At 47.7% G+C, this 60948-nt stretch overlaps 1 long non-coding RNA gene across 2 annotated transcripts; it reads left to right on the top strand.

Moving 5' to 3' along the window:
• The first annotated feature begins 750 nt into the window (after nucleotides 1-750).
• On the top strand, nucleotides 751-28317 carry LOC118632333. Of its 2 annotated transcripts, XR_004960001.1 has the most exons (6): nucleotides 751-1296; nucleotides 2271-2373; nucleotides 4066-4178; nucleotides 11027-11195; nucleotides 13046-13154; nucleotides 27845-28317. It is a non-coding gene; the product is annotated as an uncharacterized LOC118632333 (long non-coding RNA). The 2 variants fall into 2 exon arrangements; XR_004960002.1 differs by lacking the exon at nucleotides 2271-2373.
• Nucleotides 28318-60948: the final 32631 nt, after the last annotated feature.

Here is a 60948-nt window from a genome sequence, read left to right as displayed (position 1 = left end):
ACTCATTAGCAAACCATGCTCTCTGTGATCTGGGCTTTGCTTACATTTCAGCCTCCTCTCTCACCTGCACTCTGACAACAAATCCTGTTGGCTCTACCTTCAGAATATACTTGGAATTTCACTACTTTTTACCCCATTCACCATCCTGCTTCAAGCACCATCTTGGGCCTGGATTATTGGAGTAGTCTCTCTTTTATTTTATTTTTTTACTTCTCACCCGAGGACATCCTTCCATTTTTTGTTCAGATAGGGGGGGGGGAGGGTAACGTGAAAGGGACACATCAAGTGGTTGCCAACCAGGGCCGGGGACAAACTGCAGCTGAGGTACGTGCCCTTAGCAGGGAACCGAACCCGGGTCTCTGGACCGCAAGCCGAGCTCCAACCGCTGAGCCAAACCAGCCAGGGCTGGAGTAGTCTCTTAACTGACCTGGCTTCTGTCCCTGCCACCCCAGTGTCTGTGCAAACACAGAAGCCAAAGTGACCATGTTAAAGCACAAGTTTGATCATGTCATTCATCTGCTCAGAGACACCAGTGGCTCCTATGATGGGCAAAAGAATGCCCCCCTCATCCCCCAAAGATGTTCACATCTTAATCCCTGTGAGTATGTTATGTTACATGACAAAGGGGAATTAATGTTGCAGATAGTTGCTAATTAAGGGTTGCTAATCAGCTGACCTTAAAATAGGGCGATTATTCTGGATTATCCAGGTGTGGCCAATGTAATCACAAGAGTCTTTAAAAGAGGAAAAGAGAAGCAGAAGGGAAGGTCAGAACGATAAGTTGTGAGAAAGACTCAAGCTAGGATTGCTGACTTTGAAGATGGAAGGGGGCTAGGAGCAAGAAATGTGGGCAGCCTCTAGAAGCTGGAGTCAGCAAAGAACTAGTTCCCCTAGAGCCCCCAGAAAGGAACGCAGCCCTGCCAACACACCTTGATTTCAGTCCAATGAGTGCTGCTGGAGATTGGGCTTTGGACTTCCAGAACTAGAAGAAATTAAATCTGTGTTGTTTAAGCCCCTACGTTTGTGGTGATTGGTTATAGCAGACACAAGAAATGAATATAGTTCCCACGCTCAAGCAAGGTAAAATCCAAATGACCAGCCCCTGTTACCTCTGGGGCCTCACCTGCCACTTTCCACCTCATTCACTCTTCAGCCACACATGCCTCTTGCTCCAGCTACACAGCTTTGTAGAATGAATACATGATTTTGAAACTTCATTTTCTGGAAGAAAGAAAGAAATGACTTGCTCATGATCCCCAGCAAGGACTTGAACCTACAACTCTTGTCCAGCTACCGGTAGGTTATTATTTCTATTGTGCTTCTCTTTCACTTCAGCGTCCTCCCCAGAGAGTCTTGTGATTAAATCTCCTCTGGCCACGTAGCAAAGTGTTTAAAATCCCTTTCCAAAGAGTGAATCTTTATGTTGACTGTAATATTCTTTGCCAGAAGAGTAGTTCATTTCTTTCTGTGTGAAATTAAATGACATGAACAGTTCTTTAAAAGATAGAGGAAGAAATTTCCAGAGCATCGGGTTGTACTGACCAAGACAGGCAAATTCCTTAGGAGAAAAGACAAGCCTGGCTTTCCTTCAGCCAAGGGGGGTTACTGTGTGGATTTCTATTTATACCCTGGGATTTAGAGTGAGCTACACGGAAACCTGGACACATTTCTAAGTATTGCTGGCAACATCAATCTGAGTGCAAACAGCCCTCCTTTTTTGCTGACCTGGCATTTCTATTTCCAAAACAGAAGGTCTGATTGGTAAGCTTGCAGCCACTCAGTAGAGGGCTCCTGCTGGACTTTTGTGCCTAGTCACTTCAGCGATAGCTGATCAGCCTCCCGGTGTCCAGCCTTATGTGTTGCAGGCTGTTCCAGGACTGGTCATGAGAGCAGAGGTGGCTTTCCCTACAAAGCTTGTGGGTTCCAGCCTGGCAGATACAGCAGGCCTATTCTATTGTTTTGATTTACTTATTTATTTTTGATCTGCCTAGCATTCCTTCCTTTTGGGAACTTCCCCTTCTAGATTGTGCTCTCAGGGTTCTCATTTCCAGGCCCTGTGCCCTGGCCTCCAGGATAGTCATGTGATCCATGTCTGGCCAATTTATATTAAATCTCTTTTGACACTGATTGTTCCAGAGAGGGTGGACATGGGACTCAAGCAGGGCCCATTAGAATCCAAACTCGAGAAGAATATGCAGACGATTGGAAGTAAACTCTCTCCTGCTCTCTCTTCCTTCTGCTTCTACTTCTTCCAATAATCACATTGGGAGAATGTGATTCTGGAGTTGCTCGATGGAAAATGCTTATTTGTGCAGGAAGCTAGGCAGAGTCAAGCAAAGATGAAAAGCAAATGGAGAGATGGTTCTGCAGATGGTGAGTCCCTGGTTCAAGTGCTGCAGGCTCTGTTTTCTGTTGCTCTTCTCAGAACTTCCCCACTGCCCTTCCCAGCTATGTGAACCAATATATTCCCTTCTTGCTGTATAGAAGGCTTGGATTCTGTCTATCACTTGCTCCCAAAGGAGTCTGGCTAATACAAGGGGCTTAGGTAGGAAGAAACTGATAGGGACTCTGCCACAGGCAAGAGAGGACTTAGAACCCATTTCTGCAGAGATTAATGCCAATTTCCTTAAAGGAGGTCTTTGGAGGGCGTGGCCCTGGAAATCCCGTAATGTGAGTATATATTTGGCTCCTGAATGTTTTCATGAAAATCAGGTCCTTTTTATTTCCTGTCCCCTTTAAAACACTTCGATGGCTTCCCATGGCTGTGAGGATAAAGGACACAATCCTTAACAGGCCTACAAGACCTGGTCTGGATCAGGGGTCTGCAGATTTTTTTCTGTAAAGGACAGAGTAAAAATTTTAGGTTTTGTGGGCCATAAGATCTATATCTTAACTACTCAACCCTGCCGTTGTAGCCTAAAGCAGCAGCCAAAGGCAATAAGTAAACAAATGAGTGTGGCTATGCTCCAATAAAACTTTATTTATGAAAATAGGCAGTGGGCCATAATTTGACCACTTCCTCATCTGGAAGGTCTGGAACCTTGCCCTCCATTCATATATCCAGCCTCACTGGCCTCCAATCAGAACCTTCATGCTCCAACCTACAGGCGCCCTCCCCTCACAGGGCTCTCAGCCTGGCATATTCTCCTGAACCTGTGTATACTTAACCCCTACTACCACCCAGATTACTGCTCAGATGTTGTTTTCTCAGGGAAGTATTCCCTGATACTCTGAGACTGGGCCAGATTCCCCTAATATGCTTTCGTAGTACACTCTACCTCTTCTTCATGTTATTTGTGTCATAGTTGTGATTTTCAGTATTTCATGTTGATTTGCTGTCTGTCTCCCCACTAGATAATAATTTCCATATGCACAAGGCCCTGTCTGTTTTGTTCAGTGCCTAGCATAGTGCTTAGTGTATTGTAGTAGTGCTTACTAAAAGAAAGGAGGTGGGCGTGGAAGAAAGGTGGAAGGAGGAAAGAAGTAGTCCTCTGGATCTGTCTGTTAAATGAGCATTCAAGAGTAAAAAATGGTCAAAATGTATAAAAATTATGGATCAAGCCATTAAATTGAATTTGTCTTTTCCTTTTACATTGACAAATATGGCTTTATAATGACAAATTTATTTTTAAAAATTGGAAAATTAGTTTTAAATGACTGACAGTTGCCAAAATATCAAAGACAACTGAATTTAATTATTATTGTACATGTGCTATTAATGGCCCAGAAATATTTGGATTAGTAATAACATAAAGGCATATTTTATGATTTATATATTCTGTGCAACTTATTATTATTTTTTTTTTTTATCCTCACCCGAGGACATTTTTCCATCTTTTGTTCAGATTGCACTCTATATGCAACAATAGACCCACAATTAGGGAACAAAATACTTAGCAAGCAAATGTTTTAATTCTTTCTTTCCTGATTGATAGCAGAATTTCAAGGAAGTACTTTGACAAGTAACGTAATAATAAACACAGCAAAATAAAACAGAACTAATGAAAGAAGGATAAGATAGTAATGTGTAGAAAATGCCAACACTATTTTTTTTTTTTAAATCAGGAAAAAATTACCAAGACATATTGCTCATAAGTGCCTACTAAAAGACTTCTTAAAATAAAGGTACTATTAATTGGACACCCTACTACGGGACAAACCTTCAAACAAAAACAAAGGTATGTATAGAATTCCCATTTTACAAGGAGGAAATGGAGGCACAGAGAGGCTATGCAGCTTGTATAAAGTCACACAGCTACTAAGTGGCAGGGACAGTATTCCAAGCTAGGTTCTTCTGTGTCCAGATTCTGACCTGGTGACCACCATGACACACCAGTTCTTTGTTTCTTCTATCCCATAACCAGAGGAGCCAAATAATGAACATTAGCAAAAATTCGGTAGGACCCCTGAGCATCTTTCTTCTGCTTACTCTTCAGGTTTCTCCCAGAGACAAGGAAGTCTTATTAACAACACTGTGCAAATAGTTAATAGTATGTGTTAAAATTTTAGGTTAGGTTATAAGATGTTGTAAAGCAATACTTTCTGACTACCATTTCCTATTGGGTAAAAATCTGACCACTGAATTTTGAAGTACTTCTTTCCTCTAATTACAAAATGTTGACTTGCTTTAGTTTACTTTCAAATTTCAACAAATATACAAGGTTATTACTACAAGTTGAAAAAGTGCCAAGAGGTCCTTGAGTATCGTTGACCCTTGAACAATATGGGTTTGAACTGCGGGGGTCCACTTATATGCGGATTTTTTCCAATAAATACGTACATTACTGTAAATGTATTTTCTCTTTTTTTATGATTTTCTTCACATTTTCTTTTCTCTAGCTTACTTTATTGTAAGCATATAGTGTAAAATATATGTAACATACAAAATATGTTAACTGTTTATGTTATTGGTAAGGCGTCTGGTCAATAGCAGGCTATTAGTAGTTAAGTTTTTGAGGAATCAAAAGTTATCCATGAATTTTTGCCTGCATAGCGGTCGACACCATTAACCTCCTCATTGTTCAAGGATTAACTGTAGCTTATGAGGAACATGTTGAATGCTATAAAGACACTGACACTATATGTTTTGTCAATATCTTTATGATTAATGAGATTTTTAATAGCTTTATTGAGATATTTTTCACATACCTTAAAATTCACCCATTTAAAGTATACAGTTGATTAGTATATTCAGAGTTGTGTTGCCATCTGCACAATCTAATTTTAGAACATTTTCAACACCTATTAGCAGTCTCTCCCCATTTCCTCACACCCTAGCCCCAGGCAATCACGAATCACTCTGACTCTGTATTTGCTTAATCTAGATATTTCAAATAAAAGGAATCATATACTATGTGATTTTGTGTGTGTGATTGGCTTCTTGAACTTAGCATAATGCTTTCAAGAGTTATTCATGTTACAGCACATATCAGAATTTCATTCTTTTTTTATGGCCAAATAATATTCCATTGTATGGATATACAATTTTTTTTTTATGCATTTATTAGTTGTTAGACATTTAGGTTTTTCCACTTTTTTGCTGTGATGAATAATGCTGCTATGAACATTTGTGTAAAAGTTTTTGTGTGGACATATGTTTTTATTTCTCTTGGATATATATATCTATGAGTACCATTGCTAGGTCATATGGTAGCTCTGTGTCTATCCTTTTGAGGAACTGCTAGACTATTTTTCAAAGCAGTTTCACCATTTTACATTCCCAGCAGCAGTTATGAGGGTTCCTATTTCTCCATTTGTTCACCATGACTTGTGTCTTGATTTTAGCCATCCTTATGGGCACATGGTAGTGTTTCATTGTGTTTTTTAAAATATATGTTTATTTTTATTTTTATTTTAGAGGCAGAGGAAGGGAGAAGGGTAGAAAGATAGAGAGAGAGAAAGAAACATTGATCAGTTGCCTGCCGACCGGGATCAAACCTGCAACCTGGGTAATGTGCCCTGACGGGGAAACAAACCGGCGACCTTTTGGTGAATAGGACATGCTCACCCGACTGAGCCACACCAGTCAGGGCTCATTGTGGTTTTGATATGATTTTCCCTAATGTATAATGATCTTTTTGAAATATCTGTTCAAATCCTTTGCCCATTTTAAAATTGGGCTATTTGTCTTTTATTATTAATTTGTTCTTTATATTTCTGAATTCAAGTCCATTCTCACATGTATGATTTGCAAATATTTTCTCCCATTCTGTGAGTTGTCTTTTCACTATCTTGACAGTGTTCTTTGAAGTGCAAAGTTTAAATTTTTCCTTTCAAAGTTTTAAAATTTTGATGAAGTCAAAGTTATCTAGTTTTTCTTTGTGTGCTTGTTCTTTTGGTGTCATACCTTAGAAACCATTGCCTAATCCAAGATCACACCTGTATTTTCTTCTAGGAACTTTATAATTTTAGTTCTTACACTTAGGTCGAATCCATCTTAAATTAATTTTGTGTATGGTGTGAGGTAGGGATCTATCTTCATTCATTTTCATGTAGCTATCCAGTTGTCCCAGACCGTTTGTTGAAAAGATTATTCTTTCCCTCACTGAATTGTCTTGTACCCTTTCAAAAACCAGTTGAGCATAAATGTAAGAGTTTATTTCTGGACTCTAAACTCAGGACTTTTCATAAGCAGTTCTTTTATAATGAAGTTCCCTTGCCTTCCTGTCAGACTGCCCCTTTATTCTTACAGACTCTTTATCCTCTCTTCCAGGCACCCCTTCCTTGGACCCCATTGTTCTTGCCACGTACTTTTGTCCTTGACTGTCACTCCACAGGGTACTTAAATTTGCTAATATGCCTATCATTCCAACTAGACTGTGCTTCTTGAAGGCAGGGACTACATCTTATCTGTCCTTATCACTTCAGACCCAGAAATTCAGTGTGTCAAATGATTTGGATACAGTATATGTAAACTATGGGTAGAAGAGTAACTAAAATTTTACAACTATTAACCCTGGAAAGCACATTTGTGGGCATGTTCTTTTATACTAACTGAAGAGGAGCTTTGACAATTATTGGATTCATTGAAAGGTTTTGATTTATTAAGAGCCTTGTCAAGTTTTATACATACATATTTAAAAGAAATCCATTTGAGGACCTGAATGCATGGGTCAAATAAGCCAATGGTTGTCAAAACTTCTCTCTCCCTGAAATTCTATAGAAATTGACCTAGCCCTGGCTGGTTTGGCTCAGCAGTAGAGCGTTGGCCCATGGACCTAGGTTCAGTTCTAGCCAAGGGCACGTACCAAGGTTGCGGTTCGTCCCCAGCCCTGGTCAGGGTCATGCAGGAGGCAACCAGTCGACGTGTCCCTCTCACACTGATGTTTCTCTCTCTCTCTCTTTTTCTCCCTCTTTCTCTGCCCGAAGATAAAAACGAAAAAATATACTCAGGCAAGGAAAAAAAAAGAAAAAAGAAATTAACCTAGATGCTCATCCAACCCCTAGCAAATTCTGTTCTCAGTTGTGTGAAAGCTACTTTCCTCAAACCACACTTGGGCTCGTTACATCCTCTGATACCTTTGAATCAATAGGTGGAAGATGCTCAAGAGTTTCAGATGTTTTGCCCTTACCACCTTACTTCCTGGCTCAGATAAAAATGTCTTTGGACTGAAGACAATTCAAGAGCTGGCTAAGAACATTGATCCTGCCCAATTTAGACCACATGCCTTTTTATAGTCATTCCCATCAGAGTAAGAGTAATTAAGACTCTAGATTGATGAGTATATGGTCCTTTCCACAGAATTGCTTAGCTAAGCGGATTTTTCTTCTTCCATGTTCTTCAGTTATCCCAAAGGTATCTGGGGGTGGGGTTTGGGTGGATCCCTTTCTTAAAGAAGAGGAGCCAAATTGTCTTTGGCCAAGAACAGTTTCCTACCACAACATTTACTACTCCATTCATGTATTCTAATAAACAAAACTGACACATACTTCCAATGTAATATGAAAGTTAGGAATCTTCTACTTTGAAACTCTCCCACATGTCTCAACTATGCCAAGGATCCTTCAAATGACTTCATACTACTTTTAACCACAAAGCCACTACAAATGATTTTGCCTTTGTTTAGAGTTCAGAGGTCATACATAAAGTTTGAATAAATTGCACTTAGTTTGTGAAATCAATACTTCTCTTATTACCCTCTACTTTAGTCCTACACTTTTTTATTACAGCATTCCTAACTGCTCATTCTATCAAAACAACAAAATTTCAGAAGAGACTTTAGAGCTACAATTTATTAGATTCAACAAAAAAGAACAAAGGTCCTCTTAGGAACACCCAAGTTGAAGAGAGAGGGAGAAAGGACTTGAGCTAAACTCCCTCCCCTCCTCCCATGGGGGAAGAGAGGGGCCAGCGGCCTTACTCTCATGGAGTTGCCCTCACATGGAAATACAAAGAGACTCACCACTCCCAGCGATTTTTTTTTTTTTAAGTCAAATAATTTGAGGAAACAATGGGCTAGCCTCTGATAAGTAAAGTCAGTCCTTACTGCAGACCATGGAACCTCTAATATCCTCATTTGCATTATGATTCTCAAGGGAGAACATGGTGTGTTGTTTTCTCTACAGGGATTTGACCATGGAACACTTTCTTCCCAGATCATCTATTTTCAAGGTTAATCTTCCATGGAACACGCTTTGGGAAATGCTGACAACTTTTATAAGAGTCTAATCCCTGGGTTTGCACATAAATTCACACTCCTTTATCCGTACCTGAAAAACCTCCTCTCCGAGAACAACCACTCTCAAGAAGGAGGAATGTTTGCACTGCTTAGGGCATCTGTGGTTTACAGGGAAGTGTTTTCAGGCTATTTGGCCAGAGCTAAGCCACGTCCTCCAATATTACTTCTTAGTCATAAAGGTGATATTTTCATTTCTGTCGATCAGGATCCTGTCTCTCTCAATTTGTTCAAAACTCAGCAGGATTTTTTACTGGGCCCATTAAAACCTCACCAAGACTTATTAAGCTGAGGTTCCTCCAGATACATTTTGAAAACCACCGCTGTAGGTTAATGGGGGGTAGGCAGGTGTCACAGAGGTGAAAGCAAAGGAACAACGTGATCAAATCAAGAGCTAATGGAGGCAGGGAGACCTGATTGAGTTCAGGAAAAAGATACTGGGACCTGATCCAAGGCAATGAAGGTTAGGGTTGAGAGGAAGTCATGGAGGGGGTGGATTGGTAGCCAGGATTGGATGACTGATGGTTCTGGGACAGAGGGTAGCTAAGAATGATGTCCTGGTACGTGACATGGGTGACTGTGAGTGGAGCTACATGAAGAAGAATAAAGTGGAACAGTCAATTGTGATCTTTATCTGAGCTGTGTGTCCTTGCCTCTCAAGGATAGAGGAAGGGAAAGAGAGCATTGGTAAAAGGGAGGAAGAAGAAAGTATAAGACTAGAGTGAGGATTTCCTAGGGTTGGGGTAGAAAGTCATTAAGAATAGACACAAGCTGAGAGAAGTCTTCACTTTAAGGCTTTCCTTGGAGGCTGCCTCTCTTCAGTTCCCATTCAGGCCCATAATTTGGGAGGTGACATTGCAGCTTCTCTAGTAAGAAGAGTATCCTAATTCAGGAAGTACTTTCTCATTTTCAGTTTACAACTGTCATTCTGCCAGACACATGTGTCTGCTTGCATAATGTTTCTTTGAGTTACTCCGAGTAGATCTGTAGGGGCTGGCCCCCATTGGCTCTGATGAACAGGAACAGCTGGGACTTTGTCCCACTGACTTTACCAGGTTATGTTCATAGGCAGCCCAGGCTAGCGTGATCACTTTCTACTAATTTCTGTACCATCTCTCTCATGGAGGAGGTTAAATGAGATAACAAATGTGAAGCACCAAGTGCAATGCTTGACACATAGTGGGTACTACTCATGTTAGGTCCTCTTTTTCCTTTTTATATTCATAGCCCTCAAATGTACCAGATCATCAAAAAGGTCTTCCTGGTGGTGAAAAACACCAACTTGGTACCCGAACAACTTGAGTTTGACTCCTGGGGATAATAATTCTGGCCTCAAAAGATTGTTGTGAAGATTCGATGTGATATGCCTTGTAAAGAGCCAAGTAGAATTCTTGATAACGTAGCAAGTGGTCAAAACACCAAAGTAGCCATATAACTCTATTATCATGAATACAAATTCAAAGGAGACTAGAGAAGACAGCGACTTCAGACATGATAGACCAGGCTTGACTCCATCCCAGAATATCAAAAACAAAATGCCATGAAACACTTTTCCCACAAATGCAAATGGCTTTATTTATTTATCTACTTTTTAGAATCTATAAATAGTTTGTGCTGTGGACTGTGCATCAGCTGGTCACCCATAGTTTGCAAGGCTAATCAGGAATATTTGGTGAATTTGTTTTAAGAGCTTAGTATACTTGCAAGGTATAATGACTTGAATGGTGGCCCCTAAAAGTTCTAAACCCCAGTACCTATAAAAGTGACCTCATTAGGAAAAAGGGTCTTTGCAGATGTAATTAAGTTAAAGATATTGAGATGACATCCTGAATTAACCAGATGGGTCCTAAATCCAATGACAAGTGTCCTTGGAAGAGATGGAAGAGAAGAAGACACAGGAAGAGAGAAGGTCATGTGAAGGGGGCAGAGATTGGAATAAAGCAGCCACTAACCAAGGAATGCATGGAAGAAGCAAAGAAAGATTCTTTCCGAGACACTTGGTGGAAGGATGGTCCTACTGATACCTTGCTTTCAGACTTCTGGTTTCCAGAACTGTGAGAGAATAAAGTTCTGCTGTTCTAAGCCACTGAGTTTGTGGTCATTTGCAACAGGAGCCAGAGAAAACTAATACATCAGAAACAAAAATGTACTTAAACTAATGTTGGCAACAAGAGAGGTGGAAGGGGCATTTTCTTGAACAACATGAGGGGATATCATGGATTCCAAGGACAGGAGATTTAGGCTGGCCTCAAGGGACAAGGACGAGGCCTAGAAAGTTGGGAGTATGGTGGTGCTCTCATTTGTGGACACTTGACCTTTCCCTTCTTGTCATCTTCTGTCTCTGTCTGCAGCATGGCTCTCTATGGTCTTCATGCATGTGGCCAATCTGACCTGTCTTCACATCGCATTTCGAGTGCATAAGAGACCAACAAATGGCTCTGGGGCTTGATTGCAAATTCCAGGGACAGAGAATCCCTCAACTCTTGCCCGGAGGTGGGGGTGAGGAGGCTTAGTTTGGGGGTGAGTAGGCTACTGGCAGTTATCCTTGAAGGTTTCTACTTGAATGCCAAAGATAGTTTGAATTCAGACAACGTCCATCTATTCACCAATTTGACAGGTCGGGGAGAATCTGACCTTTCCAAACGTCCTTCCAGCATTAGACAACGTCCTTAGCCTTCTACCCGTCTGTCTCGTCAAACTCCTCTCAGGCGTAACCGCATCATATTATTGAGGGCGAAAAGCAGGTGAAAAGCCGTCCATTAGATTCTCTTCCTGTTCTAAACATGAAGCTCATCCACTGGAACAAAAACATTATTGATTTTTGTCTATTACAGTCTTCTGGAACAACAAATTTGTGCTACTCTTGGAAAAAATAGTTGGCTCTTTTTTTTGGACTTAGATCTTAATTTGTAAAAATACCTGCTATTTATTTATTTGTTTGTTTACTTAGTTTCATGCTGCCTTTGAAGGGCTTCTTTAGGCCATGTGGCACAGGAAATGTTTGGAGGTTGAAGGAGGACCTTTGGCTGTGATGCCTTTGAACAAAGCAAAGCCTCAAACCAAACAGAAATCCAAGCCAGGCAGGGCTGTAGTAAAACAAGAGAGGAGTTCCATTCCTTGAACTTTATTCTATAATCTAGGAGAATTTGTTGAGTGCATACTAAACGCTGGGCCTTGGGCTAGAGCTAGGATTACTGAGGGCAATAAGCTGGACTCTGTGGATCCTGCAGGGAGCGTATGGCTGTGGGACAGGCAGGCAGAAATAAAATAATGCAAAATGGATGCATAATTGCAAGCTATAACAAAGGTCATGGAGGAAAGGTGCCTGGCATAGTAAGAGTGAGTAAGTCAACAATTAGCCCGACGGGTCAGGGAAGGCTTCCCTGGGAAAGGCAGAGTTCCCGGAGATCTGAAGGGTGAGGAGGTGTCTAATTAGATGAAGCCGGCAGCAGTGGGAGGCAAAGGGAATATTGCATACATACATCTAGATATTCATTATGCCGTCCAGGTAGAAACCCATAAAATGTATTTTTGTTTATTTGTTTTGTTTTTAATCCTCACCCGAGGATATTTTTCCATTTTTTGTACAGATAGAGTGGGAGGGAGAGAGGGGAAGGGAGAGAGAGAGAGAAACATCGACGTGAAGGGACACATCGAGTGGCTGCCACCCGCATGACCAACCAGGGCCGGGGACAAACTGCAACCGAAGTACATGCCCTTAGCGGGAACCGAACCCGGGTCTCCCCGGACCGCAGGCCGACGCTCTAACCGCTGAGCCAAACTGGCCAGGGCAGAAACCCATAAAATGTAAATTAGAGACACACACATGCAGGCCCATAGACTCGGTGAAGGATGAGATGCCAGGCAGTTATGCTCTGCTTTTTTGCTATCTGTAGATACAGGAAGCTGCGTGCGGTTTCCCACCAGATCTCTGAGCCGTTGCTCTCCCTAGAGCAGCAGTTCTCAACCTGTGGATAGCGACCCCTTTGGGGGTCAAACGACCCTTTCACAGGGGTTGCCTAAGACCATTGGAAAACACATATTTCCAATGGCGATTCATAACAGTAGCAAAATTACAGTTATGAAGTAGCAATGAAAATAATTTTATGGTCACCACAGCATGAGGAGCTGTATGAAAGGGTCGCGGCATCAGGAAGGTTAGGAACCACTGCCCTAGAGCATTCGAAGGGGCTCCTGGAGTCCGGGGCCTTGTTGAGTGTTCCCCGGGCTCTTCTGGTGTCCTCTAGAGGGTTTCAAGGAGCTCTCGGTCGGATGGGGGCTGGGCAGACAGAAAATGATAGATTTTGTCAGAAAGAAAATTAATTATGAAAAGAGTAGATATTTGGTTTTCTTTTCTCTTGTCTCTAAAGGGAGAAGATGGGATTCTTAGGGCATGGGGAGATGTCCCTCTGAGATTTTCTAACTTGAGAGGTGCCCACCTAAGGTCTGCCAGTCCTCCTGAGAAGGCCACCTGGAAGCGTAAGTTTCTTACTCCATGAGTGGGAATCAACGTGGGGGAAAGTAGAGGCCATGAGTAGGGGGCACTTAGCTTCTCCCCAGCACACTTTCTTGGCCATTCCTGCTGGTCCTCTCCTTCCTGTGTGTCCCTGGAGCCAGATGCCCCTCTTTCTTGTGGCCTGCTTTATAATGCTTTGCCAACCTGTCTGTCTCCCTAGCTGGTTGCTGGGCTATTGAAGGGACTGTATCTTTTTCAGCTTTTGTTGTGTGCCTAGCACCTGGCATTTACATGATAAGCATTCAATACAGATTTATTAAAGGAATGAATACATGGATCTTATTAATTTATACTCTGCTTTAGTCCAATATGTTTTGAGGCTGAATCATGCTTAGAAGTAGGTGAATGAGATTAAGTGTAGGGTATTGTTCACATTGCCTTGTACATTAGTAGGTGCTCAATTGTGACTTATCGAATGGATGCTTATAAATATCTCCATGTTAATGCTCTGATATTTATATGTAGCACAATTTATTTCTTAAGGCATAGATCTTGTGACAATGCAGCACTTTGGGGCAGCATTCACACATCCCTAAGCTAGTCATTCCAATGCGGCAGAGATCTTCCCATCACCATTCTCTTTGTACTCTTTCCATGTGATTCTATATAGGACGTAGGTGTTTTTATTGTTTGTTTGTTTGTCCTGTGCCTGACCCTTGTAGGTCAGGACATCTGGTTCCCCTAGTGTGTGTGTGTGTTCAGGAAACAAAGGCTGAACATCATTCAGCAAAGGCAGTTGAGGTTCCTGTATCTCCTTCTTGCATAATGAGTCCTGCCAGTTAAGGCTACAGGAGGGTGGGAGGGGATGGCAGCTTGCCAGCATGGTCTGTGGCCTTTGGATAAACAAACATCAATATTTATCAGAGCTGCTCGTGTGCTTCCTCAGCTGCTGGAACAGGGAGGCCTCCCTGGGCTTGTATATAGCTTTCTCTGTATGAGATAAACATTTGGGGCCATTAAGGGAAAAAATATTTGTACTCTGCTCCCCAGTTACCTAGACTAATTTACCACACCAGGAGGCCTCGTAATTCATTAATAATATACAAATACAAACCAAGGGAAGAAATTGCCTTGTTAATTGACTTTTGCGATACTAATCTAAGACTCATTGGCTTTAAACATTATCCAGCAACTGTGCGGTACCACATACTTTAGAGAAAGCAGAAAGCCACCCAGTGCAAATGCTTGAAATCGTTGCCTCTGGGCTTTGTAAACAGACATGCACCTCCACTGACTTTTCTCCAGGAATCTGGAGGTAGAGGAGACAAGGAAAAGAGACAAAGATAGAGATAAATTCAACCATTTTAGAATACAGTCAAATGTACTACAAGTGAAGGCTAGGCTATGCTGGGCCATGCTGGATTGTGCTGGGCTATAGAGGGTGTTGCCAGGCTCCCTACCCCAGCCCAGATGGCTGCAAAGCTTGATTAGAAACAGTACCACTAGGCTTAGCTGACTAGCCAAGTAGGAGCAAAATTCATTGGTCTAACTAAATCTTCCCCACTGACATCCCTAGACTGAGCTTCTGTCTCTTGTGTGCTGTGATCACTGCCTATGGAGAAGACATAGCATTTTTGTCAGTTCATTAATAATAAACTAAAAGGTAGTACAGTTGAGTGATGAGGTTTCACAGCCCAGCCTTGATGGTGAAATGGATCGGGATTTGAGTCCTACTCATTCAATCCATCCCCCACCCCCACCCCCACTATGACTGCCAATCACCCACTTCTACCGTCTGGAGCTGGAATTTCAAGTTCATGAATGTGACCTAGGCATTAGCAACTATATCATTTCCTTTGAGTCTGTAGTGGGGTCACCTGCGTGACAAACCTGGCTTCTCCTTAAAGAAGCCACACACCCAGGGCATGGACTGCCATGTAGATTTCACTGCAGATTTCACAGGAGAGGCAAGGGGTGACCACTTGCATGCCCCACAGCATGTAGCCTTAATCCTCCTGCTTGATGTGTCTGTTCTCCCCAAGGTCCTCCTTGATTGCTTTGCCTCTGGAACTTTTCCTCTCTGACCTTGCCCTTTGGAGTCTTCTAATTCCTCTCAATCTTGCCTTTCTTGATTAAAAGAATAAAAGAAAGAATATTGGATCTCTTGTACGAAGCTTGAGATTCATTTTCTAGTCTGTAAAATGGAAATGATAATGATTTCTACCTCATAAGGTAGAGGGAAAATTGAGTAAATGTGAACTTAAAGCAATGTTTCTCCAACATGACCTATAAAGTCAGTTTAATGGGTTCCCATCAGCATTAAATAAAAAAAGAAGAAGTAGAATAAAATAGAATAGAAAATAGAGGGCAACTGCTTGTGGTAGGAGTAAGTTTTATTTTGTGAATCTTTTCTTACAGTTTTATATATGTATGTGTACCACTGTAAAATGACTATTTTACTGTCAGGTATGGTAAAAAAAAATGTTTAAAGTCGTTGTCATTAAATTCACCCTCAGCCTTGAGTTGGAGCTCTCTAGGACTTAGGGCATCACAAAACCCAAATGTTGAAAGATCAGAGACCTCCAGTCTAGCCCCCAGCCAGGAGGCTATGGCATCACACAAAAGGTGCATTCTGGCAGCCCAGGGACTTAATTCTGTTCATAAATATTTTTGTTAGGCTCCCATAGCATTTATAAAAATTTTTGAATGAATTACTGTCTCTTGGAAATCAGGAGATAGGCCACAAGAATCTAGATTTCCACTTTAGACAATTTGAAAGATTTGGCCATCTTTCCTGCAGTTACTGTCTCACCTGTGTCCTTGTCTGTCTCCTGCTTGGGCTCAGAAAGCACTTAAGGCTACTCCTTGACCTGGAGTTCCTCCCAACTAAGGCTCAATATTTGTTTTAAAGAATCAGAAAGCTGGAGGGTTCCTTTGGTCCAAACCTTCACTCGTGGGTGGAGGATAGAGGCCCAGGGAGGAGGTGACTCATCAAGGTCACAAGGATCCTTAGTGATGCAGATGGGAAAAGCACCCAGGTCTCCATCATCCTGGGTCAGTGCTCCTGTTCAGCCCTTGAGAACAAGAGGCCATCATCCCCATTAAAACCGAGACTTTCTTAAGAGCTGTGTTTGCTTCACCTCAGAGATCATCAGCCCTCACTTTTTCCCTTTGCCTAGGCCAAGGCAAATGTTTACTTTGCAAAAGTGAAATTAGATCTCGAGTGGTTCCTGCTTGTCCTACACAGCATTTACATATCTGTCTTTGCCCTCCATGACTTTTCCTTGTGGCCTTCTGTGGCTACAGCTGCTTTGAGTGTAGCTTCTGCCGGTGGAAGACATCCAGGCAGAGATTCACCTGAATGAACATTTGGAAAGGGCACTTATCCCCAATGTTGTCTGGCTATTTGTTTCACCCTGCTGTAGTTGAAGGACAGAGAAAACCAGCTTGGTGTGCATTTCTGGTCAAGCATGGTCACAGGTAATGCCAGCATCAGCAGGCTGACACATGTATGTAATTCCCTGATCCCCCGAGAGAGAAGGTGCAGGGCGCCCCAGATGAGACCATTCTCAGAGCAGGAAGCCACCCTGTGGTGGCCACACGACCAGGAACTTGATGGATATTTTTGTAGTCTTAACTTTAAAAAATTTTTTTTGCGTTATAAAAATAGTTGAACATACACAAAACTAGAAAGAATAGTATATGAACCTCCATACACCTATCACTCAGAGCCAGTGTTTATCAAGATTTTGCTACGTATGCTTCCTCACCCCCGCCCCTTTTAATGTTTACTTTGGCATATAATTTACATACAGTACAGTGCACGGATCTTAAGTGTAAAGTTTGATGAGTTTTTAAACCTTTGTGATTTTGAAATAATTTCATACTTACAGATGTTGCAAAAATAGTACAAAAAATTCCCATATACGCTTCAGTGAGATTCACCAAATATTAACAAATTACCACGTTTGCTTTATCATGCATCCCACACGTATACACACATTATTATTATTTTTCTGAACCATCCTTAGGCCAATGAGCTTTGCCAAATATTTACACCCGTGTAACTAATCATCACTCCAGTCAAGTTATAGAACATTTAGTACCCCAGAACATTCTCTGGTGCTCTGTCTCACCTTTCATTTCTGATTTCTTTTCATTAATTTCATTTTCATTCTCAGTTTTATCACCAGAGATTAGTTTACCTGTTCTCGAATCTGATGCAAATGAAATCATCTCCACTTTATTTCTGCTTCATTATTTTAAAGCAAACCCCAGATCACAGGGTATTACATCTTTATGTACTTCGTAAGTACTATATCTCTAAAAGTTATGGGCATTATTTTTCTTACATAATCACAGTGCCAATGGGATTATGTAAAATGTCTTCACAACAGGCTCCGAGGTTGATCTCCGTGTTCTGGGTGAGCACAGCCGCAAGGAGGCGCAAACTTGCCCAAGGCCACCCAGCAAGCAGTGGACAGAGAAGGCAGCCTTCTTCCAGAGCCTGTGCTTTTACTTCCTAGTCTCTGCTCTTGGGCCCAGGGGCCCAGCAGAACTGTTTGTTGTCTGTTGGCAACAGGAAAGGCTGGCTGGCACCTGTATAGACCCTTTCTTTCCGTTCCTCTGAGCTGGGCCGCCACAGCACGTGACAGTCCCAAAGTGCACTCACAGTGACCTGTAGAGCACACCTGCCCACATACACACCCGTTCACACCAGCATGTTTTAGGAAGGCTGCCTGCTGCCTCTGGCTGCCTCTCTGTAAAAACAGAAGAAAGGAAACACTCAGCGCCCAGTGGCTGCACAGACCAGATGGCAGATGTGTTTGAAGGCTGCCGAGACCTTCCCAGTCACCAGGATCTAGATCTCAGAAAGGCCCGGAGACAAGTTAAATAATCAAAATGCAGAAAAGACACATGCCTTTAAAATGTTAGATCACATTTGCAAACTAGTTCTAAAAATACACAACCCACATTTATTAAAAAGAACAACAACCAAAAAAACAAACAACCCCCCCCCCCCCACACACACACACAAAAACTAGACCCACAGCAATCTGTTCTTCCAGAAGACAATTTGGTAGAAATGAATCTAAAAAAGTATCCTCCCCTCCCCCACCCCTGCTGGAAGCTGAGCACAGAACTTAATAGGAACAAATAACTTCTTATTAGCCTGAATCAACTGCTAGTACTCACGGCTTTATGCAATCTTGTAAATTGTAGGGTCCACGTAGCAACTAGATAAATCAAACACTTAAATGTATTCACAAATCAAACGTATACTCTTACCAGAGGACATATTTGTTTGGTAAAAGTATCCTTATTGCTAGTTTCTAAAACAGAGCTGGATAGAGCTACTTAAATGGAAATGGATTTTCAGCAAAAATATATTTCCCAATAACTTAGAAATAGAATCCTCCCCACTTCCCCACCATCAGCTTCTCTGTTCCCCACATGGGCCAGTTGAATATTACAAGGGCTTCAAGCTGTGTTTCCTTTTTAGGCAGAGAGATCAAAAGAAGGACCCCATGGACTGGGTTGGGGAACTGGGGGGCTGGGAGGGGGCTGTGGCTAAGGCTCTGCATACCTCTTTCCCTCCCTTCTAATAAGCCGTCTGGTTCCTTTGCAACCTGTTTTATGCATTAAACTTCTGTATAAGATTGCCGTAGAAGACCACTGTCTTCATTGAGTTTTTTTCTTTTTCTCTCTGAGAAAGGCCACACGAGGGTGTGTAATTCCCTGGATTGTCAGTACTCTGCAGTCCTGGGAATTCTAGTCTGATGCCCATGGACTTGTCACCATGGCGCTGTTTCCTTCCCTTCCCCAATCCCCTCCCCAATGACTTGTTGGTATTCTGAGAGGGAAAGTATGATTTATTATAGGAACCAACCAGCAATTCATGGAGGCTTGAAAGGCCTTTAAAAGTTCTTTATCTCCTCTCTTTCCTCCTCCTTCTTGTCATTATTATTATAAAGATACATGCTCATTAAAAAACTAGTAAAACAGAAAAGTAGGATGAGGACAAAAAAGCCTTCATCATCTATTGCTGGTAGACAAGAAGGTGTATTTTTATCTTAAACATTTTAAAATGCATTTCAACATAGCTTATATCATACAGTATCCACAACTTTGTACCCTGCATTTTTCACAGGCTTTTTTCCATGCAAGCATTTTTGCTGACTGTATAATATTCCATTGCAGGGATGTCCCAAGATTTTCATACAAGTAGGGGTTTGCAGAAGGATTTTCCTTTCTATGAAAATAACTTAATGCTCTTCTGAGCCTTTCACTATGGCATGAATCAAGGGCTATGTCATTTTGCACATAGCCCATGCCCACAGTGACAGAACACTCAGCCACAAAGAAGCCCAGCGAAGAATGGCCTCCTGATAAAAACAGTTCCTGTGGGGCATGGTGAGTGCAGGGCTGAGGTCTGTTACCCAGGCAAATGCTCTTGTGTCTTTCACAGTTAGTGGAGCTGGAGTACCTTTGCTTCTCAGCAATAAATCACCTCCTTGGAGCAGTTTCAGGAGAGCTTACTGCCTCTCATCTCATTAATCATACGTGTGCTTCAGGCTCTCGAAGCCTTTCCTAAACCTTTATTTTCCCTCCAGAGGACCCGGGAAAAAGCCCCCTCATCTCCCTGCATCACCAGAAGCCATGCTCTAATATACAGCGCTATAGGATGTAATGTCTAAAAGGAATGACCAAAATATTTTTTGTATGCCGTCTCTACACTGGGCCTGGTGCCAAGGAATTAAAAGTATGAGATTTCATTTAATCCTTATGGTCACCATATGAGGCAGGGATTGTTCTCTCTACTTTGCAAATAAAGAAAGTGAGACTCAGAGAGAGGTTACGTTACTTGCTCAAAGTCATCAGGTAGGAAGGACAGAACTGGGCTGGAACCTACCTCCCTGCCTTGAACTCTGTGTCCTGCACCCCAGCCTCTTAGCCATGATCTCAGCTGCATGACTCCTTCACTTTGTCTATCAGGGATCTCTTCCTCTACCCTCACCACGACCTTGTCTTCATTAAAGGCAGGGAGGACTTTTATCTGCCTGCCCCTGGCTGGAGGAGCCAGCAATGCCTCCTCCCAGGCCTTCTCCCTTCTCCCTTCTCAGCACCAAAGGCAGAGAAGCACCCTTGCCCCAAGCTCCGTGAAAAGACCTCATGATCTCCCGAGAACCTGACAGTGTTCTGGGAAATGGGGCAGGAAGAACTCTCTGGAGACAGGACCTTTTTTATTTTATTTCATTTCACAAACACAATGAGAAAAATATCGTGCTAATAGGATTGCCAACTCAGCAGGCCTCAGCAAGCACCAGGTAAATATAGAGCACTGGCACACCTTGAGATTGATGACAAGTCAGGAACAATGACAGGCAACCAGAAATTAATCAGGAGAGTTGCCTTTTACTAAAGGGAGGGGTGTGGAGAGAGAACAAGTGTGGGGCTGCAGCCACTATGACCAACTGCTCTTGATTTTGTGCCTGTTGTTCTTGGGGTCCCCACTGCTCTCAGGAGCAGAGGGAGCAGACAAGTGGTCCTCTGGGCTGCCTGAGTGCTTGTTGCTCTAACCCTACCAGCTTCTCCTCCTCATCCGGAAGTCCACTGCCTACAAATGAGAGGCTTGTTCTGGTCCAGGGGTGATAAACCCTCTGTGGTCCTGAGCCCTGCCCTCCAGGCCTCACGGGGAAGGCACTGTGCCTTCTGGGCCACAGCTCTAACTTGGGGCTGAGGGACCACGGCCAGCCTCTGAACTGCTCTCTGCCATCTCCTAAGTTGGGCTGATCTGTGCATCTTTTTGCACACTGCCCTTCCCGGGTCTTCTGTCTCCCCTCATTCAGGCAGCCGGCTGCAGTAAGGGAGCTGGTGAGAAGCGGCCGGAGTCTTCTGGGGGTGGCGGAGAACTACAGCTGGGCTTCGCGCAGTGCCGCATCTGTAGGCCAGAAGTTTCCTCCCGTGGGTCACAAGACCACAGAGCCACATCCTCTCCAGCCAAGTTCATTCTCCAGCTCATTAGGCTGCCTGCTGCCTGGTGTTCTGGTTGCATGAGGAGAAAGCAGGGGGATGCTCAGGTTTGAGGGCAGTGTTGGGACTGTAGAGAAATTGCCATGCCAAAGCCACAGATGGACAGGCGTGGGCAGGGACCTGAGGTCTGTCAGCCCATTTCTGTCTTACTGCTTAATAATGCTGGAAGTGGGAGGATTTGGTTTTGTGTCCCTTTTTGAAGAGGACGAACCTCTTAGCACTATGAAAGCAATTGAAGAGGCAACGTGGAAATCAGAACGATCAGGTCCCAAACTGGAATAGAGAGGGATTGGGTGCATTCACTGAACAGTGGTTTGAGTAGGGCAGAAGTGCACTCCCGGGCTGGCGTTCCTTCACTTCCTTCCTTTGGCATGTCTTTGCTATAGATAATAATCTTGAAACTCTTCCAGATCAAGGCTGATTTGCCATCAGTTTTTCTCTTGGACAGTTGGGCCCCACTCAGTCCAGGGCCTGACATGTGGAGTTTCCAACTGCTGACATCTTTGGAAAGGACTCTCATAATTAGGCTTTACAATTCTCCTATAATGCATGCTAGGCACATTACACCATTTAATCCTAATAGGACTGGATGTGGACTGGTTGTGTGACTCACCCCAGGTCACAATACTGGTTGCATACCAATCATGCCTGCCTTTAAGTCCTGGGTTAGTTGCCCCACCACTTGACCTCTTAGCTTTAGCAGCGACTCTCTGTCCACAAATGACAGCAAACATTGTGTAGCAAGCCGTTTTATGGGAGCTCTCCTATACCCATTGTCACTGATCTGCACACCAGCCACGAGATGCTGTGGACATTTTTATTGTGACTTGTCAGCTTTACTCTCTTTCTCAGCTTTGCTTCCCTTTTTCAAGGAACCACACCTTCCTTATTCCACTGAATTGGGTCTAGGGCCATAGCAGTAGATCCTGTCTCCCACCAAAAATTCAAACAAAAAACAGGGCCAGTTGTGGCACCTCAGTCCTCTGGCTGCCGTGACTTGTTCCAGGATGTATGTGTGACCCCCACTGGGATAATCAGAGTTGATCTGAGGGATTTTGTCCTTTGAGCTGGAGGAATGACCCTTTTCCTCTTGGGTAGGCACTGTGCATATGTAAGACCAGAGCTGAGGACAGCCAATGCTCCAACCTCGTGGAGGGAGCAGGTTTGGGGAATGAAGCCAGAGGCTGAGAGAGAGAATCCTGAACTATTGGAGGCCCTCCTTCTGATTCCTCTTGTTCTTCCTGCCAATATGATTCTCCTTTGCATCTAAGCCAGTCTGAGCTAACTTTCCAGGACATACATTCAGAGAGCTCTCAGTGAGAGGCCAGCAGGAGCAAGTTCTGGGGCAGTGGCTAGCGCAGTGGTACGGGTGTGTTTAGGCTGTTTTTAGAGGCTATTAATGGAAATGGCCCTGTGGATAATATGCAAAAACTCCAACTTAAACTGGTTTATACAATAAAGTAGAGTTAATGGCTAATGTAATTTAGAAGTTTAGAGAAAATGTACCTCAGGTAATGTTTGATCCAGGCTCTAACGATGTCTTTGAAGTCATTTTTTAAACTCTCTCTACTCTGCCTTTTTCATGGTTCACAGAATGACCCCAGAATCTTCAAGCTCAGCCTTCCCTTTATGGTAGCAATGTGCCTCAATTTCAGACCTTCAGAGAAAGAGAGGATATTTTCACCTGAGATTTTGCACAAGTGCTGGGTTGACTCTTCCTTGAAGCATCAGAATCCCATGCTTTAATCTACTCCTGTCCCGGGAAGGTGGTTACGTTGCAGGGAGGAGGGAGGCGATTCTATCTGGATTCTGTGGCAGATAATGGAGAGAGAATTCTCTAAAGGAAAATAGAATCCTGTTGGTGAGAGAAGCAGGGACAGGATGTGATGGACATAGCAGCACATGTCCACTGCCACCCTTGTTTCCGAGGCCACCGTGTTATATGATTTAGGTTGGGACTGGCTGAGATGGTACAGACAAGCTGAAATGAAGCTTTTAAAAATAACTGAAGAAATATACTTTGGAGTGATCTGCAGGCACTTTGCCAAGAGATGTCATATCATATGTCCTAGGTGGCCATCTGGGGACCTAGCAGATGATATGTGACCCAACCTTCTTCCTGACCCCCAGATTCCCATGTGGCAGCACAGAATTCTTAACCTTAGCTCTCTGACACTCCCAACTCTATTGCTCATTAGGGTCAAAGCCATGCCCTCTCTCCAGTTCTCACCTTCTGCACTTCACCTCACTGGGTTGTGCACAGGCCTGTCTTTGGCAGAGGGCAAGCCCTTTGGGGATAGGAATGGGGGACCATGTTTATGAACCCCCATGCTGACAACTAAGGCTCAAGTTATGTTTGCTGAATCAACATCTTAGAGTTAAGGCTAATTTTTTTATTTTTATTTTTTTTTATTTTTTATTTTATTTTTTATCCTCACCCGAGGACATTTTTCCATTTTCTTGTACAGACAGAGTGGGAGGGAGAGAGAGGAAGAGAGAGAGAGGGAAACATCAATGTGAAAGGGACACATCGAGTGGCTGCCACCCGCATGACCAACCAGGGCCGGGGACAAACTGCAACCAAGGTACATGCCCTTAGCGGGAACCGAACCCGGGTCTCTCCGGACCGCAGGCGGACGCTCTAACCGCTGAGCCAAACCGGTCAGGGCTAATTGTTTTAGTTTTAAATTTCAGCCAGCTAAACTCAGTCAAGTGCCCTGTGTAGTGATTAGGAAGATACAGCTTCAAAATATGGTACAGGTTTTTTCACTTCTGGAAACCTGACCTTTCCAAATGCTGGAAAAGCTGTTCCTTCAGCATAATAAGGAATTATTAGAGGCAGCCTTAATGTCCATTGGTAGGGTACCTCTCTTATGAGACACTCATCAGCTTTTTTAAAAACATGAATTAGAATCACATCTTTTCTAATAAAAAGATGTCCAGAATGTATGTTCAAGTGACAAAACAAATTACAGAGTAGTATCCCCCCTGATCCCCAGAAATGTTAAAAAATCACTGATAGGACTGCAACCAGTGATTCCCTTTAGAGAATGGGATGGGGCAGGGCACTTTCACTTTTTACTTTATTTCTGTTTTGTTTGTTATCTTTGACAATGAGTATGTATTACTTTTGTAATTAAAAAAAGATAAAAATGAAATTAATACAACTCTAGAATGAAATTAAAATGTACTATTGTAGTGGGCATTGTGGATTGGTGTTAACCATTCATCACACTCCTTCTGATCTCCCTTCCATACTACAGTAGCCAAAAACTGAAAAATTACGTTTCTCAGACTCTCTTGCAGCTAGGATTCTCAGTGTGCTTTACATTTAGCCAGTCAGACACCCTTAGGTGAGATTTGGAAGGGAAATGTGAAGCAGACAGTGCTCTGCTCCTGCTTGTGCTGACAAGCATAGCTAAGGAGGGATTCAGCTCTCTTGGTGCAGTGTTAAAAGAAGTTTCAATATCCAGTTAGTCAGTTTGTAGGGTCAGGGGCAGAGCACCAATTGCTGGTCTGGATTGGAGCTTTCCAGTTCAGCAGGTAGCTTCCTGCTGGTCGGAGTCAGCTGCTCCCTTGCGGCATAGTTCTGCTGTGTGACTGGAAATTGTACTTTTTTCCTAGTCCTTCATGTAATTCTGTAAACCATAATAAACCTCTCTATGGTTAAACTAGCTAGAGCAGATTTTGTTTTTCTTGAAAGATATGTGGAAAGCTGGAAAAAGCAGTGTAATATTTCTTTGGGTTCAATGCCCTCTGATACCTTTAGGAAGCATAAGAGAATTTGTTATTTCTTTTAAATTAAGTTCAACAAGGGAGGCTAGACTAAACTTCTTAAAGTTTCATTCTAGTAATTTATGAAACCTGGTGGCACAAATGGAAAGAGTCAGAAATGTGGTCTTTGAGCCTCCAAATTCACCTCTCTACCTTTTCTCTCCTATGCACATATCATTTCGTTATTTCTGGTTATCTCATAATTTTATTTACAACCACTTTGCAAGACTAGTCTTCCTGAGCAAAACCCTGGGTCAAATGCAAATGGAACACAAGATAAACATTGTAAGGAAATAAATAAGGGTGTAGTCTACTGGTCCAACTAATAGTAACAATAGATCCCTTTGATATAAGAATGAATGGTGCCTTATATTTTTCCTTTGGGTTATGTTTCTATTTTTTAAACCCTTTTGATATATAATTTTTGAAGTTAGATGGCCCTTGTAGTTACTCCCTAATGTTTATCTTAGAAACTTCCATCTAGAGGAAAATGCATAAATTCCCTTTCCTGATGAGGTTACCCTGGCAGTCCAAGGCTGGGTCTCCAAAACATGAGTGGAATTGAAAATTGGAAATGTTCTTTGTCATCTGGCCAAGTCCCCAGGGTCATAGTGCTTTCTAGTACCTCTCACCAGCCCCTCTTTGCCCTGCCCTGTCCATCACCACCTCATCCTAGCAGCCCCAGCTGTACAGAACTTGGCAGCTTACAGAACACCTTGCATTCCTTCCCATTTGACATTTGCCACAGCCCTGTGAGGCTGGCTCAGCCTCCGCCAAAGATGAGGAAACCAGAGCACAGAGAACTTCAGGGACTTGCTCAAGGTGACCCAAAAGCAGCAGGTGTTGAATCAGAGTTTCTAACTTAAAGTGTTTTCTAGAAAGCCTTGTGGCCACTTTGTGTTTTATTCTTTTTAGTCTTAACACATTGTCGATGATGGCCCCCCTTTTCCCCTTTGACCCTGGGGTCAGCATTCATATCACCCACGGGTATCTTGCAAACTGGCCTAGGTTACTTGGCATCTGGCTGCAAGTCACACAGTTCTCCAAAGTTAATAGCACCCATTGGTAGCTCTCATCTTCCGTCACTCTTCCTTTCTCTGGGTGAGCACCCATGGGATTCTGGGGAGAGAGAAGTGGAGGGTTTCAGGCAGTGAATTCTCTGTGACCACTGGATGTCAGTACTGATCTACGCCTGATGACTGAACCTCTTCCCGGGCTGGGTAGAGTCATCAGCACTAGGATTTAAAATGGAACAGGTGCGTCACATTGATCAAAAGCAAAGTGTACAGTGACTACATGTTTTAATTAACAGTTGGGTTTCTATGGCCACCATCTTATCCACCCAGATTTATCAGCCTGAAGCCCCGTTTCATCTCGTTACTTCCAAAGCTTCCTGAATAAACGTCCTCTCGGCTTGGACAGGCTTCTAGCCACCACCTATGTTGTTTTTTACTTCCTATCACACCTCTACACACACACATGTGCATACACACACACACACGTACACACACCCACACACACACACTCACCTAGGTCTCTGCACTTCTGCCGTTGTGTTTACCCGTCTGCAATCCTCTTATCCTTCTGTTAAACCATCCACATTTTCCTGTATTCTTTTTAAAAACATCTTTATTGAGATATAATTCACACACAATACAATTCATCTGTTTAAATTGTAAGTTCAATGGTATTTAGTACATTCACAGATGCATGTAATCTTTCAGTTAATTTTCAAACATTTTCATCACCTTAAAAAGAAACCAACCCTATACGCGTTAGCTATCCCCTCCCAATCCCCCAGCCCCACCACCCCCATCAGACTTAGGCAACTAGGAATTCACTTTTTTTCTTTGTAGATATCTCTATTCTGGACATTTCATAGGCATGGAATTCTACATATTGTCTTTTGTGACTGGTTTCTTTCACTTAGCATGTTTCCAAGGTTTACCCATGATCTAGCATGTGTCAGTTCTTAATTCTTTTATATGGCCAAATAATATTATCATTCTCCCTGTCTTTCAGGGTTTAGCCTAATTTCAGCTTAATCCTCACCTCCTCCAAGAAGCCTCTGTAACTCCTTGGGTCCCCCTGACCTCTCCCTGGGATATTTACAGTGTGGTGTGGCATCATTGTTGATTCCTGAGCGAAAGCCTTTCATCCCCATTGGGCTGTGTCACAGGTCAGCTCCCTGGGAAGCAGTTTGTGTGTATGTTTTAAGAAACAAAGAGCCCGGGCATTTGGGGGATGGTTTAGCAATAGGAATTTAGGCAGGAACAAAGATATCCAATGGGTTTCAATTCCTATGTCAACTTTGATCAATTAGTAGTAGATGACTGGAGTGTTGTATTGAAAAGAATTCTGAGACCATGTCCAGCATCAGTGGGCAAGAGCTGTGATTGACTAGTGGTGTCTGGCATGAATCTGCATGTGGGAGGGGTCAGCCAGGAGGGAACCCTGCAAACATTCACTTATAAACCAGAAGAAGCTTAAATGTTTTCTCCTAACAGAAACCCTTTACCTCTTTGCAGCATTTGATAGTTTCAAAAGCACTTTCCATGTGCTTTATTTTTATTTAACCATTACATCAACTGTGTGAACTCAGTAGGGCTAATCTGTCTTCACATTAATTAATTTGTCCATTAATGTGTATTGAGCAATTACTGTCCTACACTGTGGTAGATGATCTCTGAGGAGGACCATCACCAGTTTCTCCCCTTCCTGTCCATGCATGCTGCCCCCTCACCAAGGAGTGGAAACTAATTCCCTTCTCCTCGAATCTGAGTTGTTCTTAGTGATTTCCTCGACTCACAGGATGCAGCTGAAGTAATATTCTGGGACTGCTAATGGCAGGTCGTAAGAAGCCTTTCAGTTTTAGCCTATGTCTTCTTGAACCATTTGCTTTTAGAGTCCTGATCGGCTGCATAAGAAACGTGACTGTCCTGTGGAGAGGCTCTGAGGCTAGAGAGAGGCCCAGCTGCGCCCCGACTTCAGCTGTCCCACTAAGACACCAGCTATGCGAGAAGTCATCTTGGACCTCCAGACCAGTCCAGTTGCCAGCTAAATACCGCCGAGTCACCCCAGGTGAGGCTGTGTGCAACCGAAGAATTGCCAAGCTGAGTCCCACCTAAATTCCTGACTCAGAAAGTCACGGGGGTGAAACGGATGTTGTTTGAAGTGCGTAAGTGTTGGGGTGGTTTGTTAGGTAGTAATAAGTAACTGGAACGTTCACACTAGGCTTCCAGAAATGAGCAAGGCCCAGTTTCCCTCCATTGAGAGCTCCAGGTCTCCGGAGAGAGGTGGACACATGAACAAACAAATCATAATTCGGTGAATCAAACATGCATATGATAGAATGGGAGCCCAGAGGACAGACAGGTAACTCTAACCTAAAGGGGTCGGAAAGCCTTCCTGAAGGGCTGATAGGTCTGTCTGGGCCGTGGTCCCACTGCTCTTGGGATGCATGGCCCACAGAGGTCATTTTTGGGGGGTAATGCCTCCAATTTGGAGAGACGGGTCTCAATGGCCTCATCTGTATTAGGTGACTGTTTCCCCGCCCGTAGCTGATAGACCCTGCAGTGAACAAGTACTCCAGGGGGCCAGTCAGTTTCCTCTCCCAGTAGACTGAAATGTGGAATGGAGAGTCTCTGAGGCCGACCCACTGGAGCCAAATCCTGGGGATAGCAGCCCTCTAGAGCAGGGTTTCTCAGCCTTGGCTCCTCTGGAATTTGGGGCCGATTAACTCTTTGCTGGAGTTGGCGTAGGATGTTCAGCAGCATTCCTGGCCTCCACCCAGGGAGGCCTCTAGCACCTCACCTCTAGTCGTGATAGCCGGGAATGTCTCCAGACATTGCCAGATTGTGTGGCAAAGTCACCCCTATTTGGGAACCACTTGCCTTGAGTGACAGTCCCCAAATTTGTGAGCTGTCCTATCCCTGTCTTTATTCAGATATAGCAGCTAAACTCTTCTTTTGAAACTGAGAGGCATCCCAGAGCCTGCTAATAATTCAGTGCCAATTTCCATGTCTTGCAACCCAAAGTATCCTTATTTCTACAGTTCTGAAGGTTGAATGGAGTTTGTTACACAGACAAGGCTTGGGTGGGCATTTGGGGTAGAGGAACTGTGTGTACACGTGTGTAGAATGGTACTGTAGGAGCACTGGGTACCACCAGAGCTGCTCATTAAAGGTGGGGGGTGGGCTGGAGAGACACAAGGGCTGGCCCATGCTTTGCAGGCCACACTCAAGTGTGCAGACCAAGTGACTGTGGCTCTGGGACCCTCCATAACTTACATAAGATCAGTGCTTTCCACAGAATCAAAGGCCTCTGGCTGTCTTCCCTTGGATTAGGATAGAAGGCAATTAAAGTCTAGAGTTTGGGGATTTAGAGGATTCTGTTCACCTGAGACTGTTTCTTCTTGCTGAAGAATCAATTGCTCCTAGATCTGAACCCTGTCCATGTTTTCCAAAGTGAGGAACTGAAGGCGTGTTTGAGTTTTGCTCGATCCCCCATATCTTCTCAGTGAGTCCTCTAGGCTTGAGTCGGCCGGACGGCAGTGTCCCATTGTCCACTTGCTATGCATGCGTTCTGTATGTGCATGAGGACCTTTTGGATCACAGAGATCAGAGGCAAACTCAGATTATTTCAAGTTCCCGGGCACATTTTGAGGTGCTCTGCTCCTTTCCAAGCAGCCAAGCTGCAGAAACCTTCTTCTGCCCCTCGGAGATCAGCTCCTCTTAGCTTCAGATTCTACCTCTCTTGCTACTGTCCAGTAACAGATTTTCTGCAAGTATCAAGTCCAGGTTCCCAAAAGAGAGTCTAGTAGTTGGTTTAGTTGCTGCTCTAGGAGAGAGCTTTAGCTTCTGGCAAACTATAAACCACTGCCTTGGGGGGCTGTGTCCATCTCCAGGTGAAGGAGGCATAAAACATGGTAGGCCCTTTGAGGAAAGAGGGTCTCAGAAGAGGCTCGTGTGGAAGCAGGACTCCTAAGCTGCCCCAGAAGGGGAAGTGTCCTTGGCAGTCACCGTAATGAATGCTGGAGTCAGGGCTCAGCTGTAAGACTGATCTCCCCTTGCAAATTACAGGCCATAGCTTTGCATCCGGAATTCCTGGTTTCCACCCAGCTGTCCAGATCCAGTAGCCCTGGGCCAGGTACACCTAGGGAGGCCACTTTTGAGACATTAGCATCCAAGAATAAATTCCCCTGGGAAACGCCACTGGCAACTGGACCCTCAGACAAGGGACTTGTTAGGAGCTGGGGAGCCACGAGTTGCCCTGTCCAGCCCAGATGCAGAGCCGCCTGATGAGAAATAACGACGTCACTAGAAGTTCCAGCTCCCTCTCTGGGCAGCCAGGTTCCCTCTGCGTCCTCTCCCTCCTCACACCCCGGCCCGGTGGCCCCTGCGCCCCTGCCCGGAGACGCTCGCTGTGGCGTTGGGCAGTCTGCTCTCGGAAAGAACACACAGAACTCGTTTGTTTCGCCGAACTGTAAATGTACTCATCCGAAAGTCATGTTTACAAAGGTATAAAGATTAAATCACACAGAGCTGCTACTCGTCTTTTCTTGGAAAAGTATGAAAGTTCGAGAAATTCATCGAGTCTCAGCAAAGCTGTGACTTGCAGTTACCATGGGAACATCCGCCTCTTCTCCATCCTGGTCCTACACTGGAACGGGTCTGTTGAAGACTGGAGGACAGTGTGGTGTGGCAGACAGAGCACTGGAGGGGGTGCTTGGAGGCCTGTGTTCCAGTCCCAGCTTCAACACTAACCAGCTTCTGAAACTGGAAAAAGACTTGCAGCAGGCACATTCTTTCTCAACACAGTGCCTTTAAGAAGGCCAAGGCATTAAAGGTCTAAGCGGAGCTAGCATTTGAAACCACTTGGTACTAGGGGGCCTTCTCTCACAGTGTAGGTTGAGGTACGAGGCCAGGCCCCCAGCTCCTTGAGGAAGGGGAAGTGGGGCAGAGGCTTTCTCTCTGCTGTTGGCCACCAGGGGGCAGCACCTAACTATGCTCAGGCAACTGGCTCTGTCTCCTGGGACTTGGATTCTGGAGCGTGATCTCAGAGGTGGGCTCAGGTCGAGGTTATTCAGGGTGGCGGCAGCTGAGTTGCCAAAGCAATGGCCATGGTGGGGAGTGTCCAGCGGTGCCAACAGTGATGTTTCAATCAAGCGTTCCCCGTGGCATAAACATGACTGTGCTCTCACTGTGACTTCCGTGGTCCTGCCTTTTCTCTCCGCTTGTTGTTCAAGTCTGTGAGGAACACAGTACCTTCATCCATAGCTTTCATCAGCTTCTCAAATGGGTCTATGAATAGTAAAGTGTTAAAAGTCACAGCTGTGTGATCTTTCTGCTTCTGAGAGCCCAGTTAGCCAAGACTCTTTGGGTTGCAAGTGTCAGAAACCCGACTTAAGCTGACTTGAACAAATGGGATTTAATGACTCGTATGCCGGAGGAGCTCAAAGACCTGAAGGAAGCACAGCAGCTTTGGGGTCTTGGGCCTGGATTCGGGAACACATTGCTATCAGGATTCTCTTTTTCTCAGTTCTGCTGGCCTCTGCTTGGCTTATTCTCATCAGCAAATTAGCTTTCTTCACATACCTCAGAGGGTGGCACCTGGCGGCCCTCAATTCCTTCCCACCTCCAAGTCCACATTAAACATCCTGACAAAGGCCCAGCTGGTGTGGCTCAGTGGCTGAGCGTCGACCCATGCACCAAGAGGTTGCCAGTCCGATTCCCGGTCAGGGCACATGTCCAGGTTGTGGGCCTGATCCCCAGTGCGGGGCATGTAGGAGGTGGTCAGTCAATGTTTCTGTCTTTCTCTCCCTCTCCCTTCCTCACTCTCTAACAAATCAATAAAGAAAAAAAAATTGTTTTTAAATCCTGAGGAAGGATTTTGAGCACCCTTTGTTGGGTCTTACACTCACCATTGGAGCAACCACAGGGCCAAGGGAGTTGTGTGCTGGGACCCAGTGGGCCTAGGCCAGCTGTCTACCCTGGTGTTTTGTGGGGCGGAACACAATGATGGTGGTCCTGCCAGGCGCCCGTCATGGGAGTAGGGGAGGAGCAGTTCTTCAAAGGGGTGTGTGTGTGTGTGTGTGTGTGTGTGTGTGTCTGTGTGTGTGTGCTGGACAGGGGAAAATATCAGGTCTCCTACCACTGTTATCCCCATTTTACAGGTTAGAAAAGTGAGCCTCTGTAAATTCATAAGGAGGCAGGAGTAGTGCAACGAGGATTTGAACTTGGGTCTCCATTTCCCAGTGTTCTGGTTCTGTTCTGGTTCTCCTCCTCTGCCTTTTCAAATAGTTGCCGGAGAATTTATGAAAGATTGCATTATGATAGTCTTCCTTTTGGCTCATACGAGTGCTCTGAAAGCGATGTGGTTTACAAACAGGAGTCCGTAAGCAGCCCTGGGCTTTGCCCTTCACTCACCGAGGGAAGTGCTGCTCAGCTCCCCTGGTGTCTGGGCTTCTCTGAGGGCTGGTGGGCGCCTCTCTCCCCCTGGGGTGGGGGTGGGGGAGGAAAGCCTGGTTCTAAAGAGCAGCAGAAGAATCCAGTGTTAAGCACTTAACACTAGGCACTTGATAACAAGTAAACATCGGAGAAGATTACTTATTAGATAGTTAATCATAGCTCTAAATCAGAGCCCAGGGGGTGAGGCTGCAAGGTCCTGGCTGCTGCTGGAGGGGGTGCAGTGTGGCTTCCTCTGGGCCGCGTCCACAGGCTCCATTGTTTGTCTGCTTGTTTACATGCTTGTTGCAGTATCTCCCCACTCCCCCAAAATAAGCTCCAAGTAAGGACTTCACCTGTCTTCTGCTGGACCAGTGCTAGACACATAAGGGCTCAATAAATATTTGTTGGATGGATGGATGGATGGATGGATGGATGGATGGATGGAGAGAATGGAGGGATGGATGAAGAAAAGAGTTTCTAGTTAAAGTCCTAGAATAGAATGAGATATTTTGAATTGTTATTACATCTGGTAATTCCCCTCAAGTGGCAATTTATTTTCGACTGAGTAGACCAAGTGTGCCCAGACAGAGCGAATCGGCAGGGACAGGGTCTCTAAGCAGTCACAGAAGGCTCCGTGATCAAGGGTCTGCCCACCCCTCCCACAGTGAGCTTCCTGCTGTAGAATGCCTGGCTGCTCAATGACCTTGAACGAGGCGGTGTTTACAGCTGCAGCTTAGCAGCCATTGATCTTGGATCGATGAAGCCAGGGTTTTGAAAAGGAGAACTAGAAGAATGGACAAAGAACCCCATGCACTGAGGACTTCACACCATTCATTCACCCCTTTGCTCCACACATTTAATGTGTGTGTACTTAAAAAAATAAACAAACAATTAATGAATTACTGTAGAGAGAGAAGCAGAACCCAGTTCAACTTTCTCCCAGCAGGAGGGCAGAGTGGCTGCCCAGGGCCTGAAAGGGCCTTCCCTGTCCTTATTAGTTTTAACTGGAGGGTCTGTCCATCCCCCAAGAGCAGGCAGCTGCTCTGGGCTCAGTGGGTTGGGGCTTTGTCAGCGATTGTAAACTCCTTGGATCTGCTTTTCTGTGGCAGTTCCAGCACTTGGCAGGCCCCCCGGAAAGAGCAGAAAACTTGGGTTCTCATCTTGGCTCTGCCTGGCTGAGCTTGACTGTGCAAGTGACCTCGCTTTTGCAGCCTCAGATCACTCATCTGTGAAATGAGGGGGTTGGACAAAAACAGTGGTTTCCAAACCTTTTATTTTTTATTTTTTTGCCCTGAAGTCTGTTCTTTAAACAAAAATTAACTGGGCCACCTCCCCCATTCCCCTACAATACGTGAAAACAAAGTTGAAAAAAAAAGATGGGGTAGGGAGAGGAAGCATGGTTCTGTGCTCCCCCACCCCGATCTCCAGTCTGAGGGGGGCTCCAGGGAACCCCCAACTTCTGCAGTACACAGTTTGAGAACCACTTCAGGCTCCTATCCAGCTCTAATTGGAGTTGGTCCTCATCAGAAGGAGTCTAATGCTTGCAACAGCTAGTAATAGAGACCTGACTAATGAGGGCATAAAAAGATTAGGAGGTTATCTATTCATTTACTTGGTAACAAGAAGTCTGCAGGCAGACACTCCAGGGCTAGTGTGGCAGCTCCACAGCATCGTCTGGGAGAAGAGGCCCAGGCTCCTTTCATCTTTCCGTTGCATCATTTTGAACACATGGCTGCCATCCTCAAATTTGGCTCATGGTCAAAACATGGCTGCTGAAGCTCCAGACATCACATTCACATTCTAAATAAGAAAAAGGAGGCAGGGAAGAAGGGCAGACAGGCACATGCCAATTCAGTATGCTCCCTTTAAAAATGTTCCAGATGATGGCTCCTCGGCAAGAACTGTGGCATATGACTACTTCTGGCTACAAGGGAAGCCAGAAAATATTATCATTATTTTTAAAACCTGGGTATATTGGCACCTAGCATAAAACCAGGATTCTGCAAATAATGACAATGGTAGGGTACTGGGTAGGCCACAGCACAACAGCTAACATCTACTGAGCAATTACCAAGGTCCAGGTACCATGATGAGAAGTTTCTATGCATTATCTCATTTAATTCTCTTAACTGCTCAGGGAGGTAAACACTCACCATTTTCATTTTATAGCTGAGGATGTTGAGGCTCAGAAAAATTAAGTGACTTGGCCAAGATCCCACAGCAAATAAGTGATGAAGCCAGGATAGTAACCCAGGCACTCGATGCTGCTGCAGCCCAAACCCGTCCTCACCAGGTTATACCACTAGGGTGAGGACCATAAAGTAAATTATGTCGGGAGCCTTTCGATGCCATTTCAGCAGCTTTTAAAGAGGGGGGCGTAGAGCGCTCTACCCTGAGTGCCAGGGCTCTGCCTTCTCTGCTCCTCCGCAGTTTCTGTCTGTCTGTCTTCCTCCTGGTAAGGAAGGCAGCGGTGACAGACTGAATTGGCTCTGATGTATTTACCAGAAGGTAAGTATTTTAGATACAGTTTGGAGGGAGTTCAGGGGAAACATTTTCAGGGACCTGACTTGCAGGAATGATTTATGAAGCAAGATTAAAAGAGCTGAATATATGTGGGCTGGCACGGTATGAAAAGTGAGAAAGGGAGGGAGGAAGACGGCCCAGAAGTAAAACGCGCAGACAGCCCTGAGTGTTCCAGGGATCTGGGGGGGCTGCAGCCATGAGAGGCAAGGGGGTCATGACTCAGATCCAGCCGAAGAGGGAAAGCGAGCCGTTGGCTCTATCCACCAGATGTTTATTTAGTGCTCACTCTGCCTTCAGCTCTGTGACGGGAGGTGGGGTGGCTCCGGCCTTCGTGGCACTTAGGAGCCAAGAGGCAACATTTTCCTCTTTTAAACTACTTTTAAAAAATATGTTTTTATTGATTTTTTTAAAGAGAGGGGAAGGAAGAGAGAGATAAAAACATGGATGTGAGAAACATCAATCGGCCGCCTCCTGCACGCCCCCTACTGGGGATCAAGCCCGCAAACTGGGCATGTGCCCTGATCGGGAATCGAACCAGGACCTCTCAGTCCATGGGACGGCGCTCCGTCCACTGAGCCACACCGGCCGGGCAACATGGTCCTCTTTTATCATCCCCACTTTGCAGATGAGAACCCTGAGGCAGAGCTGGCTCAAGTGGCTTCAGGTTCAGGTGATATGCTGCACCGCCAGGCAGTGGCAGATCACGGAATGGGGACACCATCAAAGTGGCATCTTCACTCAGCACAGCGGTTGGCACATCATAGGTGCACAGTGAATGCCATCTCTCCGTATCTAACGCAGCTGATAACCAAATCTGTGGACAGAGCCCCTGGTCAGGATTTCTCTTAAGGGAAGTTCACCGTCAGTCATTTGCTGGGAATAAAACTTATGAAAGAGAACGGGAAAACGTACTCCTCCAAGACTAAGGCATCCTGCAGACTCAATTCTAATGAGCCAACATGGAGTAGACAGCTGCTAACCTGGGCTTTCATTTTTAATCGAATTCATTTTTGTTTTAAGGGGGGCTTTCTGGGGTGTTGGTAACATTCTATATCTTGATCCATTTGTGAAATCCGTTGAGCTTTTTTATTTGTGTACTTTTTGTTGAAGTATATACTAAAGGAAGTTGATTTTAAAAACAGTGGCATCTTGACCCTGGCCGGTTTGGCTCAGCGGTTAGAACGTTGGCCTACAGTCCGGAGAGACCCGGGTTCGGTTCCCGCTAAGGGCACGTACCTCGGTTGCAGTTTGTCCCCGGCCCTGGTTGGGTCGTGTGGGTGGCAACCACTCGATGTGTCGCTCTCACGTCGATGTTTCTCTCTCTCTCTCTCCCTCTCACTCTATCTGAACAAAATATCGAAAAATGTCCTCGGGTGAGGATAAAAAAACAAAACAAAACAGTGGCATCTTCAACAATTTGAGGTCCTAAGTTGGCATTCTGGTTAAGTCTGTGATATGGTAGAGAACACTAGGTGTCTCCCAATTACATTCTCCCTTTCCTTTTTATTTTATTATTAAAATAATTTTTTTCTTTATTGACTTTTTTTAGAGAGAGAGGAAGGGAAAGGGAGAGAGAGATAGAAACATTGATGAAAGAGAACATCAATTGGCTGCCTCCTGCATGCCCTCTTCTGGGGATTAGGCCCACAACCTGGGCATGGGCCCTGACCAGGAATTGAACTGGCAACTTCTTGGTGCAGGGTCAATGCTCAACCACTGAGCCACACCACCCGGGCTATTTTATTATTATTTTTAATTAATTAATTAATTTTTAAAAAAAATTTTCTCCTGGGGATATTTTTCCATTGATTTTTTAGATAGGGAGGAAGGAGAAGAAAGAAAGAGAAAGAAAAACATCAATATGAAAGAGACACATTGATTGGTTGCCTCCTGCACAACCCCAACCAAGGCTGGGGATCGAACCTACAACCCAGGTACATGCCCTTCACTGGAACCTGAACCGCGACACTTTGGTCCGCAGGCCGATGCTCTAACTGCTGAGCCAAACTGGCCAGGGCTTCCTTTCCTTTTTAGAAGGAGACTCCTGATTTTTAAGGGGCACAGGGCCAGCTGGAATAAAAACTACATCTTCCAGTTTCTCTCTCAACTGGGTGTGGCCTAGGGACTAAGTCCTTGCCATCGGGTTGTAAGGGAACTGCATGTAGCGTGCAGCTTTCGAGCAGTTACTTAAGCAGGTAACATGCCCTTCTTTCGTTCTCTTCTTGCTGAAAGTAGATAAGATGGCTGGAACCTGGCACCGGCCTTATCCGAGGTGCTGCAGACAGGGGCACCCAGGGCAGCGGGTCCTCGAATACCATGGGGCTCCCGCCGCAGCCCTGAACTGTTTTCCAGCGGACTCTTTTTACAAAGGTCAATAAACTTCGGTCTCACTTAAGCAAACATTTTGGGTATTCTGTTTATTTGTAGCCAAACCTAATCTCAGTTGATGTGTGTGAGAGGCCAAACCAGGTTATTTCAAGGAGGGAAGGAGAGAGTGTGACCAGCTTCAGCTCTACTGGTGAAACTTTTGTTTCTCAAGTGGGGTAGTGGGTATACAGCTGTTAATTATGTTACAACTATTTATACGTTTTGTATATCTAAGTAATGCATATTAAATGTTCTAAAAAGACGCTGCAAGAAAGAGTATCCAAGCAAGACCATGAGGTACAGAAAGGGAGTCAACTTCTGGCTTCACCCAGGCTCCGTGTCGGGATTAGCCCTGGTGCGAGGGCCTGCGTGCAGCCTCTGAATAAGCCTCATGACAGAATGAGCAGCACTTGGAAGAGAAAGGGTGGGTTCCACCTTGGGGTACAGCCCAGTGTTTGGAAGCAGGCAGAGAAGGAAGAACACCATGGCTGGGTACCACTCTCCACCCTGTGCTACCGAGACTCCCATCTGGGTTAGGTCAATAGGAAGCTCTCACCGCAGACACAGCAAAGAAGGGTCTCTTGACCCTACCTACTCACCCCATCCCTCTGTTATCCATCAACCCTCGCCTTCATTTTAGGGGGAAGATTTATTTTAAATAACGCATTTTCATTGCAACAAATTCGACCGGATGTGATTAAAGTAAGGCATGGATAAAAAGCTTCCTCAGATCTAATCCTATACCTCAGAGCTAGCCATGTGGCTATTTGGCAAAGCCAAATTAAAGGCTGGCATCTCAGGGAGACCAGGCTAAAATCTTCAGCCACTGGTGTCCTCTGCCTAGATCCTACCTGCAGAAATGCAGGGTACAGTGGAGAGGGTAGACCTAGGAACTCTTTGAACTTGTAACTTTGCCGAGCCCCTGGGATCAGGATGTTTCAGAAGAGGCAGACCAATTTCTTGCCTTGACCGATCCTCAGCCTGTTGGCCACACATCACAAGGAGAGGCCACAGAACCCAGGAGGCTGCTTCCTTCCAACTTTGTGATTCTCTTTCAGAAAATGGCAGCAGCTCCAAGCATTCCTGAATACCATGGTGATAGACATCACAGATACACACGGACAGACAGGCATCTTTGTGGGACATCTTGAGTCTGATGAATCACATATCAGGAACTGGCACCTTGAACCTCTGAGCATTCAAGGTTGCAGCAGAAAAAGAGCTTGTGGTGACATGTATGCCCATGCTGTGCTGGGTGACTGTACAATGGGGCATCTCACCTCATCTGTGTTTCAGTAGAGGATGCAAAAAGCTATGCTTACTCCATTCCCTGGAAGAGCCATGGAGAAGCCCGTGGCTTGAAACAGGAATTAAGAGAACCTGCCAAAGGCTTTTGCTTGACTCTTACAATTATAAACATAGAAAAGCATTTAGCTTTACTACTGAGTTGCTTTTACTGAAAAGTTGAGAATTTTCTAGTAAATCTAGACTCCCTGTGTTTGACTCAAGACTGAGTAGTAACATTTATACGTACCAAGAATGTTGTTAAATGGATTTTTGCATGGGTTATCTCATTAAATTCACATATTAAATTTAAAAAATCTGATAAATAGGTAATAGGAAATAGGTAAAATTATCCCCAGATCATAGATGAGCAAACTGAAGCCTAGAGAGGCCTTAAATAACTACCAGAAATTACGCAACTATAATCGTGAGTACATAACTGAACTCAAGGCAGGTTGATTTCAGTGCCAGAGCCCATGGACTTAATTAGTGTAGTGTCCTGCCTCTCTGGAGTCCTAAGGGAGCCTGATTCAGTTTCAGTGGGTGGAAGGAAGGTGTGGGCATTCATTACAGAAAAATCAGAAGGGCATTATTTTAAGGGCAACTAGAACCAAGAGGCGGCCTCATAGAATACTTTGTCTTCTTGTGTAACCTAAGATGCTTTTTGCTGGTGAAACAACAACAAAACAAAAGAAACCAACTAAAAAACAGCCACAACAACAAAAAGACCTAAACAATGATTTAACCAATAAGGGACATTTACTATCTTACATAAACAGAGATCCAGAGATGAGGCTGCTTCAGGGTTGATTGACTTAGCAGTTCAATGCCAAATGCAAGACCCAGGTTCTTGCCATGTTTTTACTCAGTCATCTTCAGCATTTTGACCTTTCCAAGATTGTCCCTCATGGTCATAAGGTGGCTGCCATCAATCTCACACAACACTTTCCAAAGTCCAGAAGATTCCTTTTGAAGAATATGGAGCTGATTTCCTTTCATGTCTCCTTTTATACCATAACCATGCCACGTATCCATTTCTAAGTCAATCACTGGCAAGGAGAATAGAATTACCTCTATGGTTGTTTGGTTCTTATCCATGGCTGCACACTAGAATCACTTGGGGAGTTGTTTTCTTTCTTTCTTTTCTTTTTTTTTTTAAGTATCTATGCCAAGATCCCAGTCCTGGAGACTCTGCTTTAACTGATCTCAGATAGGATCCATTCATGGTATCTTAAAATCTCCCAGACACTCTAATGTGCAGCCAGGAATGAAAACCCCTCATTTAGGCCAATCAAGATTCCTCTCTGGAAAACTAAATTTCATGGCCCAGCCTGCTGTGAAACATATGTTACCTGATTCCTGAACAGAACTGAGATTCTATTTAGCAAGAAAGAACATGGAGGGGTAGACCGGGGGGGGGGGGGGGGGGATGGCTATTGGGCAGGTAGCCAACATCTGCCACACCCCTTCATGTCTCCCTACACATGGAGACTGGGATTCTGGCGAAGTTACAGCACAGTTAGGAAATTTTTTCTTTTCTGGCTCATCAGATGCCTTCAATGATGCAATCACTAGCTGAGGTCACACAAGGAAAGGAGAAAATGAGAGAGGAGGGAAGGGCCCCTCTAGTTCAATACTTTGGTGAGTAACGAGGATGCCAAACTTCAGTTTTCTCAAAGCGTGGTCTCTGACCACCAGTGCCACTTAAAATTCAGATTCATGGGCTCTGCTCCAGACCTTTGGAACCAGAATATCTGAAGCTGAGACCTGGGGATTGGCATTTTAATAGGCACCACAAGTGGTTTCCCAATGCTCCCGAGCTTAAGAACAATTGAGTTAGAGCAGCAGAGACAAAGAAAAAGTGGTCACAGTTTTTAATTTCTCCAGGAGGAGGAAGATTGACTATTCGCTTTCTTATTTTGTTTTGGGTCCCAGTGATTTGGGAAGAGGGAAATGCTTGTTTTAAAGTTGGCTCATGGGCCCCAAAATAATCAGCTGTAAAAATGAATGTGATGGTGACTGTTGAGTTGCCTGGAGGGGTCCTCAGTACCAGGCCCGATTCCCAGCTGAGTAGGCGGGCAGCACAGAATGCCCACGCTAAGAAGGGTGCAGGGCTGGTTCTGGGGTTGCTCTGGCGGTCTGGTCCTGGACCTGTGTGTGCATATAGTTGAGTATGTCTATGTGTGGGGTGGTCCTTTACGGTTCTCATGAAATACTGGAAATACTATTCATTGGACCCTACTCCTTGATAAGCAGATTTTTATCCTGGAACAAGGGGAATGGAAACAGGTGGCTGAAGGCAATGACTTTCCAGGTCAGTCCTAGTCTAGCTGTGGCCTCCAGGTTAAAGGCCTCCGACTTCCCCTCTGGTCTATGCTGCGTGATTCGGATCATGCCACGTTGCTGAGTCCCAGGCTCCCCAGGGCCCAGAACAGCCAACCACAAGCTCTGTAACATCTGCCCCCTTTGACCTCTGTAGCTGGTACCCCTCCGCCTGCTCTGCTGCTTCACCACCCTGACATCTGGGGCCTCCCCTTCGCTGCACCATGCTGAGCACCGGAGTGCCCTGATGCCTCCACACCATTGCCTTCACCTCTCCCCGCGCCTGGCCACTCTGAACTCATCCTGTAATTCGAAGGAGGGCCTCCATCCAGGGAGCCAGTCCTGATCTCTTCTTCCCGTGCAGGAAGTCTGCTCCCGCCTGTGGGCTCCAACAGCACCCTGAAGACTCCATGGAAGCACTTCCAGCCCTTTGCTGCATGGACATGAGGATGTGCCTCCTCTGGCCTGGGGAGCACCAAGGGGCCCGTCAAGTGCTCATTGGTGGAATGACTGATGCTCGGTCCAGACATCTGTTTAGAGCCATATCTAAGAGATCTTGGGGTGTGAGTCTCTCCACCTTCATGGGAACCAAAGCCCAAGAGAAGTGAGTCTTCCCCCAGTCGCCACAATCCTTTAACCCTAACAACAAACAAACAAACAAACAAAACAAGACAACCTCTGTTGGGCCCCGCCCTTTAAGAAGCTAGAGAAGCTTCCAGGGTAAGAACTTGGCTGTGGGAAGGCTGAAGGCAGCCTCTTCCTTGGGAGCCCAGGAACCAACGTGGCAGAGAGGAGGCAGGAAGTGGGCAGGGGAGGGGAAGGGCGGGTGGGGAAGGCTTTCTAGGAGCTGCAGTCTTTGTAGTGGTGTCTTCTCCCCATCCCAGAGGACACTAGTCAGTGAGAGGACAGGCCAAGTTTCTGCAGCAGGAAAAGGAGGCCTGGCTTGGGCCAGTCTGTTGTTTTTGTTTTTAACTTTTTTCTTTATTGATTTTAGAGAGAGAGGAAGGGAGAGGGAGAGAGAGAAGCATCGATGAGAAAGAACATCGATTGGCCGCCTCCTGCATGCCCCCCACTGGGGATTTGGCCCACGACCTGGGCATGTGCCCTGACTGGGAGTTGAACCAGCGACCTCTTGGTGCATGGGTCGATGCTCAACCACTGAGCAACACTGTCCAGGTGCCAGTCTGTTTTTTTAAAGCGAGTAGAAGTTTGGGTCAGGCATGCTCTTACCTCCACTTGAGGGAGCAAAATGGACTGGGAGGCTGCTCACCTGTCTGGGAGACGAGTCCAACCTGAGCACAAGGACAGGTGGGATGCTTCTAGAACTCAGGTCACCTGGCAGGACAGCCAAGGCTCCCAAGGTTTTACCCCAACCCTGCCAGGTGAGCTCAGGCCAGCCTGGGGCCTGGAGACAAGTCGCCCAGAGGGCAGTGTGGGCAGGAAGAAGATGGGTCCTGACTGATTTATGGGCTCATTGTGTGTAGATGAGCTGGAAGGAGCCAGGAGCCTCCCCCTCCACCCTGAGTCCTGTCAGCAGCTCTCACGGTGACAAGTCCCACAATGCCACCCTCGGTTCCCTCACTGTATTATCTCTGCTCTCCTGAGCAGAAGAAAGGAGACCAGGATGCACAAAAATGAGATCCGTGGTCACAGTCCAGGTGTTGTGTGTTTCAATAGCCCCAGGTTTGTGCCCAGCTTTCTTCTTGGAGCCAGGTGGCTAGTGCCGAACAGAAACAACCTGGAGATTGCTGGGTTCACGTTCCCAGGCCCAAGCTCAGGCGCCCTGAGGCAGCACCTCGGCAGCGGGATGGGGATTGTAACAAGCCCCTCAGACCTTGCCTGTGGAGCCCGGACTGGACGCTCTGTTGGAGGAAGCCCCGCCTTTGCTGGCTGAGGAGAAAATGCCAATTCCATCTCCCTTTTGATTTGGGGGGTTTCTTCAGAGACTCCCCTTTTCCCCACCAGGACAGTCTGTACCCTGAAAGTCCGACAAAGGATTCTGAGTGCCAGCCTGCAGTAGCCACGGCTTCAGAGAGGAGAATGCAGTGGACAGAACCCCCAGACGGAGGGCTCTGCCCTCACAGAGGTTCCGTGTTTGCCTCAGCAGCTGGGCGCCCTTGTCCCCGGGGCAGGGCAGCCTGGTCTGACATGTGGAGACAGACTTTAGTTGGAGTTATAAGGCCACCCCCCATCCAGGAGTTTGGAAAGAAGAGGGGGAAGATGCGGGGGAAGAAGAGAAGGAGAGGGATGACCTGCCACCTCTTATCTGAATGACTTTGGCAACTGAGCCTCAGTCTCCTCTTCTGCCCAATGCCTGCCTTGCATAGTTGTTCAAGGATTAAATGTACATAAAGTACTTAGCTCAAGCCTGGCCCCCAGCAAACACTCAGGGAATGGGCTGTTGCTATTAATGGCATTAGTGCTACTATTCGCATGCATTTTGTCTTCTTCAAGCTTGTAGCAGAGTGCTGGGCCCAGGGGGGCAGCAACTGTATCTCTCTCATCTCTGCATCTCTGGTGCCAAGACAGAGCCTGGCATGAAGCTGGCGGTTGGTAAATGTCTGTTGGGTCGAATTCAAGACTTGTTATTCTTCATTGTTATGTGGCACTTTGCCTTTTCAAACCCTCTGAATATATTATTCTATTTGAATCTTGCCAAATGCCCATGGGGCAGGCAGGGCAGGTGATACTATCGTTCCCATTTTATAGCTAAAAAAAAATCGAGGCTTAGAGAGATGAGGCTTGCTGCCCAAGTCACGTGGCTGAGCCCAGCTGAGGTCTGGCTCCTGACTTTGGTTTTCATGGCCACCGAGTGTGAAAGCCGCCCACAGGAAGCAGAAGGTGTTGCAATGGGCCGAGTTGGAAGTCCCCAGGGATTTCTTGCCCACCGATTCAGCAAGGGCTTCAGAGAATGACCGAGCCTAGGTCGTCTGGTCACACTGATCTCGGTTCCTCCTACTCGCCAGGCTCAGCCCTGCTCTCGGATCTGAGGTGGATCCCAGCTGGATGCTCCTGGCCCATCAGAAAGGACCTGGGAAGCCATAGGACCTTGGAATCTGTGTGGATTCCAGGCAGGGGCTGCCTGGGGCGGTCGGAGGAGCTGGAGTAAGAGGCCTTGCCCAGCTGCAGAAGACACTCAGGGTCTGTGTCCTGGCCTGGCTGACAGCCTCACTGACAGGTTTATTGCCAGGTTTTATGACTCCCAAGCTTAGTCACTGCTTCAGTCAGCCTGCGGAGAAACAAACACTTAGGAAACCGTGACCCAGATGCTAAGCAGGGGAAGGCACACCCCGCCCTCAGCAGAACTGGCCTCTGGAACCAGGTCTGGGGGCAGGAGGCAGCAAGGCTGTGCTCATAGTGTAGTTCTGTGGCCCACACAGCTGTCCTTTATTCTCCCAAAGTCTTCAGTACTGAGTGTTTAGGGTGTAAAAGGCGGACGGATGGTGCTACCAGAGACAGCCTGACACATGTCATGGGAGTCGGATGCCCTGTCTCCAGGCCTTCCTTGAAAGCTGGGCTGAAGGAGGGAAGGACGGAGGGTCAGGGCATCTTCCGGCAGGTAAATCAAATTCCCTTCTAACCACAGTTCACGTGAAGATGGAAGCCCAAACCCTGACCCAAACCAGTCAACCCCAGAGTCCTGTTCCTATTGTTTCCAGCCACATGGATCTGTTAAAACCAGAACCTCTCCAGTCTCAGCCCAGGTCTGCAGTCCTCTGTCCACCTGGGGCGGCACCGGCCCCGCCGTGCGCTGCAGAGCCCGGGGAGGAAGAGGGGCCCTGCTGTGGAGATGCCCCTCTGCTGTAGGGACACAGGACCCTGCTGGTGGTCCTCCCTCCAGCTCATTTAGGGTCCCCTCCCCAGGCTGCAGAAGAGAGGAGAAACTCGCTTCGACCCAGACTTGGGCTCTGCAGCCCGTAACTGTGGCTGGGGAGAAAGACTTGAGTTGGTTTTTTTGCCCAGGTCCTTTATAGGGTGGCTTTAGGGCAACTGGGTCAGATCAGGTACTTTGATTCCTCAGGTGCTCCTTTAACGCTGTCACCACAGCCACTTGCCTGAATGGGACTGCACGTGCCTCCTCACTGATCTCCGGCGGGAGTGATGGCCCCACGTCGGCCCCACGCCGGCCCCACGCCATTACTAGATGAAAATAGCAATCCCTTTTTCCTTCTTTCTCTCTCTGGGATCTTTATCTTAAATACAGTCCATTTCCTTTATTTCTCTTGCTTTCCCACACATACACTGACGTTTGACTGTGAACATGGCTCTCGATCTCCAGCTAATTGTAATGCTGGAAGACTTGTCATGCTGTTCACTGGGGGCTGAAGATTCACACGCGCGGAGTGCGGGATGGCATCGTCGATAAGTTGACAGGACTGGGGCAGACCCAGGCTGGGACCCAGTCGTCAATGACATCACGAGCGAAATGACATCTCCCGGGGTGCTTCCTCGCAGGCTTTTGCTGAGGCAGCACCCATACCGGCGTCTTGGACCGGAGCCCCGGGGTTCTAGATGTAACCTTCCAACTCGGCCACTTGCTGATTTTATGACCTAGGCCCGTGTGCAAACCTTAATTCTGGTTTCTTCACCTGTAACAAGGTAGGGAATAGTACCTGCCTCATGAAGTTGTTGTGACATACAACAATAAAACAATTATTTTTACTGTTTCTGAGCGCGGGCTGGGCCCAGCTGTATTTTCTGGGCGAGGTTGGGATCTCTGCTTCAAGTAGCGTGTCTGACACTCCATGAACCTCACTGTGGCTCAGGCGGAAGAGGCAACAGCTACCCCGGGGACTCTCTTCCCATAGCAATGGCACAGACACCAGGAGAGGGCGGGTCCCAGCGAGATCAGCATTGGAACCAGCAGCCGAGTACAGCTGACTGCCCTCCCTGCTGTGGGTCGGTTTGATCCAACTGAACGGGTCGGGTCGCCTCTCACAGCTAAGAGATTGTCCCACTGCCTGACTGCAGAGCGGGGGCATCAGTCTCCTCCTGCCTCTGGACTCAGACTGGGTCCAGTGCCTGCCAGTGTTCAGACTGGGGCTGTCTCCTCTTAGTTCTGTTTGTCTGGAGAGCCCCGACCAAAACAAGCCCCAATTTCTTAGAGTCCCTTGTGTTCTCCTCGTTTGGTGTGTGCTGGTGCTCAGCAAGGGCCATGAGGAGGAAAAGCTCCCCACCAGGAATCCGGGACTGCTGGTATTACACCTCTTATTTCTGCCGGGTCCTTCCCCTGGGGCTGCCTCCCAGCACGTTGCCTGGTCCTGCCCCTGAGCGCGCAGTGACCCCTGGTCCTGCCCCTGAGCGCGCAGTGACCCCTGGTCCTGCCCCTGAGCGCGCAGTGACCCCTGGTCCTGCCCCTGAGCGCGCAGTGACCCCTGGTCCTGCTCCTGAGTGTGCAGTGACCCCTGGTCCTGCTCCTGAGTGTGCAGTGACCCCTGGTCCTGTCCCTGAGCGCGCAGTGACCCCTGGTCCTGTCCCTGAGTGCGCAGTGACCCCTGGTCCTGCTCCTGAGTGTGCAGTGACCGCCCAATGGTAAACTGGTGCGGAGGGGTCGGTCCCCAGAAGCACTGCCTGAGTCACAGGGAGATGTCCACAGGGCTGGGCTTGGTGGGTGCTCATTTATGTCACTTTATCCAAAGACTAGGGACTAACTGTTGGGGCGGCTAATCCATCTTCGAATGGTTCCTCGCTCAACCACACGGAATTAAATCCAGAATTAAAATTCAGCACTGGTTCCGGACTCGGAAGGCAGACTTAGCTGCTTCCCTCGGGGATAGGAGAAGCCCACGCTCGCGGAAAGTGTGGCCGTGGCAGTGTAGGGCGGAGGGGCCTCTGGCTGGCTGGACTGCCTGCTGCATGTTGAGAGGAGACAGTCCCTGTCACTGCGGGGTTTACAGATGTAACTGGGGAGCCTGGGGGGCAAGCACAGGAGGCTAAAGGAGCCCCAGACAGGAAATGCTCCCCACCCACCCTGTGCTCACGTCACCTCTCCCTGCAGCTCGGGGCACCTGTACTACTGTCCTCAGAGATGCCACCTCCCGCTCAGCCTGGCATTAGATGGCTGTTTCATTTGCTCCTGATTTTCTAGCCTTTGCTTTCAGAGGCTGCCCGTGGCCATGGCAGGAGGGAAGTGGAGCCAGAGGGGTCCAGGTGCAAGGCTGGCCTGCTCTTCGCTCCGTTCAGCTGTGCCCTTAGGCTCAATTCCCTGGGTGCCCAGGGTATAACCCAAATCTGGGGACCCCACGTAGGAACCCCACTCATGGGAAGAGGTGGCATAGTGGAGTGCTTAATTCTGGAAGTCGGACTGTTAGCATTCGGATCCCAGCTCCACCCCTCAGGAGCTGTGTGACCCATGTTGGTTCACGCCTATGTGCCTCATTTTCTCCATCTGTAAAATGGGAAGGATAATGGTTCTCACCTTCTGGAGTTGTTCCAATTAATGTCGTTAACTGATTACATGAGTTAAGACCATCAAGCACAGGGTCAGGCCTATCACAGGAACTCAGTTTTGTTGATTCTGATCGAATGGTTATGATTAATCACAGGAGGGCCAGCATGGCCGTCCTCCTCTGTTAAGTGAGGTGATGCTTGCAAGGTGTTGCCTGGAAGAGATTCTCTGAACTGATTCTCAACGCCCTTTCCTTCCTTTTCTCTTCGACGGATGTCCTTTACTCTCACTTTGGGTTGTTTGGAGACTCGGCATTAATCCCTAAAGTCAAAGAAATGTAATCAAGAGTGGGGACGCCTCGGTCTCAATTGTTGTCTTGTCTTGAAAGGCTCAGTTGCTGGTGCAGGTTCTGCTCGTCCCCACGGCTGGGAGTGGTGATGGCTGCCAAAGGTCTGGCCTTCTGATGGTCCAGACCCTGTCGGCCCGACCAAGCCAGCCTATCTTCTCGTCATGGTCCCCTCTGCCATGGGACTCAGGGAGAACTCACCGAGGACAGCTCCCAGCCCTGGACACCACCACCAGCCTGGGGTGGGACACCCAGTTGGCAGCTTTGCTTCCGAGCAAGCACCACCTTTCCCTTCTGATTCAGAGATCATCTTTGTCTCCCTTTTTCCTTGGGCACCTGCAATGATTAATTGTATGTGTCAACTTGCCTGGGCCACCGGGTGCCCAGATATTTGGTCAAACATCATTCCGGGTGCTTCCGCGAGGGTGCTGTGGCATGAGGATCACATATTTAAATAGGTAGCCCGAGTAACGCGAAGTAAAAACCAGCCTCCTTAATGTGGTGGGCCTCATCCGATCAGTTGAAGGCTTGACTAGAAGGAAAGGTGGGCCCTGCTCTGAGTATGAGAGAAATCCTCCTGCCTGGCTGCCTTCCAACTGGAACTGAAGCTTTGGCTCTCGGACCTGAACCTACACCGTCCACCTCCCGGTTCTCAGGCACGGGGACTCCGGCCACCCCACCGGCTTTTCTGTCTCCAGCTTGCCCACTCACCCTGCAGGGCCTGGGGCTCGTCAGCCCCTGCGACCATGTGAGCCAGTTCCTTATGACCATCCCTCTGTGTGCTTCCCATTGGCTGTGTTTCGGGGAGCCCTGACTAACACAGTGCCCTGCCCGGCAGTCCAGGGGCCTTCCTTCAGGCTGCACAGTCCCTCCACCATGTCCCCCACAAGGCCCGGGAGCCACCTGCAGACAGGGCTCCTCCGGTAACCCAGCACCCCCACAGGGGCATGTCACTAGACACACCCCTGCCTGTACCCCTCCTGACCCATAGATGCCTGGGTGCCCCGGGAGCTCCGCTTGGCATCACTGCCAATCCCCACGACATCCTGGCTTCACTGGCAGGAGGGAACCAGAAAATCTGATGAATAAAACCCATCAGAGAGCTCTGACCTGGGTGTTGATCAGAAGATGGACCGAGAAGCAGCAATGTTACAATTAAGTAGCGAATGACCTCAATTCAGAGCCGGTGTTTGTCGAATTGAATCTTCAGCGGGTTAACCTTCCTCATCTGAGTAAAAATGATATTTGGGATTAAGTTTTCACTGCGCTGAATGCATTACGGGATTTCTGCTTCTCGTCATTAGAGAGGGGACATAACCTTCAGGAGGGTGGTCTGCGGGGACGGGGACAGCAGGCATAGCTGCCGAGTGCTGGCTGACCACAGGGGACCAAGGCCAAACACAGCTCCTTTCACACCGAGAGCACGCTGGTTTGTTTTTGTTTTACATAAGCCCTGTGGAAGCTGGCGGCCGCGGGTGTGGGCTCCGCGGAGCGTCACGGGGCTTCGGAAGGTTTCTTCCTGCCTCAAACAAGGGGACAGCCGGAGGGCCTCACCGCCGTCCGGGCCCTGGGGACCGTCCAGACGGTGTCCTCCCGGGGAGCAGCCTCGGGACACTGCCCAGGTCCAGGGGACTGGCCGAGTCTCCCCGCCGGTCTCTGCGTCCGTGGGGCTTTCTGGAGTAGGGGCCGCTCCCTGCTGGAGGTGACGCCTTCCGTTCAGGTAACCGCCCATCCCGTCCTCTGCACTGGGCCTTGTTCTGGAAGAGATCAGCCATCCTCCAGGTGTGTTCCGGGGTGTGGGAGTGCCCTGGGCCCTTCCAGGAGAGCCACAAGGCCAAGACTACTTTCAGATGCCTAGAGAGGGAAAGCAGAAAGGTGATGGCCAGGGGCTGCTATTGTTTAGGGAGAGTTAGTAGGGGGCTGATGTTTAATGGGGACAGAGTTTCATTCTGCACGACGGAACGACTTCTGGAGACGGATGGCGGGGATGCTGCAAGCCACATACATGTACCTACTGCTACTGAGCTGTGCACTTAACAGTGACTAAGATTTACATTTTATGGGATGTGTATTTTAAAACCACAATTAAAAAAAATATCTTTGAAGTCACACAATAAAAATTACAGAATTTGGCCCTGGCCGGTTTGGCTCAGCGGTTAGAGCGTCGACCTGCGGTCCGGAGAGACCCGGGTTCGGTTCCCGCTAAGGGCACATACCTCGGTTGCAGTTTGTCCTCGGCCCTGGTTGGGTCGTGTGGGTGGCAACCACTCGACGTGTCCCTTTCACGTCGATGTTTCTCTCTCTCTCTCTCCCACCCACTCTATCTGAACAAAAAATGGAAAAAATGTCCTCGGGTGAGGATAAAAAAAAAAAAAAAATTACAGAATTTGCCTGGCCAATGGGTGCCGGTTCAATTTCTGGTCAGGGCACATGCCCAGGTAATGGGCCCGATCCCCAGTAGGGGGCGTGCAGGAGGCAGCCAATTGATCTTCTCTCTCATCGATGTTTCTATCTGTCTCTCTCTCTCACTTCCTCTCTTTCTAGATCCTTTTTGATTCCTTCCCACCATGAAAAGTACCTGACCTGAGGGTCCTGTAAAGTGACAGAGTCCCCCAGTGAAGTTTCCTTGTGCTGTAAACATGTAACGCGATGTTCCTCCTACACACCAGCCCGGTGGCAGTGGATGCTGGAAAGAGCAAAGACAGCAGACAGGCCTGGTTGTCAAACCTTGCTCCTCTGCTCTGAAGCTACGTGGCCTCAGCCTGGATCTGGAACGCTCCATGCCTCAGCGGTGTCCTCTGTCCACCTAGGATCAGGCCCTCCTCTCGGGGTGGCTGGGAGGATTGAAAAGCTTACAGAGGAGGAGTCGCGGGGTTCGGTGGGAGGTCTGTGGCTGTGCAAAGGCCCAGGATGACACAGGGATGCCTGGGCAGGTGAAGGAAGGGCAGCAGCTCAGCTCGCCAGGCGAAGAGGAGAAGGTGAGAAGCAGAGAGAAAGAGGCGGAGTGGCTACATCACGAAGGGTCTCATGGAGGCTTGGGAAGTCTGGACTTTGTTCTGAGGGCACTGGGGTGCCACTGAAGATTTCTTTCTTTTTTAAAGATTTTTTTTGTTGATTTTCGGAGAGAGAGGAAGCGAGAGAGGGAGAGAGAGAAACATCAATGTGAGGGTGAAACATTGATTGGCTGCTTCCTACACAACCCCTCAGAGGGATCGAGCCCGCAACCTGGGCATGTGTCCTGACCAGGAACTGAATCGGCGACCTTTCAGTGCACCGGACGACACCCAACCAACTAAGCCACACCGGCAGGGGCACCACTCACCAACGGTTTTGGGCAGGAAGGGGACAATCAGATTTGCATTTCAGAAAGGTCACTCTTCCCGTGTATGGGGAATGTCTTGGTGGGGGACACAGTGAGGACGCTGTCCTAGTGGCCCGGAAAGACACAAGTCATGATACAGCCAAATGCCAGAGAAACACCCTGGAAACAGCTCTGTTTCCTCAGAGCTGCTCTTCCCTGCTTCATGTTCGCTCTTTCTTTAAGTCTCTAAAAACTGCCCACTTCCACGCTCGGCACTCACACCCCTCTCAATGGAGCCAAGTGGTCAGCGAGACAGAAATCACCCTCGTCCCTCAGGCAGGCCCATCGGGGTATCTCCCCGCCCATCCAGCAAGGAGCTCATCTAAGTATTCACTGAAAGAAGCCAGCTGTCTTGCAAGGAAGTCCTTGCCAAGTGAGTAAGAACTAACAGATTCATTAAAATGTTTGCTCCTAGTCCTTCCTGTCACCCTGCGCCCCGCCTTCATGTTGGGTGGACAGGCTGTCACCTCAAGAGAGGATGCTTGCTGCACAGTGCAGAGAACAAGAGTCCAATTTTTGGCTTTGAGTTTTGAAAGCCAAGGTCTGGGTATGGAACAAAAGACCTGGAAGACTGTGTGATCGATCTAAGCCTGTTGCCCCCCAGGGGAGGAGAGCAGTGTACCCCAGGGAGGGCTGGGGAGAGGGGAGCTGAAGGGGAACAGAGGCCTTCATGGGCTCCTTCTCCCCTAGCTGAGATTCTGTGTGCAGTGGGCAGGGAGAGGGGAGGAGAGGGACACATCTCAAAGTAGATTTGGGTCTAGTCGGTGTGGCTCAGTGGTTGAGCATCCACCCAGGCACCAAGAGGTCACTGGTTCGGTTCCCGATCAGGACACATGCCCAGGTTGTGGGCCTGATCCCCAGTGGGGGGCATGCAGGAGGCGGCCAGTCGATGTTCTCACTCATCAGTGTTTCTAGCTTTCTCTCCCTCTCACTTCCTCTCTTTCTAAAGTCAATAAAGGATAAATAAATAAATAAATAAAGTAGATCTGGAGATCTGAGGACAGGGATGGATGTGTGCCCAGGAGAAGGGCCCAGGAAAGGCGTCTGAATTCTATTCTAATGGCTTTGGGAAGCTAGTGGGGACAGAGCAAATATAATCTGTTTCACCTTTTTTAAAAATAACACTCTGCTGAGAGAGGAGAACAGATAAAACAGGTGAACCTTTCTGGTGTGGAAAGGGATGAAGTGTTTTTGCTGCTTACAACCCCTGCTCCTCTCTAAGGAGGGAGGACCCCCTTATCTGGAAAGCCCTTCGGTCCTGTCCCAGCAACTGCAGGAGTGGAGGCGGGAGAATGGGATTTTGGTGTATTAGAGAAGGAAAGGGTTTAGCGCCTCTTTGGCAGCCATTGTTTATCTGCTAGAGGGCAGAACATGGGGAGAAAGTGACAAGTAAAACTCCGAAGGCGGGAGCCCCCATTTCAGAGATGTGGGGGGAATTTTGGCAATAGGTGTATTGAACTTTGACATTTCAGTGATGTGTATCCTAAGATGTGAATCCTTTCAGTTCCCCCAAAGTTTCAGTAGCCTGTGTGCATTCGAACAACTACGAGGTGTGTGTGTGTGTGTGTGTGTTTGTGTGTGTTCATTCTAGAAAAGGGCTCGGCCCCGATCTGGGTTAATGTGGGACGGGACAGGGCAGCATGGGGGGGATTACATGGTGCTCCCACACAGAATGGTTTCAGGGTTGCCCAGAGTGAGGAGTCAGAGGTGACCCTAAAACTGCAAACGCACCCCCCTCTGTCCAGGAACTTTCCGGAACCTTGGCTGGGCACTGACGTGGGAAATGTGTCGAATGAGGACTGAAAGCGTTAGTACTTGGCAGTGGAGGAGCGAGTCATCCCAGCTGACCTCTGAGCTATCCGCGCTTTTAGCGCACCAAGTAGTTTCACATGTTTGAAATGACATGAACTAAGGAAATGGCTCTCCCTGAGACATGGTCACCCTCTGGTTTTGGAGTTGAAGGTTATTCTGAAGGAGTGTGAATCGCGGGGTCTTCCTGAGACGCTCTCCGGCAGCAGCCACTGCAATGTAAACACACGCGCCCTCTGACTCAGCAATCCGGCCCCCGGCTCCGTCCCACAGAACGAAAACCCAGGAGGGATGCACAGGCATTAGTACCGGACTGTTTGTAATAACAGGAGGACAAACTAAAACAATCAGCCAAACCAAAACAGCAACAAAAGCCCAAGCTGGAGACAAACTTGAACGTCCATCAACAGGAGACTGGTTAATATAATCATGGTTACCAGGGACGGGATGGCTGTGTGCCCCAAGTTCATGTGTTGAAATTCTAACCCCTAATGTAATCGTATTTGTAAGAGCAGCCTTTGGTAGGTGACGAGGTCATAGGGGTGGAACCCTCATCATGGGAGGAGTGTCTTATCAGAGAGACCCTAGGGAGCGCCCTGGCCCCTCTGCCATGTGGGGGCACAGTGGGAAGGCTGCCTTCTACGGATCAGGGCGTGGGCTCGCCCAGCACCGAATCTTCCAGCACCTTGATCTCGAACTCCCCCGCCTCCAGAGCTGCGAGAAGTAAATTATTGTTGTTTATAAGTGATCCTGTCCAATATTTTTGTTGTAACAGCCCAAACGGACTAAGTCAATGGTGCACCCCCACGATGGGCAGCAACACTGCCGTTAAAAAGAACAAGTCAGGCCCGTGCCCCATGAGCCGGAACAATACCCAGGATCTATTTCTAATCTTTTTAAAAAAGCGAGTTGAGGAATAATATGTGTCCCAGTTTTGTCTGGGGAAAAAAAAGGAGCCAGTAGGTCAACATGGTTTTATATGCGTTTACAAAAACCGGTGATACACGCCGCAGTAGTAATCCTCAGAAGGGTTAGAGAGAGACAGGGAGAGACGACGGCTGAATGTATATATATAGTGTGTGATTTGGTTCCATATTTACACAACACAGTAGGAAAAACCCCAGTGTCCTCTGAGGAGGGGCTGCCATCTAAGCAGTGGGGAATGTGTCCTGGGCTCTCTAGATGCCTGGTATTTTTCTGGAGGTCAAAGCAAGCTATCCCAATACCTAATTTTTTTGCCCCCAATCCAAGAAGTGCCTTCTGAACAAGTGTTTGCATATGTGGATGGGTGGGTGGGGGCTGGGGGAAGGGAGGATAGCCCCAGCCAGTCCCTATAAATCCCTCATCCCACACATCATGCACAAACCCTCCCGAATAACCCAAAAGTTGAGAAGAGCCAGTGATGATGGGGTTTCTGTGATGGAGGCTGAGTTTCCACTTGCAAAGGGAGTAGGTGGAAAATTTGACAACACCCTGGAGACGGCTGGCAGAGTCCCAGGAAAGCTTAAATGATCTCCAGGCTTGAATTTTTCTGGTAGAAACTTAAATTCCCCTTACCCCCTTGCATGGGAGTCCAGCTGGCAAAGGAACGTTCAGTAACATTGGCCCCTGCTGGCCATTCTCACTTCCACTGGCCAAGGCTCTCCACTTCCTGTCTCTACTTCCGGTCTCTCTGTGCCCTACTATCTCTCACTTCCTGTCTCCCACTTCCTCTCTCAGTCTCCACCTCCAGTCTCTACTTCTTGCCTATCTGTCCTCCTCTAACCTGTCACTCAGAACTCTTGGTCTCAGCGCCCACAGAGTTGGCACCTTGGGGGGAGCATCGTGGCCAGGAGGGCCCCCTCTGGTTCCACACGGGGGCATGGCTTGGAGTTTTATTAGCTGGATTGCTTTCCTGGTTTAGTTTTCTATTTCCCCCGTTCCAGGGTGCGGTCAGGCTGGGAGCCAGAGGAGGCTTCGAGCAGCTTCCCCGCCAGGTGAGCCAGGACTTGGCCTGGATGGAGGAGGCTGAGGAGGGTCCAGGCTGGGCCCTGGACCGGGCTGGGCTGGGCAGTGGCTCGCTGGTTTCCCAGCTTCCTCAACCTGAAGTTTAACAACAGGCAACCGGCCACTGGCTCTTCCAGCCAAGCCTGCCAGGAGGCTTTCTAAACCCCTGGGGACCCTGGCCAGAGCCCCAGCAGACTGGGACTTGTGTCACCCCACATAAAAATGATTACACGAACAATGATTCTCTGCACATTAAGTGGCAACTTTCCACTGGGCAGAGTTTATTTTCTACTTGAAACGCTAATGAGAACCAGTCATGGTGAAAACCCCAGCCAAAGGAAGAATTTAGGCTTGCTTTCCTTCAGTAGGAGAATGAATCAGGTTCTGGGTGGTTCTTTGTGGAATCTAGATCCAGGGAGAAGAGGGGGCCGTGACAGGAAGCTGATTGGGGTGGCAAGGCTGGGGGGCAGGAGACATGCTCATTCTCAGAGGGGGTGTGGGGGACGCCTGCGCAGAGGAGAGTTCCGAAGCATCCAAATGGAGCAGGAGAGTCCGAGCCAGACAGCCCGGGAGAGGCGGGAACGCAGCCTGGCCCATCTGACGCTTTCCCAGCTGTTTCTTTCTTAGTTCCGCACGCTGAGGCGGTGCGGGGAGACCTGGGCTGAGTCTAAAGTGCCCCAGGTTTATGTTCTCTGTTCACGGCTTAACTTGACAGCTGCTTTTCCCTTTCAACGTGCTGCCTTCCGTGGCGTTTCGGGCCCAGCTGGATCCTCCTTTCCGACAGAGGGCGCAGTCTCCAGGAGTCTTCTCAGCTCGCTCCTCTCAGGGCACTGATGATAGGGCTCACTTCTACTGGCCTGTGATTCTTCGGATGCTCTCTCCCCTCCTAACAACCTTCAGTGGCTCCTTGTTGCTTCCAGAAGTTCCACTTAAAAAAAAATTTTTTTTTTCTTTATTGATTTTAGAGAAAGATAGAAGCGTCGATGAGAGAGAACATCGACTGGCCGCCTCCTGCATGTCCCCCACTGGGGATCGGGCCCACAACCTGGGCATGTGCCCTGACCGGGAATCGAACTGGTGACCTCTTGGTGCTGGGTCGGTGCTCACTGAGCCACACTGGCCAGGGGAGAAGTTCTGCTATTTGAGGTTGCCATTCAAAGCTCTTTATAGTCCTGACCCTGCCTCTCCTTACAGCTTGCAGCCTCTCAGATCCCAGAATTAAACAAAGGACGTCTCCCCCTAGCTGTACTGTTCCATCCCCGGGGCCTCTGCGGCCCTGCTCCCGATCCAGGAATTGCTTCCCCTTCCACTTTGCCGGACATTCCGAGTGCCCCCTGCAGCAGCGCAGACTGTCCTTCGCCCTGGAGGGTCCCTCCCAAACTCCCCTTCTCCCTCGGAGCGGGTCAGGCTCTACTTAGAGCACCCTGGACACTGCGCGGCAGCTGTGCAGACCTTGGCCGTATTCACCTCGGGGAGCCTCAGGCACCTCGTTTGCAAAACGGGATAACAGGACCTCTCGCATGGGGCGCGCAGTGGGGTGAGGTTACAAACAGAGCAAAGCCCTGGGAGCGCTCGGTTAATTGCTGGCTGGATTCTATTATTAGACGCTGGGCATTCCGAGGACAGGGGCTACATCTCAAGTACATAAACACTGGAAATGCAGTGTGTCACAGTTTTGGAAGCTAGAAGTCCAAGACCGAGGCGCGGGCGGGGTTGTGTCCTTCTGCTCCTTCCGGCACCCTTCATCCTGAGGGAGCCTCCCCCGGCCTGTGTCCGGGCTGCCACTGGCTGCTGGTGACCGTCCGTGGTCCTTGGATTGTAGCCTCCTGACCCTGATCTCTGCCTTCACTTTCACATGGTGTTTCCCTGGGTACATCTGTCTTCACGCTTACCCTCTTTATAAGGACATTGGTCACGTTGACTAGGGGCCCACCCTACTCCAGGTGGACCTCATCTTACCTAATTACATCTGTGACAACCCTATTTCCAAACAAGGCCACACTCTAAGGAACTGTGGGTTAGGACACCTTTCAATCCTTAACAAAGGCCCATCAGAAATCTCACCTCTTCCGGGAAGCCTTCTGGACCCACTCAAGCTCGTGTAATATCTCCCCTCTGGAGTGGGATCCTACAGCACATAGTGTCTGAGGAACTCGGGACTGGGCGTGACTGGTCTCCTTGGGTGTCTATATTCTGTCTCTTTAAGGCTGGACTTAACTCCAGGTCGATAGCATTTACCATGTTTAAAAACAAGCACAGCATTGCCCTGACCCATTTGGCTCATCAGTTAGACTCAGCCCATGGACCAAAGGGTTGCAGGTTTGATCCCTGGCCCCAGTTGGGGTTGTGCAGGAGGCAACCAATCAATGTGTCTCTCTCACATCAATGTTTCTCTCTCTCTCTCTCTCTCCCCCCCACCCTCTCTCCCTTCCATGCTATCTAAAAATTAATGGAAAAATATCCTCACATGAGGATTAACAATAACAACAACAACAACAACTAAATAAAAACATGCACAGCACAGAAGAAAGCCTCTCAGCTGACGTCATGAGGACTGGTAGTCAGGTGGCAAACTGGAAAGTTATTCCAGCAGAAGGCTAGCTAGCTGCATGGGCCCAGCATGCGGTGGGCAGCAGGTTTGGGCAGAATGAGAGCGGAGGTTCACCACCGCACTGGTCGAACGTGGGCTCGGGGAGATTCTCCTGTACAAAAACAAACGGCAGCCCCTCAACCCCGAGAGGGTGAAAACTGGCTGCCACGTTACTCAACCTCCCATGGAGAGTGCATTTTCAAAAGAGAAGAAACCGTCACTCTGGACCGTTCAAGAGTCTTTCTGTCTGTTCTGGATGCCAAGGGAAATGGGCGCACAGAACCACTGGGGCTATAGAAGTGGAAAGGAATTCTGGGCCAGAGTCAGGGACCCCTGAGGAACTGGATTCAGAGAAGTAAGATGGTCTTTTGAGAGTGAAACTATAAAACAAACATAATAGGTCAGAGCAGAGAACAGCAAACCCTTTGTTTCACCTGATTCACAGTATTAACATATCCAGAGAGAAGGTGGTCATCAGTGTGTGTGTGAATGTGTGTGTGTCATTGTGCACGGTTGTGTATATATGTATGAGTGCATGAGACTGTGAGCATGTGTTGGGTATGTGAGCATGAGTGCATGGTCGTGCGTGTGTGTGTGTGTGTGTGTGTGTGTGTGTAGCCAGGGAGGCCCAGTGAGACTTAGCAAAGCCCAACAGTGTGTCCCAAGGCAAAGAGGGCCCAGGAACTACAGTGAGCAAGTCAAGTTTCTGGGCACACAGGCCTGTGACTGTGATCAATCTGCAAAGCCGCCTTATACGCTTGTGCCTGGTGACCAGCCCTCCTTTCCCTGGGGACAGCTGGCCCCAACCACCCTTGACACACTGATCACTCTTGAAGGAGGTCACAGGTGAGTTTGGAGAAGGTGCTCCTGGCATAGCCGCTGGGTCACAAGGCCAAGACTTGGGTCATTTCACTAAATTTCCCAGGCTGCCAGAGTGGGTCATTTCATGTACAGGCTGGTAGCAGTTGGGAGGAAGCAGGAGTGTCGCTGGGCCCAGGCAGCCCCCTCCCGTGCCCTATTACTTCCTCCTTGTCTACAGACCAGCAAAATCAGCCTCAGCGAGGAGCTTCTCAGAAATGCAGACCCTCGGGCCTGACCTCTGGAGTCAGACCTCCTTCCAACAAGCTGCCCAGAGACCGTGCACACGTGGAAGCGTGAGTGCCACTTGCGCGCCGCGTGTACAGAGAACCCCCGGTCTGGTCATTGGGGACGGACATCTAACGTGGAGGAGCTGCCCCTCGCCGCTCCGGAATGTGCTCCCCCATCAGACCCAGAGGACCAGGCCGCCTGGGCCTGCGCGCTGCTCCTGCCCCGCCCCCACCTTCTCATCACCTCTCTCCTTTCCTGACTCGTACACTACTCCACACCCGCCTTTCTTCAGCATCGTAACGAGAGACCTCCGCTGTTTGCTGATTGAATCAGCGTTTGTTTCCTTGAGAAGCGGGCTTTTAATTCAAGGGAGTTGTTCATGCATCTGTTCTGCTGGAAGTTTTATAACCCCTGGTGGCGTCCCGGAGGGCACCACCCCAGGCCCTGGCACTGCACCCTCTGGCACTGAAGGAGCAAATAGGACCCTTAGGCTTGCAGAGAATCCCTGCCCCCGCCCCTGAGCCTTTCCCATCTGCATCGCTGTGCAGACCGGGCACATAGGAACGCCCTCCTGTCATTCTCTCCAGCTCCTACCTGCTCTGGAGAGAACACAAACATATGTCAGTGACAGCACAGTAAAATCCAGTGACAGCCCAAGAACTCCTAAATCTTCCAAATAGCCATCTGCACTTCCTCTGACTCGATGCCCTGCATGCCTGAGCAGACCGCCCCCGGATCCAGCCCTGCAGCGGCAGTCACACGGCTGCTTGTTCCGGCTGCTTCGGGAAATGCCGGGGCTCCAGGTGCCAGCCTCCTCCAGCCTCTTCCCAGAGTGGGGTACAGCTAAGGATCTGGGGCCCCAGGGGACAACAGGGCCCAGAGCTCTCCCAAATCCAACACTTGCAAAAATGCCTCTGATTTCCACATGGAAAAACCAACCAACGAACCAACCACCCAACCAATGAACAGACCCGATACATTTGCCATGGGAGCCCCAAGGCAGGACAAAGAACTCCCAGTAGTTAGGGTTGTGGCAAAGAGATGGTGTCTCTTTCCCAAGCAGCTCTGTGCTATGTATGGGAACTCAAGAAAGATCTAGAACGTTCCTTGAGCACCTAGAAATTAGGCTTCTGCCCTCAGGTTCAAGCTGAAAACAGTGGTTGGAATTCTAGTGGCAACTTTGCCAGAAAAGGGAGTTTGGGGGAAGCTCCTTGGAGGTGACATGACATCCTGGTTGGCTCCTGTGGCCCCGCCGTTTGCAAAGGACTCCGAGACAATGGCTCTGTGAGACCATCCTTATAGGCACAGAGAGTCTGCCACTCTGCCGCCAACCCTTTCTGCTAGAGCGGAATCTTCCAGGCTGGGTGGGAGAAGCAAAGCCATTTAATAATTTATTTCTTCATGAAGAATTAATCCCTTTTCAGAGCCTCCTGCCTCTTTTAGCAGCTGACCCTGTAATCAGACAAAGCAGGCAGTTTCCTTCCCACGGCTGGCTCTCCAGCGCCCATCAGGAACAGACGGCACACTCGAACAGGACAACGTAAGGAATCCTTTCCAAAAGATGTGGCAGGGTACAGGGAAGCCAGAAGGGCCCGTGCAGGATGCTGGAGCTGATAACTGACTGTGGGGCTCGTACCAGCCCTGGGCCTCGGGGGGAGGAAAGAGAGCCTTACAGGACCCTAGAAGGAGACAGTCGGATGGGGGAGGTCATTTGAGAGGAGCTGGGACCTGTAGCTGAGGGGACAGCCAGCCTGAGTGACGCCATGAGATGGGAGCCAGCAGCCAAGCATTCAAGCCTCACTCTCCTCCTTCTCTCTAATCTTTTGCCAAGCGCCCCCTCCCCCCCACCTCGGACCCAGCCAGACCAGGAGCCGGAGGAGAGGAGCCTGTGAATGCAGTACGGACAGGTCAGCCTCACGGGGCAGAGGGCAGAGTGGAGAGTGGAGAGGCTGAAGAGTGAGTCTGAGGGGCCAGGAAAGGACACCCAGAGACAGGAGGAGCCTTTCTGACACGCATCCGGGACCCAACTTGATCAATGCCCTCTTCAGGCTGCGGTACACAAACGTCTTGTCATTTTGCTCTCGGATTCTCTGCTCTTGTGTTGTTATCGTTATATACTGTTTGGATGTCTTATCTGCCAAACCAGACTGTCAGCTCTTCAGCAAAAGAGATTGCATCTTGCCTTGCCTTGTCCTTTGGCCCTGCCCCGTACCCCCCTTCCCGCAAACATAGGTACTCAGTGTGTGTGTGTGTGTGTGTGTGCGCCCACATCAGTGAGGCTAGGATGCAGTTGCGACCCCCGATCTTAGCAGCTTTACACGATACATTTTTTCTCTTGTTCACACTACTCGTCCATTGCAGGTCAGCAAGGTGTGCTCTGCATGTCAGTTACTCTGGGACCCAGCATGGCTTTGTCTCCATACACATGTCCACAATCACAACAGAAGAGGAAAGAAGATGGAATAAAGTATAAGTTGGCCTGAAGTTTCTACCTAA

This window comes from Molossus molossus, unplaced genomic scaffold (genome assembly GCF_014108415.1).
Source record: "Molossus molossus isolate mMolMol1 unplaced genomic scaffold, mMolMol1.p scaffold_m16_p_17, whole genome shotgun sequence".
Taxonomy (NCBI): Eukaryota; Metazoa; Chordata; class Mammalia; order Chiroptera; family Molossidae; genus Molossus; species Molossus molossus.
This window is presented reverse-complemented; position numbering and strand designations above follow the sequence as displayed.